The 70,251-nt window shown below is 50.4% G+C and overlaps 3 protein-coding genes across 6 annotated transcripts in view; 1 reads left to right on the top strand and 2 right to left on the bottom strand.

The window, feature by feature from the left end:
- Nucleotides 1-21,844: 21,844 nt before the first annotated feature.
- ZC3H12A (zinc finger CCCH-type containing 12A) lies at nt 21,845-40,672 on the top strand. Its single transcript, XM_030539133.1, has 6 exons — nt 21,845-21,906; nt 24,860-25,468; nt 35,098-35,237; nt 36,233-36,467; nt 37,238-37,344; nt 37,453-40,672. The coding sequence occupies exons 2-6, from the start codon at nt 24,999-25,001 to the stop codon at nt 38,496-38,498; spliced, it is 1,998 nt and encodes a 665-aa protein (XP_030394993.1). The 5' UTR covers nt 21,845-21,906; nt 24,860-24,998; the 3' UTR covers nt 38,499-40,672.
- Nucleotides 40,673-58,292: 17,620 nt separating this feature from the next.
- LOC115637770 lies at nt 58,293-67,786 on the bottom strand. Its single transcript, XM_030539364.1, has 8 exons — nt 67,585-67,786; nt 66,579-66,714; nt 65,158-65,214; nt 64,087-64,186; nt 63,541-63,710; nt 63,326-63,449; nt 61,511-61,753; nt 58,293-60,994 (listed from the first exon to the last, which is right to left on the bottom strand). The coding sequence occupies exons 2-7, from the start codon at nt 66,705-66,707 to the stop codon at nt 61,569-61,571; spliced, it is 765 nt and encodes a 254-aa protein (XP_030395224.1). The 5' UTR covers nt 66,708-66,714; nt 67,585-67,786; the 3' UTR covers nt 58,293-60,994; nt 61,511-61,568.
- A 2,332-nt stretch (nt 67,787-70,118) lies between these two features.
- The window catches only part of MEAF6 (MYST/Esa1 associated factor 6), a 10,847-nt gene continuing 10,714 nt past the window's right edge, over nt 70,119-70,251 (bottom strand). For all 4 annotated transcript variants that reach the window (XR_003997305.1, XR_003997306.1, XM_030539037.1 and 1 more), the window contains one exon: nt 70,119-70,251. This exon is cut by the window's right edge and continues 627 nt beyond it. The gene's annotated coding sequence lies outside the window, so the exon portion shown is untranslated.

Raw genomic sequence — 70,251 nt, 5'->3', positions numbered from 1 at the left:
AGTCCAGCCTTCACAACCTCCTCAGGTAAGGAGTTTTGAAAGATGATAATTCATATACAGCAGCTGACATCAATAGGTCTCAAAGGAAGGTCAGTAGCATTGTCCCCATTGCACCAATGGGGAAACTGAGGCATGCAGCAGTGAGACAAAATTGCCCAAGTTCCCCCCTCAAGTTAAGGGCAGAGCAGGAGTAGAACCCAGGTGCCCCAGGCCAGCACTCTAGCCACTGAGCCATGCTGGCACTGAGTTACTCAGCAGCATTTGCTCGTCCTTTTCAGCCCATCCTGATGCGGGTGTGTTGAGCTGCTGCACTTGTCAGGGGTCAATAGAAGAAAGCTGCTCCCATCTGGGAGCGATAATTATAACCTGCGTTTCACAGAGGATCTCAAAGCACCTCACAACCGCTCTGAGAGGCAAGTCAGAAGCACTAGCTCTGTTTTGCAGATGGAGAACCTGAGACTTGCCCGTGATCAGTGGAAAAGCAGAGTCCCGACTCCCAGTCCCCTGCCCTGCCCAGTAGATTTTAACAATATCGTTTGACAATATACCTTGCCATGCGGCCCCTTGTGCAATCTTCTGTTTGTCAGAAAACCCTCTTGTGACCCTGGTATTTCTGAGCAGTACATCCTAGTGGGCTATGACACAGGGGAGATGTGGGGAGCAGGTTTTCTCTTACATTATGGCTTTGTCTGCACAAGCCTTTTATCCCTGTGGCAGCACAAGGCAGTTGTAGCTGCAAGTGCTTCCACCTCCATGTCAGATTGACCTGCCCGGGTTAGGGACAACACCAGCATCTCCACGTTTGCTAAGAATGGTGGTTCTGCTCCAGGGAGAGCCAGGGTGGGATATTTTAGGGCTGAACCACTAATCTGTTTGTTGAGGGCTCCTGGCTCCAGCTAACTGCAGTCCTTTGCTGTGGCCATTCCAGTGGCTCTGTTGCAGCGCAGTTCAATGGGAAAACACGTCTATTTTTCAGGGAGCCTCTTTCTCTCTCTTCTTCGTAGGGTCGAATGACCTCATTTAAGAATTTTTCCTCTCCCTCCACCCATCCCTCCCCACAGTTAATCTGCCTCATTCAAAAGCACTTCTAAGATCTGCAAGGTGGTGTGTGGGTTTGTTTGTTTTCAGGACTGGTACCTCTGAATAGCAGCCTCAGTTGCTCTGCTCCTCTCCTGCTCCTGCTCTCTTTGAACAAATCGCTCCCCTTGCAGAGGCCTGTTGTTTAATTTTGCCAAACACTGAGTCTCACCCTGCTGTTAATTGGTTTTGCTTGTCTTTGTGCATTCCATTCAATGAGAAAACGCCACACATAACATTTTAATTTTGAAAGCCGCCTTGTTTGTTTTATATTGAAATTTCCTGTGCCGATCCAGCCCATGGAAACAGACGCAGTCTCGTTTCATTAAAAACCTCTTTGTGCTGTTAAAAAGCAGCAGAAATGAGATAAAAAGTGGTGGCGTTTTAAATTTTAAAGGCACATGAAAGCGGCCGTGATAAATCCATGTATTGTGGAGGATCAAACCCAGCGGTGGGCTTCTGGAGAGTGATGATATTGGAGGGAAAACTGGGCTGCCAATCAGGCACCAGCACAGAGGCTTTTTGAACCTCCGTCTACAACTGCCTTCCCACGACTGCGGCAGCTTTTACACTAAGAGACGGATGAAATACTGACGCTGCCCAGCTCTGGGTCACAGCTCCTGGACTTGGCATCCGTAGCTCAAAGAACTTAAGCCAAAGTCTGGGGAGCCCAGCTGCGGGGCCCAGGGAGTGAGGAGCAAGGCCCATAGGGCCCAAAGTGAGGGGCCCATGGGGCCTACGCGGCCCAGGAAGGGAGTCCCAAGAGGCCTAGGGAGTCGGGCACAAGGCCTGAATCTGGTCCCCGCATGTCCCGCCGCTCCCCTTACTCAATAGCACCTTCTGCAGGGAGACACCAGAACTGCACCAACACACTTCGATCTATAAACACATCTGGTGAACAACCACACTCACATTAACAAAACAGTTCTAAACCCTCCTGCTTTAGGGTATAACCCACTTCTAATGAACAGTGGTCAGAAAGGAACTCCTGTACTACTGCCAACTGTAATTTTCTTTCTCTGAAGCAGCGGGTTCTGCCCACTATCTGAGACAGGATACTGATCTAAATGGACCCCTGACCAGAGCCAATCTAGTGATTCCTATTATTAAATGTTCCATGGTTAGACAACTTTAATGTTTACTCTGAAAAATGGAACCCCAAAACATAGTGGCGCATCATCCTGTGAAAATGTAAAACAAACTTCCAGCCCAACACTTAACAGCTTAATTTCTTTCTCTCTTTTTCCTTCTTATTAATATCAGAGTGCCTCTTTTTTCTGGTGATTTTCAATGTTCTGCAGTAGCCCCTGAATCGCTATTCAGCTTTGCTAATTTTTTTCACCCACTGCCATTTAAAAGGTCATTTAATTATTATTACAAAGAATTACATAAAGATTGAAAATTTTCTAAATGCCTTAAGCTGCAACAGGTTATTAGGCAGGGATTGTTTTTTATATAGCCAAGTAAAATGGATTAATATTCTCTGCTTTGCACTAAGCTAGGCTCAAAGGGGTTTTAGCGACACTCATGTCATCCCATTGATAAAGCTTCATGGTGGTATCTGTGCTTATTTGAAAAGGCGAATGCTTGTCAATGAGACAAAGGGCTGAGAGAATCTCTTTTACTGGTGACAGAGACAAGCTTGCAAGCTACACAGAGCTGGAAAAGATACTCAGAGCATCACAGCTAATATAAGGTGGAACAGCTTGGTTAGTCAAAGTAGTTAACACACATTCTAAGAGGCCATTGAAGGTGAAGTGGCCATTTAACACATGTGCAGTCATAGGACAGAGAAGAGCAGGGTTAATGGGTTACAGATTGTTGTAATAAATAAGCCATAAATCTAGTGTCTTTATTAAGACCATGATTTTTAGTGTCTAGCAAACTTATCTTCCCAGCCAGTCTGAAGATGTTGTGCATAAGGATAAGGACTGAGAGGTCAATTATGCAGTGATCACTTTGTGAAAAGTGTGCACTCACAGGAGATAGGGTGTTTTCATCTTTTATCACTTTTCTGTGTGAGTTCCTGTGAGACTGTAGTGATTGTCTGGTTTCACGCCCATAGGTGCTATTGGGGCACGTAGTGCACTGGCTGAGGATACCATGTGTTGTGCCAGGCACAGGTAGATGTGTTATAGGAGTATTAATCATTGTAACATTGGAGAGCTGTCTGCAGGTTTTGCATCTGTTGTTCTGCCAGAGTCTGATGCCACTTTGAGTTGGTGTGTGCTGGTCTGTAGGGAGCTTGCTTCTGACTGTGAGCCTGGCAGGATGGGGTGCCACTGAGTTCAGGCTGTAGTTGTTTAATTATGCCCTGTATGGGTTCCAACATGTGGTGGGAGGTGAAAAGTAGGGGGTGTGGTCAGAGGGAGTTTTATTTCTATATCAAAGTAGATTCTCTCGGGATATTTGGGTGGCCTGTTCCATGATGCAATCTACTTCTCTGGTGGAGTGTCCTTGTTTGGCAAAGGTGGTTTTGAGTGTGTTAAGTGTATATCCTGGACTTTCTCTTTGAAGCATATTCTGTGATATTTGAGTGCCTGGCTGTAGATAAGAGATTTATTGGTGCGTTTGAGGTGGTTACTGGATCTATGAAGGTAGGTGTGGTGATTAGTGGGTCTCTTATATATAGTTGTCTGTAGGGTTCCACTGTTGAAGCTTAGTGTGGTGTCCAGGAAGTTGATTCTGGTGCAGGAGTGGAGAGGAAGTTTGATGGATGGGTGGCAGTTGTTAAAGCTGGGGTGAAAATCCATGACAGAGTTTAGGTCGTCTGTGCAGAGGATAAAAATGTGTCAGGTATATCATTGGTTTCAATGTGTATTTGTCAGAAATTCTTCCTCAAGGTGGCCCATGAAGAGATTGGCATACTGGGGTGCTTGTCAGCGTCAAGCTAATGTTACAGACCAGTCAGAGCCGGTGCGTTTCCAGTGGGGTCCTGCACGGATTGGTTCTTGGCCTATGTTATTGAACATTTTTATTAATGACCTGGAAGAAAACATAAAATCATCACTGATAAAGTTTGCAGATGACACAGAAACCAGGGGAGTGGTAAATAATGAGGAGGACTGATACAGAGCAATCTGAATCACTTGCTAAGCTGGGCACAAGCAAACAATATCTGTCTTAATATGGTTAAATGTAAATGTGTACATCTGGGAACAAAGAATGTTCCCAGGATGGGTCCTGGGAAGAAGTGACTCTAAAAAAGATTTGGGATTCATGGTGAATCTAAGCTCCCATTGTGATGCTGTGGCCAAAAGGGCTAATGCACTCTTTGGATGCATAACAGAGGAAACAAGGAGGTTATTTTACCTCTGTATTTGGCATTGGTGCAACCACTGCTGGAATCTCGTGTCCATTTCTGGTGTCCACAATTCAAGAAGGATGTTGATAAATTGGAGAGGGTTCAGAGAAGAGCCACGAGAATGATTAAAGGATCTGTAACCTGCCTTATTGAGATAAACTCAAGGAGCTCTATTTAGCTTAAGAAAGAGAAGGGCAAGGGGTGACTTGATGTCAGTCTTATCACTGTCTACATGAGGAACAAATATTTGATAGTGGGCTCTTCAGTCTAGCAGTGGAAGGTCTAACACCATCCAATGGCTGGAAGGTGAAGTTAGACAAATCCAGGCTGGAAATAAAGTGTACGTTCTTAACCATTAGAGTAATTAACCACTGAAACAATTGATCCAGGGTCGTGGTAGATGCCCCATCACTGGATGTTTTTCTAAAAGATCTGCTCTGGGGATTATTTTGGGGAAGGTCTCTGGCCTGTATTAGCCATGTGGTCAGACTAGATGATCACAATGGTCCCTTCTGGCCTTGGAATCTATGGAGCTCATCATGGCAGTCACCAGAAAGTAGCACTGGCTCCACCGTTCCACCATGAGCCAGCCCGATCCAAACCCCCTGCACCAGCCCCTGCAGGGCAGAGCTCCCTCTCCATAGGAAGATTCCAGGCCTGCTGAGTGCCTGATTATTTTTCTGTCTTTGCAAGTGGGTGTCACACTGCTATCTGGACCTCCGAGGCCACAGCTGCTACCACATTACTTTCATAGCATTGCCCTGCCCAATCTGATGCAAGAGGCCGATAATGTGAATAATGGCAGCTGTCCACCTGGTGAGACACAGGATAACAGTGGCCTGCCCCTCGGATGCGGCAGGGGAAATAGAGCGACATGCAGATGCAGGAATACTTGGGCTGGAAGGTGGAGGGCAAGATCCATCACTGCCTGACACTTTGCATCATCCTTTCATCCTGTGCAAAGTAGGCATGAAACACTCCTGCTGGGGCAGGGCAGGAATCCTGATCGGGGGTGTTGTATCCCCACCAGCTGGAAATGACAACACTAGGTGCCTGGAAGCAGAAAATCAGGCCCCTTGTTTCTCAGCAGTGGGGCTCACCCAACAGATTTAGGCAAATTCCACTGATTTAATTTCTGTGCCAGCGAGGAGAAGCTCTGCTACAAGCTCTGGGCTGCTTTCCCCTGAGAGGCAGGGAGCATGCTAGATGAATTCAGTTTGGCCCTTGATTTCCAGCCTGGCTTTTGCTGTTCTTTCCAGGTAGATTAGAGATTTTTCAGAACAGCTAGCAGGCTGGAGCTGGTATGGCAGGCAGCTTTTGAACACCTCCGCAGGGGAATGGTGGTGCTCCAGGCTCACTGGGGGACTGGGAAGCCAAAAAGCAGACCTGTCTACCCTTCCAGTTGCAATAGACTCTCCCTTCACTCTCTCCCCAGCTCCTGTTTGCTCCCAGATTGGAGGCAGATGTTTAGAAGTATGTTTCCCAAACAAAGCAAGCAGCTGCAGAAATAGCCTGACCTGGCCTAAGTGTGTGACACTTCACTTCTAGCACGGGGGATGTTTGGGACCCCATGAAGGGGGTGCTAGTGACTCCCAGAGGGGAGGGCTGGGTGCTCAGACTTTGTTGAATCGAGGTGTTTCCCTTAAACTCTGCCTCAATATTCATTTGAAGCAGCTGCTTCAGGTCTTAAAGTTTCCCTCTCTTCTCAAGCTCTAAGTTATTGCCATCTTCACCTCACTCCCTGCCTTGCCCGGTCCTCCCATTAAACCCTTATCAGCTATTCAAATGGATAGTGATTTTCAGTAATGCCTTGGGGTGAAGGGCTTTAGTGCCTCTAAACAGCATGATGCACAGCCAGCCACACTCAGCAGAACACTGAAAAGTCTGGTTCTGCTGTCAGCAGGGAGCCTATCCTGGAGGAGGCAGCTGGGCTGCCTAGGCTGGAAAGCATCTGAAGCCAATGCAGATCCCTGCCTCAGATTTTTGTTTCCTGGGACCAGGGCTCGCTCTAGCCATTTCACCACCCCAAGCACGGCAGCATGCCGCAGGGGGCACTCTGCTGCTCGCCAGTCCCGCAGCTCCGGTGGACCTCCCACAGACGTGGCTGCGGGAGGTCCACCGGAGCCGCCTGCCACCCTCCCAGCAACCAGTAGAGCGCCCCCCCGTGGCATGCCGCCCCAAGCACGCGCTTGGCGTGCTGGGGCCTGGAGCTGGCCCTGCTTGGGACCTTGTCTGCACTAGGAAATGTCTGCTAGTTTGCCCCATTCCTACCCCCCAGAGGCTGCAGTGCTGGGAGCCATGGTGCAGAGGACTGGAGGCTGAACGGCTGATGGCAACAGTCAGAAGTGTTATAAACAATGTCCTAGGACAGGCGTTGCAATGATAAACTAGATACAACCTCCTGGCTGACATTAATTGCGCAGACTGGACTATCTGCTGCTGCAGGGGGATCCCAGTGCTGCAGGACACAACAGCACAGCCGAGGCACAAATGATACCTGAAGTTTTCAGGCCCATTTTGGCACACGGGGAAGGAGGGGATGTGTGCAATGGAAGTAGGTGAGTACACGAGTCCAGTGGCTGCTGCACATGCTGCCCCCATGCCTGGACCAGGGGAGGGAGCTAACAAAGGCTCAGGCAGGCAGCAGGGTGACATCGCACTCAGGCAGCCTGAGGAGTGTGAGGGTGGCGTTGTGGTAAGTCACCCTGGGGCAGTTCACAAGGGCTCAACATGGGTCGGGGTGGCTTAAGAGAGCTTGTTTATGTGAATGTCAGAGAACCTCTTAGAAAAGGGGATTGGAGGCTAAATCCCACAAAGGGACTGGGAGCATTCTAGTAGTGAGGCTGCATAATAAACAGGATATAAATTGCATGTGACCATCTCAAATTCTGTTGTTTAAATACCAAGTGAGTTTGTTTGCTAGGCTGCTTCCACCCCAACCTCTCTCCTGCTCTGGTTACACTGGCAGATGGAGGCTGAACCAACTGCAGGTCTGTGGAGCTGCAGAGACACCCAGTGCCTGGCTAGGGGCATCACCGGTTCCTAGAGCCTGGCTTTCCTCCCATGCACCGATTTCACCCTTCAGCTTGAGAAGAGAGGGAACCTTTAAGACCTGAAGCAGCTGCTCCAAATGAATATTGAGGCAGAGTTTAAGGGAAACGCCTCAATTCAACAAAGTCTGAGCACCATATGATGATCTGGGGTGAGGTGAAATTTGGGCACCAGATCCTGGCTCTCCCTTGCCTGACCCCTTCTGAGTCATTACAGACTGAGTGCTAGTTGGATATACCAGGCTGAGTGAGGACTGGAGAATTCTGATCCAGGGGTATTTAACCCCACTTTGCATCGGGGCAAATGGCTGATCAGGGGTGGAAAGTCACAGTCTCTAAAGACTCATCCCCAGCCCCACCCCAGAGCCCACACCCCCAGCCAGAGCCCTCACACACTTCCCAGACCACTGCTTCAGTCTGGAGCCCCCTCACACACCCTGAACTCCTCATTTCTGGCCCCACCCCAGAGCCCGCACTCCCAGCCAGAGTCCTCACCCCCTCCCGCACTCCAATCCCCAATTTCATGACAATTCCTTGCCGCCATACAATTTTTATACCCAGATGTAGCCCTCAGGACAAAAAGTTTGCCCATCCCTGCCCTGGGAGCTTCCCCCGAAGGGTGCCCATGGCAGTGACAGCCAGCCAGCAGGAAGAATAAAGAGGAACTGGGGAGCACTGAGCAGAGGTTTCGGGGCAGTTGCACATCCTGAGCAGGACCCAGTCAGCAAAGGCGGATGGAGTTTTGCTGGAGTGAGATCAGGCCTCTAGATTGTAGCATGGAGCCCACATGGCTCCGGAGCTGGGGCTAAGCCAGCCCTGACTACCAGATGACCTCACCTGAGAGGAATCCCTCGATTCCAGCCTAAAAGGCAGCAGAAAGCTGCAAAGCGGGGTTGTGGCGGAGAGGGAAGCTGAGCCTGCCACTAGCAGGAGGCCTGGCAGTCAGCTGATCAGGAGCAAAGCAGAGGCTGAGCCAGAACCTCAGGGAGGAGGGGTTGGGTTGGCCCCACTTAAGGCTGAGTGGAAGATTTGTTTTTGTCTTTGCTTTTGGAGTTTTGTGAATAAAGGTGCCAGTCCCAAGAAGGACAGTGATTGGATGAGAGACTGTAGGGATGGTTAAAGGAACCCTGAAGAAGGGGGAAACAGAGGCAGGCTCTGCAGAGCCAATCTCTGGCTATGAGGGGGCACGTGGGTGACAGTCAACTCTGTTGCAAGCAATCATAACCATACTGATTTGCATTTCTATAGAATCTTTCATCCTAGAGGATCTGCTGGCACTTTAACACACTTAGGCAATGATTCTGCAGCTGCTTCACACATGGGATTTCCACTCACTTCCAGGGCAGATCAATGTGCACAGTAGCTGCAGAATCAGGCCCATTTACAAACTAATATACTAATTCCCACTTATTAAACTGCAGCCCTCAGTGGAATGGAAAGTAGCTGCTCTTTCACAGCTCACAGAAATGTTGCACATCTGTTTAGGAAAAAAGATTAAGACAACACCTCTATCCACTGAGCACTGAGACAGACCATGTAGTTACCTGAGCAGGAACGTGGACAGGCCCTAAGAAGGTTGTGTAACAAGTGGAAGCGATTGGGTTTTTTATATGAAGGGTGCACAAGTGACAATTCAAAGGGAAGGTTTCCTTTCTGCACAACTCTGAGAGTTAATAGAGAGAGAATGTGGCAAAATGTATCTTACCTTAACAGCTGCTGGGAGATGGCATTAATGGGGCATCAGGTTGGCAGTAATAGATTGTCGATTATACCATTTTCCACCCGAAGGTACAAGTCACGGCCATGTCGAATGATCAGAAAGTTTTGTGCAAATTGCATCACCTTGTATAGTCCACTAGGTGGAATGCTGTGCACATGCACCTGTGGATTGGAAACCTGATAGCAAACCACAGGAACTTCCACCTTCCATTTCTGCTTTTACAATCAATTTCAGTCACATTGCCAAACAAACGCTTCTCAAAGGGCACAATGCAGTCAGGTTTCCCCCCACACCCACTGCTTGGCTGCAGATCCAAATCGCTGAGTCCTGTGCGTAGGAGGGGGCTGTAGAAGGTTTGCCAGGTCTGATCCTGAATTCAGTTCTGATAAACGGCAGAGCCCAGGTAGCGGCTCTTGGTGTTTTGGTCGTAGGGTGACCAGACATCCCGATATTCAGTCATTTGTCCCACGTCCCGACGGATGTATGGTCGGGATGCCATTTGTCCCGATATTCTGGCTTGGAGTTTTGGGTTTTTTTGCTTCAGCAGCGCTCTGGACCTGCCCCCCCCCACCCCGTGTGTCCCGATATTTTGTTCACATCATCGTGACCTAGTTTATCTTCTCCTACCTGCTGGTAACGGCCTCTTTTGGCTTTCCTGTCCTACCCCAGGTGTTCTGCTTTGAATTGAATGCAGAGCTCCTTTGGTGCATCTATAGAACAAGATTTCAGGACTGTCATTCCGTGGGTCACTCTGAAGCCTTGAACGTCTGTTGAGTTAGTGTGAAGCAATGGAAACAGCTACAAGCATGGCTGAGAGCTCTCAGATTATCGCCATCGGACCATCGCTGGAATTCGGTTGTTATCACCTGCAGGGAACTGCAGAAGACTGTGTCACGGCCTAGCTAGGGTATTTCTGCTTTCTCGGCGGCCTTGTGGAAAGCCCCTGCTTGCTAAGTGGCCGGTCGTTGTAGGACACGGCATGTCAGTTATAACTTGCTTTTAACTGGTTAAAACTAGCTTGTGTGGCCTTAGGCCAAAGGGCGTACACCGCCTATGGACAGTCCCTGGCCTTTGGCCAAGGGGCGGACATAGCCTGTGGGAAGTCCCTTTTTGCATATGTATGAGTTGCTTTTGTATTGTGTCTATATAGCTGTATGCTCCCGGTCCCGCCTTTGGACTCCGACCCAGGCCGAGCTGAGCTTCGGTGCCGGGTTCCCTGCCAAAGTGACAGCAACGCCCGGAGTCCCCGTTGCAAATGTGTCACTTTACCTTCATTAAAGCCAAATAACTCACCGTGTGTGTGGGCCTCGTTCTTGCAGAGCATCCAAGCACGTTACACCACCCCACCGTGTTTAAGTTTTCAAGCACTGGGGACTTTTTTGTCACATTGCGAATGACACTTGAGAACAGCCGGGCTTTTGCCTCATTATCAGAGACCAGGGAAAGGCTCTTTGGGACCTGTTGTCCTCTCACACTGCCGTAACCCAGGAGTCAGTTCACAGCACTGACCAGGCCAGAATTGCTGCTCTGCTCAGCAGCTGCTGGGTGCAGTCGTGTTGTGGAGGTGGCACAAAGAAGCCAGCTGCAGCTCCCTGGTTACCAGATACTAAAGGCCCCCTGGCCATCTACCAGCTAAGAACAGGAGCATTCCAGCCTCAGCCGTACACTGAATGTGGGCTACTGCAGCTCTATGCCAGTTAAGGACTCCCCCACCCTGTGGGAATCCCCCAACTGGGAAAGAAAGAGAAAATCTGGCCTGGCAGAGGCAGAGCCATGTGAAACCAGCCGAAGTGAGAGACCAGCTTTGTGGAAGGGAAACTGTGTTATCACCCTCTCTACCGCCATAGCCATGGGTGACGATAAGCATCTTGCTGCCTGCCAAACTCTAGAAATGAGCAAAGCTACAAAGAACTGGGTCTGGTTAGCAGCCGTTCCGCCTTCAGTATGAAAAGCCAGGCAATCAGCTCCTGGTCCCCCATGCCAGCTCACTGCTAACACAGCCTGAGTCATGTCGGATAGTGCCTCCCGCCCGCCTCGCTCTGCCTCTCCGCTGCCTCTGACATCAGGACACAGAGAGGGGGAGATCTGCTTACTGTATTTATATTTCTGCCCCCGGAGACACACATCCGGTTCGTGAGAGGGCCCTGAGGTGGGTGGCAGTGAAGCAACATTACTCAAGCAGACATCCGCTGGGCCCAATCGCAGCAGACACTGAGCTGGACTCAGGTCCTCTTCGTCTGACAAGCATTGTCATGAGAAGGAATCAAGTGTTTCTGAAACTCTAGCGCAGCTCTGGGCATGAGGGATGGGTTTGGGGCTGGCAGGGAGGGTGTTCTTTCCATAAGAATGAGTTTCAACATGAGATTTCAGCTCTGCTGGGATGTTCTGTGGGATTCAGCTTCTCTGGCTGGCTATCCCCTGCAATTCAGGTTTGGCCAGGAGCTGGCAGCACCTTGGCCTCTGCAGGGAATTTGGAAGGAGGTGATGTTTTCCCTTACACCATGTGGGACAGCAAGCACCCTGCCTTTTTCCAAATGCCGTCTCAGGACTCAGTTCTCCTGCCTGGTTGTTGATGCCGCACATATCCTGTCTCTAGTAAATCCAGTCCACTGAGCACCCTGCTACTTGTCTGCTTCCCTCTTTGCCTCCCCACATGCCCTTCGGCAGTGACAGAGCCTCCCTACTATCCACATAGTCTACTGATATTGCGCCGTATGAAGTGTCAGACTATTTCCCAACAAGAGCACTTCTGTCCAGGTGACTGTGCAAGCATTGCCTTCACCATGTTTCTTTTTCACAGCATGCAGCAGGGAGTCACCCCCTTTCAGGCCTCAAGGGACCAAGTGAGCTCCTGCATAGCACAGACCAGACATTCCACTCAGTGATTCCTGCGTTGGCAGAAGTTATTTGTCCCTTCTGTGTAAGTAACGCTATCCAGCCCATGATGAGAGGACAGGCCTGCAGCCTAGCCATAAACAAAAGCTGCCACACACTGGACATTCTCAGATGTAGGCTTTTTGTATTTCCCAACTTGGTTCCACAGCTACTGCTCCCCTCCGTGTGCTGGCATGGATGAGTCAAGGATTAGGTGCCAGGGCCCAGGCAGTGAGGAAGGAATGTGTCACAAGCTGCCAGGTGAAAGCATGCCTCAAAGTGACTCACACACTGAGGAGTTCCTGTTCTCAGGGCTGGATATGAAACATAACAAACCACAAGCAAGCAGTGAAGGGTTGCGTGCCTGTCTGCTTAGGCAAAATTCGACACTTCCGGTACGTGGCACCCATGTCCAGGCACCCCAGAAACACTCCTGCAGGTGACTAACTCTGGTGAGACACAATGCACTCCTTCTTTCCCTCTTATCAGTGAGCCAATCTCTGCTCCCTCCGCACTCCATGCACACACCTGGAGCCTGACATAGCATCCCTTCCTCAGCTGAGCAGCACTTACTCATGTGAACAGTCTCATTCAAGTCAGGGTGTAAGTGGAGCAGGATCAGCCCCTTCTCAGGTGTTCTACAGAATGCTTTGCCCACTACTCAGAACCTGGAGCAGAGCAAGCTCCCACCTCACCAGTGAGTGACAGAGCAGGAACTGGGGACAGCTTTAGCTGTCCTTGTTTTAGGTTACAATCCCACTTCCCTATGCTCAGATCAGAGACACTGTAACAAACTTGTCCCCATCAAGTTGCCTGAGAGTCTCTGCACCTGCGATCTTTCTCCTACGTCTCTCTGGTTGGATTTTCTTTACAGACTCATTGCTCATTTCTTAACACAACTCCTCTGAGTTCCTGCGTTGACTGAGAGGATTCAGAACTCATCCATCATTATCCCCTTCGTTCAGTTATTTCAGGGATGCTGCATTTTCATTTTCGCAGAACAAAAAGTTTCCATTTCCTAGAAGGATTTGTTTTTTCTAAAGGCCAGTGTTCAGGGACCAGCACAAATCCTCATCTCTTCTGGTTACGCTGATTGGGCCGAAATAGCCTGTGATCTAGTGAAAGATCTAATTTAAACAATCAAATATTTGTTCAACAAAACTGTGTTCTCTGATGCGTTTAGCTTTGCACTTCTAACATCTCCGGGGCATCTCAGAGCATACAGTATATCCATGACTAGAAACTGCAGCCAACCAACACATGGACTTAGCAAACGACAGGGATATTTCTGTTGTAGGAGGCTATAGCTGACATTTTGCAGCAGATGAGCAGCATGTAGGAAGGAGGTAGCACAGCAATATAGTGGCTGGTGTTAGAGGGACACTTGTACAACCAGTTTGTTTTTCCCCATCAATTATTAGCAGAGAGTGTTGCTTGTGTGGGCTTTCTGCTCTTTAACTCTGCTGCAGTGTATTGCTGATTACCCGGTGAGTCCAGGAGATTTCTCTGCTTCAGGAAGCAAAAGTCATTGCTTGGGGAGCAAAAGATCCCAATACTTGATAAACAAGTTCACAAGACAAAATAAATGCCAACTTGGCAGCTCTGAATGCTGAAGTCCTCTGATTAACCACAGAGCAGGCGCAGCCTGGCCAGGGTAGGGGTAGCTTTCCCCACACACTGTCTCCTGCTAAGGTGCTAGCTCAGAACATAAAGAGAAGGGGCAGAGGGTTCAGTCTCCATGGCCCATTCAGTCCGTGGACTCTCAGTCAAGATGGCCAATAAAGGGGTTGGCAAACATGATTTGTATGGTGGGGTTGAGGACTTAGGACTGACAGCCCTAATGTTGCTATTATGTCCTTTGACCTTTGTGCTGCACCCTGAGCCCCTTGCCGCACTGGGGAAGGTTTCATACATTAAAGCAATAGTCACGATACTCGTTGCTTTACATCTTCACAACACTTGGAGGTACTAACCTCAGAACCCGGGTGTGGTAGCTCAGTCTCCTCATCCCTGGTAGATTGGCTTGGCATTCACAGGCTCAAACTGCTGCTCCAAAATACAAATGCAGCAGGGTCTGACTGATCCTCAGGGTTTACATTCTGTGTCCTGTTAGCCTCCAACAACAACATGAATTTCTAAGGGTTAAAAAGACCTGTGAGGTGATAGCTTCATTCCTCGAGTCAGCACACATGAAATAACATAAGGTGTTACTAAAAGGGCTGTTGCTCTGCAGAAGTAAGTCAGCACTTCTGCAATTTAACACCTGTCATTCACAGGCTCAGAGTTTTCTATACTGCAGGGATCAGCACCTTTGGCACGCGGCCCATCAGGGAAAGCTGCTGGCAGGCCAAGACAGTTTGTTTACCTGCCACGTCTGCAGGTTTGGCCGATTACAGCTCCCACTGGCCATGGTTCGCTGCTCCAGGCCAATGGGAGCTGCTGGAAGCGGCGTGGGCCGAGGGACGTACTGGCCACCACTTCCTGCAGCCCCCATTGGCCTGGAATGGCGAACCACGCCCAGAGGGAGCTGCAATAGGCCGTACCTGCGGACGCGGCAGGTAAACAAACCATCCCGGCCCCCCAGCAGATTTCCCTGATGGGCCACATGCCAAAGGTTGCCAATCCCTGCTATAGTAAGTGGTACCTAAAGTTTTGCTAGCCTAACTAAACTAACTGGTGTAGATACCGTGGAATAAGCTATTCCATTATCGCTATTCTGGCCTAGCTCTCTCTGTGGACAATCTATTCTGAATAAAAGTGACTTTATTCTGGAATAATAACTCCACTTTGTGAAAGTACTAGACAAGGCCTTACTCTGGAAGGAGCTCTCAGGCTACTCAGGGAGTGAGGTGGCACTCAGAGTGCTTGTGGAGAGCAGAGTCTACTGCTTTATTGCCAGAGTTTAAAAAGAGAGTGAAATGTGCTGCTAGTTACAGCTGCCATCCACAGAAGAGTCATCTTAATAAACTGCGTAGTTTGGTGTCTAGCTTTGCCTACCCAGCCGCCGTCACTCACAGGAAGCTCTTTATCAGGAAAGGCCTGTACCTGTGCATTCTGCAGAGGGGGTTTCCATACATCCTTTCTTGTGAAAGTAATATGCAAAGACAGGAACTAGAAACCAGCCCTAATTAACTTGCAAGTGCCCTGGATGCAATTCATTTAATGACAGCTAGAGGTGCACACACACCCAGGAAAAAGAGGGGAAAATGCTTCTGCTTAGCAACAGAGCAATGTGCATTCTGCCTCACTGGGATAAAAGGCCCTACTGCAAAAGATCCAGGATATGGATAGGAAAATGAAAACTCTTCTTGTTTATTCTTGAACCAATAAACAGTGCTGCCAGCACTGTTCCGCCTATGTCAAGAGCTCTGGCTCTGTGATCTGAAACCTCTTACATTGGCTGTTTTCTAGGAAACTCGCTTCCAGAGACCATAAACTTCAGTATGGAAGCAAAAATTCATAAACCTAAATTCTGCATTGGGTAAAAGTAACATTATGAATCCACATTGAACCCGGTTGTTTACAATCTGACCTTAGTTACAGCCTTGCCTCCTAGGTGACCTCAGAGGCTGTTGCTTTTTTCAGGCTCACAGCATTTTAGATTAAAGGTGCTGAGAGCCTCTCTATGCAGTCCACTCTCTCTACGCTTCTCAGGCCAGCCATAGGCCTGAGGTCAGATCGTTCCAATCCCCACAGTGTCTCCAGTTCACCGCGTGCACAAAGCTGAGTGAAGCACCACAAGTTCAGATGGTCCACTGAAATGTTGGCATTTTTTCAATGGCTTCCTATTCATTTCAGGATTGGCTTCATTCCTGAAACCATCCATGACCGACCAGCCAACCTCATGGACTCTCCTCCTGCTCCCATACTAGCTTCCTCCACACAATCTCAGCATTGCAGGTTCAAGAGCTTTCTCCCTTGCCGCTCTTGCCCTCTGGAGCAGTCTTGCTACCTCTTCACCTCTCTATCTTGTATCAGGGTGGATTTGATTTAAATCACTAAGACTCGATTTAATCATAGTTTTCTATATAAAAGTACATTCTTGTTGGTTGTTATAACCTTAATACATATTCTTCACAACTCAGAGATAGATTCAGGTTTCATTTTTAGAAGGTATACACTATACATGTTTAAACTTTTCAGATTAGTTTTACAGTTGTATCGGAATATGAATGATTGTTTGGTTATTTCATTTACCAAAGGTAATTGAAGCAGATATTTATGAAGTCACTGGGAGATGAACTATCTCCAATTCAACAGGTTAATCATTAATTTTTGGAGGATTTTCTTGCCATGATGTATTAGGAGGAGAACATCACCAGACAGACATTTAAATTGTTTTATTTAACTAAAACAACGTTAAGTATTCTGGATTTTTTTTCTTCAACGCAAACATAATATTTTAACAAAACAAGCATACGTCCCTCACTTCTCCCATTTATCTCCAGATGTCTTCTTCTTGTCCAGATATATTCTGCCCCCAACAATCTTCTATTCACTGAACTTTTAGAAACTTGGCACTTTTAGAGAGAGGGTAAGGGATAGACTCTGTGTACACAAATTTGCAGAGGGACAATAGAGTTGAGGTCTGTCATTTCTCACCTCTACATATTATTTATTTATTTAAAAACATTTTTGTTGTTAACAAGTTGTGATGTTATTGACACAAACTGGGACCATATAGACCATTGTTGCAACCAAGGTCCTTCAGTGGCACCAAATCCTGTATATAGGGGGTCAAATAAGGTGTCTAAGACAACGTTATGATTTGCTGGTTATGATTATGCTATCTGGGTGCATGTATCATTTTTGTATTTAAAGTTATAAGAATTGGCTCTATATTGGCTATTTCAAACTTGTGCTATGCTTCTGGGTGACACTCTAGACAGCTTGGCATCAGCACTGCCTCGCCTGCTTGATGGCCCACTAAGGACCATCATTTATACAACTGACTCATTGAAAGAAGGCAGATACACCTTGTGAACTGCTGCAGCTCCTCCATTTTGTCTGCAATCCTACTTCATACTTCTGGAGGGACTTTGCTACAAACTGAAGTTCTAAACAAAGGACTGAGTGACCCATTCCAGCTGCGAATGTTCCAGAAACTTGATTTGAACCTGCAGTTTACTCCATCACTGATACAAGCCTGAACCAAGAACTTTGCTGTTATATTTATGTAATTGATTCAATTTAACCAATTCTAGCTCTCTTCTGTATCTTTTTCCTTTTATGAATAAACCTTTAGATTTTAGAAACTAAAGGATTGGCAACAGCACGATTTGTGTGTAAGATTTGATTTGTATATTGACCTGGGTCCTTTAGGATTGAGAGAACTTTTTTTCTTTTACTGGGGTATTGGTTTTCACAACCATTCGTCCCCATAATGAGTGCCACTGGTGGTGATACTGGGAGACTGGAGTGTCTAAGGGAATTGCTTGTGTGACTTATGGTTAGCCAGTGCGGTAAAACCAAAGTCCTCTCTGTTTGACTTGTTTGGTTTGCCCTTTGGGCTGTAACTGCCCTGCTCTAAGCAATTTGTCCTGAATTGGCACTCTCAGTTGGGTCCTGCCAAAGCCAGCATCGTTACACAAGCATGTTACATCTGGAGACACAAATCCACAGTTTGAGAACTGCAAAACTAAGCATCTCTGATGGTATCTTCTAGACTGAGCAGTGAGTCACATTGGGGAGATAGAAAGATTAACCTAAATAATCTATACAGAAGCCCCTGGAACCCCATAAGATTAGGTCCCTAATCCATGAACTATTGGAACTCATTTACAAAACTTTTCTTAAACATTAAATGAATATATTGTCTCATACTATAGAGTTAGAACTTATAATCCCTATTCCATGATGAGATATCTTTGAGCTATAATGTATCTTAATTAAAACTATCTTTAGATAGGTTTTTTCCTCAAAAAGAATTTTATCAAAAAAATCTGATTTAAATAAAAAAAAATCCGATTTTTTTTTAAATCATTGATTTTTATCCACTCTGTCTTGCATCAAATCTCACAAAGAAACAGCTTTGCCCTCTGTTTATTTATCATCTACCTCTGGGAAGTGTTTGAAATCCAAATAGTTGAAAAAAAACAAAAACAAAAGCAAACCATGCACAGCACTCTCAGCCTGTTCTTGCCCTCTGCTTGCCAGCGGGGGGTGCTGTTTGGTTAGTTTCTTTAGGGTTCAGTCTGAACCAGCTGCTGCACTAACATTTACCTACACAGAGGGGAGGAAATTGACTTTAATGTTTTTTCATCTTTTCTGTACATAAAGAAGGCCAGAAAAAGGCATGTCCTCTTTATTTTGGGAGGTGCCTAGCAAACTTTTGGGTACTTTGATAAACAGTAATAATACCTGCTCTAATTTGCAACTTGCACCAGGGAGGGGAAATGACCAGGCCTTCAGCTCTTCTTAAAATTTATCTCTAAATTATTAAACTCAGAATGTTACCAACTGGCCACATGTCTGAGAATTACCAGACAAAAGGGTTTGCTCAGCTGTAGCCCTTTTTTTAATTTAAAGTGAATTTTGTAATGTGGTATTATACTACCGTAGGTACTAAAATCATTGGCTACACATCCCTACCAAATTTCCCTTCTAAATTGTCAACAGCGGCTTTTGCTGTTTCTAGACCCACCTAACAATACAAAAGCATCCAGGCAAACCAGTAATGGCATCCAGACAGCAAAATTTAGAGCAGGGATAGGCAACCTATCGCACATGTGCTGATTTTCAGTGGCACTCACTCTGCCCGGGTCCTGGCCACCAGTCCATGGGGCTCTGCATTTTAATTTAATTTTAGATGAAGCTTCTTAAACTTTTAAAAAACCTTATTTACTTTACATACATTAATAGTTTAGTTATATATTATAGACTTATAGAAAGAGACCTTCTAAAAACGTTAAAATGTATTACTGGCACGCAAAACCTTAAATCGGAGTGAATAAATGAAGACTCGGCACCGCACTTCTGAAAGGTTGCCAACTCCTGATCTAGCGCAAAGGCTGTCCTTAAAGGACACCAGGAAGAAGAGTTACTCTGGCTAATGAGTACACTTGTTGTTGAGTCAAATCTTCCTTATTGTAAAATGATTTGCATAAAAACCAGGTGCTTTAAGAAAAAGACCGGTTTCTTCATCAACTGTGATTATTCTACAAATAAGTACCTTTGCCAGGTACTGGAAAGAGACCAAGGCAATGAAAGGGGACAATATCAAGCAAATATGATACTGACTCTCTTTCTTAAACAATATTTCATACTCCCTTCTTTCCACCCTCCAAAAATCACATACTTATATAGCACACATCAAAAATCTAAAAATAATTACTAATGCAAGTTTTAAAATGCAACAAACAAATCTAAAAAACATTGTGCACTTATTTTGCAAAGCACTGGCTTTTTATTATCACTAAAATGGAATTTCGTGAACTATCAAGGATGCATATAGGACATGGAATTGCCTTCTTTCTCACATTTGCTGTGATTTCTAACTGAACTTCTTGTAGTACTGAACCATTTGGTCTTGGACATGTTTAAAATGCTTGTCATAACTATAGTTTTCCTTAGCTGGCTGCATCATATTCTGTAGGAGCAACAGCACCAGCTCAGCAGGGTAAATTGTAGTCAGTGGCTTCCAGAATCTCTGCCATATTATGTAAACATGAAAACTTTGAAGAGACTCAAGTGTCTGAGAGTAAGAACACAGCAACTGCATAGAAATGTAGAAAAATGGGCTCGAAAGCAGAAGCAGCGGAGAAATGTAAAGCACTTGAGCTATCTCAGATATAGACATAACAAAACCTAAAAAATGGGCTGAAAAACTTCAATACCCTGAAGAAACGATCACTAAACTAGAGATGAAAAACAAGGCATTTGTGATGGAGCAAAAGAAAGTCTAATGTAGGAGTGGCAGAAGAATACATGCCAAAGCAATGGAGGGGTCCATCATGTACCAGAGGGGTAGCCATATTAGTCTGGATCTGTAAAAAGTGACAGTCCTGTGGCACCTTACAGTCATCTGTTAGTCCATAAGGTGCCACAGGACTCTTTGTCACTTTTTACAGATGGGTCCATGTAGCTTTAGGATTTCAATCTGCACAGCTTGCTGGAAAAAAAAACCTGTGGAAGATCACACAGCACCAGGAAGCTCCAGCTCTCTCTCTGATTTGAAAAAGCCGCTCTCCTGCAAATGTGGCAATCTAAAGTGAGGCACCTGATGTACTAGGCTGCCTTCACAAGGCCTGGAGCCCTACAGCTCTCACTCACTTTAGTTCCTGAGATTTTCTGTGTTACCAACTCCAAGTATTCAAAAATTATGAGACTTACCTAAACTCCTGAGACTTTCAAAAGTACTAATGCTAGGGGATTATCATGTTACTTGGCCTGCTGGTGTCAGAGTCTTTGAGGTGCACCTGGGTCACATTTCCATGCTCTTTTCTGCAATCGAGAGAGCTAGAAACATCCCTTGCCCATGTAAATAGGGCTCTCGGGTGCACATCTCCCTGGGGCAAGGGTTTTAAGATACACTCCAAATGGCGGGGGGGGAGGGGGGGATAGATCAAACCACAGCAGCTGTCAGTACAAGGAGTCATGACCCATTCTGGGGAGAACGGGGCCAGCCAGTGAGTGACTGGTCCAAGGCCCTGGGGTTAGCAGGGTTCCCCCTTGCCAGGGGAGCTGGAAAAATTTGTATAGTGAGGGGCTGAGTGCCATTGAACCAAACTATGAACCTTGTGTATGATGGAAACCACTTCACGCAAGAGCCCCCCTAGTTCCAGAGGTCCCTCTCTCAGCCCATGGAGAGGCACTTTGGGGACACCCAGCATCTGGCTGTCAGTCACAGCTCAGCACTAAAACACAAGGGGAGGAGCAGAGAGGAGCCCCTTAGCTTGCCCGAGTGTGTGGGGGTAAGCGGGTCCCTGCATCCCTACCCCATTTCAGTGTGTCTGGGGAAGGGGTTATCACGTACCCCACCCCTGCTGTGTGTGGGGGAAGGGGGGCTTCTGCACCCCACCCCAAGGTGTCCCCCAAAGGTGTAGGGGGAAGGGGGCTCCTGCTCCCCACCCCAAGGTATAGGGGGAAGGGGGCTCCTGCTCCCCACCCTGAGGTGTCCCCCCAAAGGTATAGGGGGAAGGGGGCTCCTGCTCCCCACCCTGAGGTGTCCCCCCCAAAGGTGTAGGGGGAAGGGGGGCTCCTGCTCCCCACCCTGAGGTGTCCCCCCCAAAGGTGTAGGGGGAAGGGGGCTCCTGCTCCCCACCCTGAGGTGTCCCCCCCAAAGGTGTAGGGGGAAGGGGGGCTCCTGCTCCCCACCCTGAGGTGTCCCCCCCCAAAGGTGTAGGGGGAAGGGGGGCTCCTGCTCCCCACCCTGAGGTGTCCCCCCCCAAAGGTGTAGGGGGAGGAGGGTCCTGCTCCCCGCCCCGAGGTGGGGGGGGAAGGGGGGTCCTGCTCCCCGCCCCGAGGTGTCCCCCCAAAGGTGTAGGGGGAAGGGGGCTCCTGCTCCCCGCCCCGAGGGGGGGGAAGGGGGGTCCTGCTCCCCGCCCCGAGGTGTCCCCCCAAAGGTGTAGGGGGAAGGGGGCTCCTGCTCCCCGCCCCGAGGTGGGGGGGGGGCTCCTCTACCCGCCCCGGGGCCTGCCCCGAACCCGCCGGCGCTGGCGGCTCCCGGCCCCGAGGCGAGGCAGGGCGGGCGCGGGGCGGGCCCTGCTAAGCCGGCGGCGGCGGATGAGGAAACGGCCGCGGCTCCTCCCCGCCCCGCTTCCGCGTTGCCACCTGCCGGCCCGGCCCGGCCCAGGTATAAAGCGGCGGCCCCGGCCCAGCGCGCCCGGCCCCGCCACCCATGGACCCTCCGCGGCGCGCTGCGCTGCGCCGCGCCCAGGCCGGTGAGTCGGGCCGGGCCGGGCCCTTCGCCCACAGCGGCGGGCGGCCCCGGGGGGGGTCAGTGGGGCTTAACCCCCCCGTTCGCGGCAGGGCCGGGGGGGCTGTGCCCCATTCGCGGCCTAGGGGGGCTGGGGCGGGGCCGTCCCCCATTCGCGGCCAAGGGGGGGCAGGTAGGGGGGCTGTGGCTGTGCCCCATTCGCGGCCGGGGGGGGGCTGTGGCTGTCCCCCATTCGCGGCCAAGGGGGGGCAGGTGGGGGGGCTGTGGCTGTCCCCCATTCTCGGCCAAGGGGGGGCAGGTAGGGGGGCTGTCCCCCATTCGCGGCCAAGGGGGGGCAGGTAGGGGGGCTGTGGCTGTCCCCCATTTGCGGCCGGCCTTGGGGTGCGGGGGTGTCTCTGTGTGCTGACTTCTGGCCCCACCTGTGATCAGGGCCCCTCTACACCCCGTCCCTGCCCTGCAGAGTTGGCTGCCGAAGTCCAGCCCCGGGTGGGGTGCGAGGCGCAGCAGAGCCCAGGGGAGGTGGCTGGCTCAGGCTCACACCGCAGGGCCCTGGCAGAAGGGGACTAAACCCAGGTTTCCTGGTCCCGGTGCAGTGCCCTGTTTGCTGGCCTGGGCTGCGGGGCGAAGGGCAGACCCCGGGGTTTCTGTTAGATCCCCGGAAGGCGGTCGGTGTGTACCCTGTGCGTGTCTCCTGCGCTTCTGTCCGGGAAGGAGGAATGCACAGGCCTGAAACAAGAGTCTGAGAGTAGCTGGAAATGAGATCATTGTACAAAAGCTTGAGGCCACAGTTGAGCACAGGCAGGGCCAGCTTTTTAGGCCAATTCAACCAATTCCTCCGAATTGGGCCCCGCACCTTAGAGGGCCCCGCGCCCAAACCGCACCAGTGCACTGTACCAGGGTGGCCCAGCTTCCCCAGGGGCAATTTAAAGGGCCTGGGGCTCCCAGCAGGGATTGGAGCCTCAGGCCCTTTAAATTGCCACCAAAGCCCCACTGCTGGAGCCCTGGGGTAGGACTGTGGGGCTCTAGGGGTTATTTAAAAAATCTGGGACTCTCTTTGCTTCTACTGCCTTGGCCCTTTAAATAGCCGCTGGAGTCCTGCCACTTCCCCAGGGCCCCAGCGGCTATTTAACGGGCTGGGGCAGTAGAAGCAGGGGAGTCCTGGGCCCTTTAAATAACCCCAGAGCCCTGGGGCAGTGGGGAGCTCAAGCTGCCTCTTCTGGCCCAGTCCTTTAAATAGCCCCCAGAGCCCTGCTGCTTCCCCAGGGCTCCTGCAGCTATTCAAAGGGCCGGGATGGTGGAAGCAGGGGAGCCATAGGCCCATTATATAGCCCCCAAGCCCTGGGCTCCTGTTCCTACCCCGGTGAGGAAGGGAGGAGGAGGGGGTATTTACCCTACAGGGTGGGCTGTACCCCCTGTACCCGCACCCCCTGCCCACAGCCAGCCCCGTCTGCACCCCCTGCCCTGCCTGCAGCCAGCCCCACACCCCCTGTCCTGCCCGCACCAGCCCTGCACTGTCTCCAGCCAACCCCTGCTGCACCCCCCTGCGGCCCTGCCTGAAGCCAGCCAGTCCACCCTACCCCACATCCTCCTGTCTCCAGCCAGCCCCGCAACCCTTGTCCTGCCTGCAGTCAGATCCAACGTCCAGTCAGCCCCTGCCCTGCCTCGAGCCAGCCCCATGTCCACTGGTGCCCTGCAGTTCCAAGGACAATAACCCTGCACACCTGCTTCAATGAGGGGGATAGGGAGCATCTGGGACCCACACATGTGCACACCCTAGGGTGACCAGACTAGTGTGAAAAATTGGAACAGGGGGTGAGGTAATAGGATCCTACATAAGAAAAAGACCCCAAAATTGGGACTGTCCCTTTAAAATCAGGACCTCTGGTCACCAGAGCATACCCCCAGGGAGTGGTGGGGACCCACACATGAAGCGGAGCTCATTTCTAGTTCAGGCCCATCTTTTTAAAAAAGAACTTTAGGTAGGGTTAACATTCATTAGTATTTTCCCAGACATGTCCAGCTTTTTGGTTCTCAAATCACCAACTGGGAGGAATTTTTAAAAACACGGATGTATAGTAATCCTCTTGGTACAAAAAATACATACTGTGGCAGATCCCTTAAATCAGAACTTTTTATAGAGAACCAGTTGCTAAGAAATGAAAGGCTTTTTTTTACATTTGTGTTTTTTTTAGTTATCCCTGCCAGGGCCCCGCCGAAAATGTTCGAATTGGGCCCCACACTTCCTATAGCTGGCCCTGAGCACAGATGCTGTATCCTGCTGCTATTTTACTCGTAGGCTACATTTTAGCTGGTGTGATAGTAGCTAAGGGGCTGTAGGTGTGCCCCCATTGGAAGGGTGGAACACAGACAAGGCAGTTGCATGGTCTGAGCACAGGACCGGGAATCTGCATCCCAATTCCATATCTGTCATTGACCCTTTCACTACATGACTTTGCACAAGCTGCTTTGTCTTAGTCTCAGTTTTCCCATCTGTATGAGGATTAATAACTGACCCTACCTCATAGGGTTGTTTGTGGGGCTTAATCAGTTAACATTTGTAGGACACTTTGAAGGTGAAAAGTGCTATTTATGTGCTGAGTGATGTTGCACATCCCAGGATTCTTATTACAAAAGCTGTAAGAAACGTGACCATTTTAACAAATGCATCTGATGTGCTATAGGAAGGTGATAACCTATTTTGACAAACACCAAATTAAACTGAGTGCAAACAGTCTGCATGCTAACAAGGTGTAGGGGGTGGGATTTCTTCTATTGATACTTCATGTTTGTTTCCAAGGCACATCACAAGAATTGAGAAATCTTTAGAATTTCCAGAGTTCTTGAGTCTCTGAGCCACAGAGAAGAATTTGAAGAATGTTAATGTGGAAACAGTTCCTACATTTCTTTTATTTTAGATCAAGTCTTTAGGAGTTAACAATCACTATATTGATTCACAGATACTGGGTGTGAATGAAAAACAGAACTTGCCTGAGGAAAATTATGAACTTGAGCAGTATACCTTCTGCTCTGGGTTTTCCCAGCTGGAGTGAGATGCTTCCTGTTGACAAATATTAAGTTACTCAAGCTGACAAAAGGATGAGCTCCAGAGATACATCTGAAAACGATCACCTCAACTTGAACTGCGTGCTTCCTGCCAAGGGCCAGAACCCAACAGAGTGTGAGCTGCTCAGCATGGTGGATGTGGTACCTCGAGCAGCACAGGAAAGGCTCAGGATTTTGGAGCAGGACCTCATGGACAGTGCTGAGATGCAAATGAAAGTGGACTTCTTCCGCAAACTGGGCTACTCATCAGAAGAGATCTCTATCGTCCTCCAAAAACTGGGCTTAAATGCTGACACCAATACAGTCCTTGGGGAGCTTGTGAAGCATGGTGCTGCAGCTGCTGACAGAGAGACTACTGACCCCACCCAGGAGGCCATAGAAGCCCCATTGGTACCTCGTGGGGGACTTGCCAACAAAACCCCTGCACCTGTGCTGCCATTGGAGGAAAAGGAAGGCAATAACTTAAAACCCATCGTTATTGATGGAAGCAATGTGGCAATGAGGTATGTTGGTCCCCTTAAATGGGAAAAATGTCTTTACTTTATAATTTAATCTGATGCCAGTATGCTAAAATTAATTTCTTTACGTTTCTTAAGGCTTTTTGGTTTTGGGGAGTTGAGTGCTTGTGTACCAGGTTAAAAACTCTGGAAGCCTCCAAGTTCTCCACAAACGTGAGGCCAGGCTGGGCTTTGATAGAGCAGTCTCACCAACATGTCTCATTCCTCCACCTGGAAGGGCAACATATACAAATGTGAGGTTCAGTCTGTCTTAACGGCCCATTCAGTCCTTGGTCTGTCTGCCCTGACTCCCCACCAGGGTGTGAATGCGGGGGACTTTAATGCCCCCTGGGAATTTTGGTCTTGCTTCATATGAAATGCTGAAGTTCTTGTGTTTAAACTAGCAAGCAGAAGTGAAATCCACGATGTGTAGTCCTGTTACCTAATTACTGTACGTAAGCTCCAAAATCAGGAAGTTGCTTAACAAATAATTTTTTCAGGGTTAATTAGAAGAGGCTGTTGCTTTGAGTAAAGTGGCATCTCAGGTCTAGTTTCCACGACATTTTGGTTAAATCTCATGGCAGATCTGCAGGTTGGGTGGAGGAAAAGAGGGACAGATTTCCAGTTTAGAAAGATATGGGTGCCCCAGTTCTGCAGCATCATTGACAGCTGTGAATATGGAGGCAAGATGATGACTCATCTGCAGATCTCTCATACCGTCTGTTGCGAGAGTCTGCCCTCTTTTTATCGGCATTCTGATCAAGAGATCTGGGGTACCACGTGTATTGGACAGATTCAGCTCTGGCCCAGGCTAGATTAAAAGTTTTCAGCCTCGTTTTGCCCCCTAAGAATGGTAAAGTGGATTTGAGGGGGGGAGAAGTGGGGGGATATGAGGAAGGCTCCCCTTTAGTGAACTCTTTTTGAACATACAGTATACTTAGCTCTAGATTTAAAAAAAAAAAAAAAAAAAAATCAAGTCCTGTGGAACTTGTTGGAGAGGATAATACACTCAAACGTCAAATCTTAGGCCATGTCTACATCTAAAATTTTGCAGCGCTGGTTGTTACAGCTGTATTAGTACAGCTGTATAGGGCCAGCGCTGCAGAGTGGCCACACTTACAGCAACCAGCGCTGCAAGTGGTGTTAGATGTGGCCACACTGCAGCGCTGTTGGGCGGCTTCAAGGGGGGTTTGGGGAACGCGAGAGCAAACCGGGGAAGGAGACCAGCTTTGCCGCGGTTTGCTCTCGCGTTCCCCGAACCCCCCTGCAAACCGCAGGGAAGGAGACCTGCTTGCTCGGGGGTTCGGGGAACGAGAGAGCAAACCGGGAAAGGAGACCAGCTTCGCCGCGGTTTGCTCTCGCGTTCCCGGAACCACCCAGCAAACCGCAGGGAAGGAGACCTGCTTGCTCGGGGGTTCGGGGAACGAGAGAGCAAACCGGGAAAGGAGACCAGCTTCGCCGCGGTTTGCTCTCGCATTCCCCGAACCACCCTGCAAACCGCAGGGAAGGAGACCTGCTTGCTCGGGGTTCGGGGAACGAGAGAGCAAACCGGGAAAGGAGACCAGCTTCGCCGCGGTTTGCTCTCGCGTTCCCGGAACCACCCAGCAAACCTCAGGGAAGGAGACCTGCTTGCTCGGGGTTCGGGGAACGTGAGAGCAAGCCGGGGAAGGAGACCAGCTTGATTACCAGAGGCTTCCTCAGGTATGCTGGGATACCTGCTTATTCCACGGAGGTCAAGAAAAGCGCTGGTAAGTGTCTATACTTGATTACCAGCGCTGGATCACCAGCGCTGGATCCTCTACACCCCAGACAAAACGGGAGTACGGTCAGCGCTGCAAACAGGGAGTTGCAGCGCTGGTGGTGCCCTGCAGATGTGTACACCTCCTAAGTTGCAGCGCTGTAACTCCCTCACCAGCGCTACAACTTTCTGATGTAGACAAGCCCTTATTCTGCCACTTCAATTCAAATACCAGTTTCCTTCAGTTTATATCTGATTGTCTTAATCTCTCTTGTAATGAGAAGATACATGCCGGTGCACATAGAACTACTCTAGAAGATTTACCTAGGGCAGAAGAAAGTCCTTTATGGAGACTGCCTTACAAGTGTGGTTTTTTTCCCCCTAAGTCATGATTGGAGGTATGGCTGAGTAAGGGTATGGCTACATTTGGAATTTCAAAGCGCTGCCCCGGCAGCGCTGCGGGAGCGCTGCCCGGCAGTGCTTTGAAGTGCGAGTGTAGGCAGAGCGGCAGCGCTGGGAGAGAGCTCTCCCAGCGCTGCACGTAAACCACATCCCTTACGGGAGTAGCGTGCAGCGCTGGGAGGCTCCCAGTGCTTCTGCCCTGATTATACTGACGCTTTACAGCGCTGTATCTTGCAGTGCTCAGGGGGTGTTTTTTCACACCCCAGTTGCAGCTCTGTAAAGTGTGAGTGTAGCCAAGGCCTAAGGTTGTATGAGGAAGGAAGGGGAACACCCTATCTCCTGACCATATAACAGATCTAAGAGCCAAGGCCCAACTTAGCCAGTATGATCAGGAAATATTGTGTTTGCCTCTGATGTGCGCACCGACCTACCAGACTTTATAGCCTGTGGACTTAACCTGGAAGTGTGTATAGGAGAGAGATTGGCCGTTTTCCATTAATAATTGTTTCTCCAACAAAGCTGCATTTCTCAGCATAGTGTGTTAATGTCAGAAAAGACCTTATTTTAAGAGATCTGCTAGTGGGTAGTGTTAATTTTATTGCAGAAACCTTTAACTCTGAATGTATTAGTTCATGCAGACAAAGTATTAGGCTCTTACGTCTGGATACTCTTCCATCAAGCCACCTCAAGCAAAGGCAAGTGCATGGCAGATGTAGTTATGGGCAGACCAGGTGTGCGGTGACTAGTCTCCTTGATTTGCAGCTGTGGCGAAATATTTCTGTTCAGCACTTGTTACATGAAATAACTGCAGAAAAGAATTGGCATGCTTGTCCATTTCAGAGTTAGTGGGATTTCTTGACCTCCCTAATGCAGAAGGCCCAACCCGTCTGGTGCTGTGTTGAGGAAGGAGGAGTTGAAACACATTCCAGGGGGTGAGGCATCCAGCAGAAGTATGATCTGGTAGTTTGGTTTTTTCAGTATCATGCCTGCAGTTGCCTCCTCTTCAGGGGAGTAGTTGATTTACATCTCCAGGCTTATGCCTGCTTTGTTGCATTAACCAGTGCTTTTTCCCCCATTAGAAACATGCCCTTGTTATGACTAAACTTTAGGGTGAAAGATTCCAAAGTAAATACTGTTTGATTCTGTTCTTCTCAATATTTGTTGTAATATATTTGAGAAATCTTGTCAGGACAGAATCTGTCCCTCTGGGAATGTCTGTCTTGGTTTCTCTTTTTCTGTACTTACAACACTTGATCTTTAGGTGCCATTTAAAGAAAGAACCTTTCTCCTTTGATTCCTGTAAAGATGTAGTAATACTGTAGCTGGAACAGTTTAATGTTTGCAAAGCAATCCATTGCGGGGTGTCTGTGTGTGTGGTTTTTTAAGCCGTTTACCAGGAGGGGAATTCCATTCTGAAACTTCCTGTATTAATGGTGTATAATGTTCCCTGGTGATTCACTTGCACAATGAGCAGCAGGCCTCTGTGTACAGCTCTCAACACCATATGCAAATCTCAGTGGAAATTAGCTTCTACTTCCTTCTAAGGGAATTTCTCAGTAGTTGCCAAATCAGATCAGCCCATTTGGCCACTTTCATTACGGACTCTGACTTGTTAGTTGGGACTCCAGAAACCTGAATGCATGGTTTATATTTACTCTTTCTGGAACTGTGGTGGTAAATGTCTGGGTATCTTTCAACTCCTATTGGTTTTGTAAAAACTCCTTTTTGAGTATGTTTCTTCTGACCACTGATGTAAGGTAATTGAACTTTGGGAGCTTACTATTTTAAAACATTCTCAATGAGCTTTTAAAGATAGCTTCCAGGCAGCAGTGCTGTCCCTGGGGTACAGTAAACATCTGCATTTGTTTTGAATGGGGTGGGGGAGTGGACAAAACAAACCTAGGTAGATGTTCAATTCCCCCTGTTTATCTTCATATCCAAATAAGCCCTGCAACAGTCTCAAATTGGTCTGTGGCTTAAATCTTACACATGCAGTAAAACTATTTTTTTTTTTTTTTAATTTCCTGTTTGCAGTGTAGTTGTAGCCATGGCGGTCCAAGGACATTAGAGAGACAACATGGGTGAGGTAATATCTGTTATTGGATCAGCTTCTGTTGGTGAACAAGACAAGCTTTGAGCTTACATAGAGCTCTTCTTCAGGGGGAAAGGTACTCAAAGGGTAGGTCTACACTGCAATGTAAGCCTAGGCTTAAGAGAACTTGAGTTAGCAGACCCTGGGTTTGTTAATCTGCCGTTTGAGAATCTACACTCATTTGTAACTCCATGTTAGGAATCACTGAACCCTGGGTCCTAACCTGGGGCTCCAGCATCTACGCTGCATTACATTGGTTCTGAGCCTGTATCCTGCGCACTCACAAAATGTGGACGCTCTAGCCCAGGGGTCGGCAACCTTTCAGAAGTGATGTGCTGAGTCTTCATTTATTCACTCTAATATAAGATTTCGCATGCCAGTCATACATTTTAACCTTTTTAAGTCTCTTTCTAGAAGTCTATAATATATAACTAAACTACTGTTGTATGTAAAGTAAATAAGGTTTCAAAATGTTTAGAAGTTTCATTTAAAATTAAATTAAAATGCAGAGCCCCCTGAACCAATGTCCAGGACCCAGGCAGTGTGAGTGCCATGAAAATCAACTCACGTGCTGCCTTCAGCACACATGCCATAGATTGTCTACCCCTGCTCTAGCCCTTTGTTCATGGTGCAGTGTGGGAAAACTTGACTCTGAAGAGGGCAAATAAAGTTGGCCTGTGAGATTGAGGGAGGCTTGTAGCATACTGCCAGAACATGAGTCTAGTTAGGCTGCATCTGCAATAAGGCTTGAACTCTGGGTCCTGGCTTAACTCAGACTCACACCCTCCAGCCCCTTGGCTCAGACCAAGGATCCACTGGATTAACACAATTTGTATGTAGACAGAAGGGGGGTTAGGCTCAAGCATGGCCTTACTTTGCAGTGTAAACATACCCAGAGTGTTACAGCCAAATACAAGGTGCAACAGAATAAGGAGTAAACTGCCCACTTGAATTGTTTCTTACAATGTTAACACTTCTGCAGTCATAGAACCCTCCCCCAACACACCTTTCAAGATCCGTGGGTCTCACAGGTGCCTATCACATGTGGTGTACCTCATCCAGTGCACCATGTGCTCCAATAACTATGTGGGTGAAACCACACAATCAGTATGCTCTCGAATGAACTCTCTCTGAAAAATAAGACAAACACCCAATCACCTATGGATGGAGCACTCTTTACAAACCGATGACTCCATATCTGACCTCTCAGCCCTCGTCCTCGAAGGAAACCTGCGCAACACCTTCAAAAGACAAGGCTGGGAGTTTTAAGTCATAATGCTGCTAGAAACTAAAAATCTAGGACTCAGTAAAGATTCTGGATTTATGGCTCATAACAATCTATAACCCGCTGACCCTTCCTTATCCTACTACTGTTAATTGCTCACTTCACCTTGAATGGTCTCTTAAAACATGTTAGCCCCTTATGCTAAACAATTTGTACCACTTTGTATTTAGCGGGGATGCTGTTGGGTATCTTTTCTAGACCTGAAGGAGAGCTCTGTTTAGCTCGAAAGCTTGCATCTCTCATAAACAGAAGTTACTCCCCCAGCTTGGCTCTTTTTTTTTTCCTACAGAATGAAGGACCCATTTTGATTAAACTGAGAATTCCATGTACCAATAATATAGAAATATCATTTCAAATCTGTGTCCATGTACAACCAATTCAAATGACGATGGTTCTATAATCTATAAAATACCCTGGAGCTGGGAGCTGAAGGAGAAAGAATAGTAATTCTTGGTCCCGCAGCAGTGAAAGTTCTGCCCGGTCAGGTACTCATTTGACTCCCATGACGAGTATCTGAGCATGTCTTCAGTTGTATTATAATATATTCTCTGTTTCATAAGCTTTAAAAAATTATTTCTAGGCTGGGGTTTGGCTCAGTGAGGAAGTGAACTTTGGATGATGTTGGGTTTCTTTAAATCCTTCTACCATAGAACCTCAGTTACGAACACCTCAGGAATAGAGGTGGTTCATAACGCTGAACAAAATGTTATGGTGGTTCTTTCAAAAGTTTGCAACTGAACATTGACTTAATACAGCTTTGAAACTTTGTTATGCAGAAGAAAAATGCTTCTTTCCCATTATTTTTTTTTAGTTTACATTTAACACAGTACTGTGCTGTATTTTTGTAATTCCTGGTCCAAATGAGGTGTGCGGTTAACTGGTCAGTTTGTAACTCTGGTGTTCTACTGTATTCTAAAAGACAAAGTAGAAGTTGTTTTGTTGCTGTGGCAGTGGGTGGGAAGAAAACATGTCTACGTTATTTAATTTAGAAAGTGGCTGCTCCATGTGTTGGGTTTTTTCATGCAAATTCATAGGGATTTAAAAAAAAATCACTCTTTCTTCATCAAAGCGACTAAACTGGTAAAAGCCACAAAATACCATGTTTAGGCTTCTAATAGGAGCCCTATTGAGCTCCATGCCATTTAAAAAAATCTATTGTTAAATACTCACAAAAAAGCTAAGAATTTGGATAATGAGCCCTCTGCTTTCACTTCATAAGACCCTAGCAAGAGGATCCAGAGGCCAAAATCCTAGTGCCTTTGGTATTTTTCACCCTACACATTGCTCACATTAATGTAAAGGTTTCTGGCATTTAACTGTTTTTCAGAGAAACAAATAGTCTCTTTGAACATAGGTACTTCTGACATTGTTACCCAAAGAACTCAAGGGCAGGGTTCAGGAATATAGCATGCAATGGTTAATACAAGGACAGTTGTGTCCAAAGCTTTTTCCACAGAGCATTTGCTTCTGTATGTTTTATGGGGGATGTTCTTAAACCCACATACACCACCAAAAAGATGCCCCTTCTCATGTCTGTGCTTCAGCTTTTTCCAGTTATCTGACTTCATTTAATTATTCTGTACCTGCTTTGTGCCGCAGCACTGTAAACGCTTACTGACTATGTAGTGCTGCCTACTGTGAGGAGACAGTGAGATTACTCATTACTCTGGTTGGCCAAGAGTTTGCCAGATCAGTCTCTAAGGCTGCAGAATGACTTAATATGGTATGGGCCTTGGCTCCCTACAAAAGCAATTTCCCCCTCTTGGTATTGACAGCGCCTCATCAGTTATTGGAAGTGTACCACATACACCCTGATTGAATTGGCCCTTCTCTTCATATGTCAGTATATTTATGCCTGCATCTCTAATTTTCACTCCATACATCTGAAGGACTAGCTTTTTACCCATGAAAGCTTATGCCCAAATAAATCTGTTAGTCTTTAGGGTGCCACCGGACTCCTCGTTGTTCTTGTGATCTATGTACCTTTGTATTGTCATAAGCCATTCTGAACTTGTGATGGTGGTATAAAAAAGTAGGCGCCCATTGCTTTTCCCAGATAAGAACTTTCACCTTTAAAAATTGTGCTAAGACTTGCAGACAATACTCACAGGTAATACTAATTGTGTTTGTGTTACCTTACATTTATATAGCATCTTTTGTTTTGAAGGCTCCCCAAGCAGTTTTGACCCAGGAATATCTTCATGAGTGAAAAGCAGCTGCCTCTGACGTGGAATGTGACATTTCTTTATTGGCACATGTTAACGTTACACTACGGTTTAGGACAGGAAACAAATCTTGTTCTCTGAAACTGCAAGGGAACTTAAGTAGGCACCATGTAATTACCTAAATTAGAATTTGGCAAGGATACAAGAGTTACAACCCTGGTTCTTGTGAAAGGTGATGTGACATGAATGCTCTTCCGAAAACACCAACACGAGCAGTTGCCTTTCATGTGTTTTCTTTGGGTATCTGGGCCCCAGATCAGACTGTATTTATGATAGTGGATCACAGGATGGCCTGATGGAAACTGGCCAGTTAGAGTATGTGAGTTTGTGTAACAAAATGATTTAGGTTCAAGGGTAGGCAGTTGTCCACCACCCAAGAGATAGGAGACCAGGTTCTTTGTATGCTAATCTGCTGCTGCATTTCTTTAAAAAGTGCATTACCAAGATAATGTTGTTTGTTTCAAAAATACTTGACTCTGAACATAGCCTTCCAGAGAATCTTTTACCTACTGAAGGGATGGTTGCTGAAACATAAAGCAAGTTCCTTGAAGTCTGAAAGATTCTTGACTTTGCATGGACCATAATTTAAATATTTTGCATTGTGGATATTAATATTTTTAGAAATGTAATATGAATTTTTGTTTAAGTGGGTAGTGAGGGGAAATTGATTCTCTTGAAGAGTGACTCCCCCTTCATACTCTTCAGTGTAACAGTCATGGTCTCTGAAAGTCACCCTAAAGTAAATACCACCTTCAGCCCTGATCTGTCACTACTGTGAAACTAGTAACTTGGAAACAGTTGATAATATTTCTAGTTAATGTGCAACATAAGCACTGATAACATTGTGAATACTGGAACCTGCAAAAAATTACCACCAGCCATTTGTTGTACAGAAACTCTCCAGAGACTTATTGATCTGACTTAATTGACCATTCAGTAGGAACGATTGTGTTGTACTAGCAACTAACCTCTGATACTTGTGATTGCCCTTTTCTTCTAGTAGAATTTTTCCTTCTCTTGATTCTCTAACAGGCCAGCGGGATATACAGAATTTGTTAGGGGCTTTCAGGTTTGAAGCTGCCATTTCAAAAACACATTGCAGTCACAGATAGTCTCTCCACGTACTGGGCTCTGTATAATGAGGAGAGGATCTGTCCTTCAACAAAGATCATCTGTAAAGATGAGTGACACATTTTTTGTATGACGTAAAGCAAAAGGAAAAAGAAGACTTGTCTATACTGCATCTGTTTGCCTAATATAGCTAGATTGGTGACCACGCCTAGTGTGAACAAAGTTGTAGTGGCAAGAGTCCTTTTGCTGGTATTGCTTGCTTATCCTAGCTCACCAAGCAAAATGAAGCTATACTGCAAGCGGACATTTTTCTGCCAGCATAACTGCACTTACACTAGGAGGTTTTGCCAGTAGTGCTCTCTTGGCTATGGGTGCGATTTCCCTCTTCTTTCCTCTCTCCCCTCCCACCCCTGACATAGCTATGCCAGCAAAACTGAAATGTAACTTGGGAGTCTAAATATAGATTTAAGTGCCTAATTGTAAACAAATGGGCCCTGGTTTCAGAGGTGCTAAAAATTGATGACAGTTGTGGGTGCTCTGTGTGCCTGAGGATTTGTGGGTATTGCAGCTTTGGAATACCTTTAGACAAAACTACTGGTGCCCTCTACCTCTTTTAATGTATTGCAATAAATGTACGAATTCAGCATCTGTAGAGTAACAGGATACCAGGTCTACAAAAGTTCCACCTTGAAAAGAATGTCTAAAACACTGGCTCTGCTTGCTTAGTATTGGACTGTCTGACTCGTGTGCTGTCTGTAAATATGCAGAAGTACATTGTATCTGAATACTGAAAACAAGGTCTTCTTCAATCCTTTAATGCAGCCATGGAAATAAAGAAGTGTTCTCCTGCCGAGGTATCCTGCTGGCCGTTCACTGGTTTTGGGACAGAGGACACCTAGATATCACAGTCTTTGTGCCATCCTGGAGAAAAGAACAGCCAAGACCAGATGTGCCCATCACAGGTGTGGAACTCTAAAGCTTCCAACTGTAGCATTTTAATAAGCCTGCCAAGGTCCTTTTGTCCAGTAAGCTCCTAGGTAGTGAATGGAAAATAAGAGCTCTAGAAACTTAACCAAGCTTCTGACCAGCGAGATTTCAAGTCCCTAACCTCTCTAAGCAAGTTCTTGCTCGATAAGGTAACTGAGTTCAAAGAACATAACTAACTTTATTCCAAAATGCTTCTTTATTCCTGAGGTTTACTCACTTGATGTGTTACCTTTCCTTATCTCCAGAATTCATTTTTTCCTCTTGTAAATGGCTGTACTGCACAGCTGTATGAAATGTTAACAGACAAGCAGCTTGGTAGAATATAGCAGGATGGGGGTCTATTCAGACAGGGCCAGGTGGTGATAACTGCTGTTCTGAGTTTCCAAGCAACTGAGGTTTGAGGTGTTCCTAAGTCAGTGTTTCATCTCTGACAAGAAATCCATACATAAGTCAGCCTGACCACTTGCATCCAAGGCATGCTTTGGCCTTGCCTAATTGCTCTGCTTGTTATAGGTTGAAAACGTGGGGGCTGGAGTTTCATTGGACTACAGCAGGATCTGCATGTCCCACTAAAATCAGGACCTCCCTGTGCTGTGGAAACACACGGAGTCAGTCCGTGCCTCAGAGCCAGTCCGTGCCTCGGAGCTTACAAACGACGCAGACAGCGTAGCTAATGTGTGCAAGTCAGGGAAGAATCATTGTCCCCATTTTACAGATAAGGGATGGCTGCACAGAGAGACTAAGTTACTTGTGCAGGACAGAGAGTAACTGAAATGTTGAAGCAGCCTTGGGCCTGACACTGTGCCCCTTTGGAACCGGCTGGACTCTGCATGTTCATAGCTAGTTATTTTTTTCCTATAACCATTACACTTGTCTGTCTTGGCATCTGTTACTTGGAAATGATACCAGGCTGTATGGGCTTGTGTGTGTTTGTGCCATGTTTTCATGATTGATTGATTGTTTGTTCCAGACCAGCACATTCTCCGTGACCTTGAAAAGAAGAAAATTCTGGTCTTCACTCCTTCCAGACGAGTTGGAGGCAAACGCGTTGTCTGTTATGATGACCGCTTCATTGTGAAACTGGCATACGAGTCTGATGGCATCGTGGTTTCCAACGACACTTACCGTGACCTGCAGAATGAGCGTCCGGAATGGAAGAAGTTCATTGAAGAACGCTTGCTGATGTATTCCTTTGTTAATGACAAGTACGTTCCTGTTCCCCAGTTGCTTAAAAACAATACAGCAGTTTTAAGTGACCATTGATTAATAGAAATTCAGTGGCATCTTAGTATTAGGAGGAGATGACCTGTAAAGAGAGGCTGGAAAGGTGAGTGTCAAACACAGGGTAAAGCAAATGACTTAAGGTATTTGAGAGGAAGTGACTCAGTGCTTTGTAGGTGGAACAGCTCCTCCCAGTTGGCAGCAAGTCACGGGGAGGGCACGAAGAAAAGGCCAAGAATGGCTCTGACTGCACTTGGCTTGCTTGGAGCCAGGAGCTTCTCCCTGCTGACATTCCTGAGCAGGCCTGGCACTGGTACAGAGCATTTGCTTCCTCCGTGTTACAAATGGGGAAACGATCAGCTGGCCCAGTGTGCCGACAGCAGAACACAGGATTGGTGTGACCAGCAGTGCGGGGGTGGCAGCCTGCTGTGCTCTGCTCCTGGGGCAAGAGGCCTCTTGCAACAATCTCAATCAAACCCTTCTCTTGTTTACTTGAAATACTGATGGGCAGCAGCCCTTCTCCGTGTGGCCAGTGAACAGGTCAACCTGCCATGGGTTAAGAGAAACTTTTATTCCAAGTGGGTCTAGAGGAATTGTCTGACTCATTCATTCCTGTGGCCATGCCAAGACTTATTTCTTGGCTGGCACGGGGAGGGGTTCACAGGTGTGAGTAATTTTTTAATCCTCGTGAGAGACTGAAACCTTGGCCCAGGAAAGTGGTTGCTCCTGGCTGATGCTTATTATCTTCCTTTAGGTTTATGCCTCCAGATGACCCCTTAGGGCGGCATGGCCCCAGCCTGGAGAACTTCCTGAGAAAGAAACCGTTGGTGCCAGAACACAAGAAACAGCAGTGCCCTTATGGTAAGACTAGCCTCATAGGCTTGAGGGCAGCGGTGTCTGTACAGAGTAAACTGTACACACTTGGTGAATTGCAGCCGGTCACCCTATGTTCTGCCTTTTTCCTTGCAGGGAAGAAATGCACTTATGGGATTAAGTGTAAATTCTATCACCCCGAAAGGATCAACCAGCCACAGCGCTCGGTAGCTGATGAACTGCGGGCCAATGCAAGGCTGTCCCCAACCAGAAGCCCCACCAGCGCTGCCAAAGAGGAGAAAAAGAACAGGAGACCTTCCCAGGCAGAGCTCCTCTGCTCTGCGTCCACAGACAGCGACAAAGGCTCTGGGCAGAAGGTCTCCATGGAGAGGAAAAGCAGAGCCCAAAAAGCAAAACCTAGTGACAGTACCCTCCTAATCCAGGGGGATTGTGCCTTGGGCAGTGTCCCCTCTAACAATGGCAGCTATCGATCTTCTGACTGGTACCAGCACCCTCCTCCTTCTCCCCATATGGACTCTCTCTCTTACATCTCTCAGGAGCGTCTTGACTCAGGCATTGGATCTCTTGAGAACCAAATATCTGAGATGTGGCCTTGCAGATCTACCAGTCACTGTGAGCATTCCCACCCCGAACAGATGGCAGTCTGTAGCTGCAGCAGACAGAGACCTGTCTACCAGCACTCTCCTAGTGTAGAGCAGGACACCCTTGGCCACTATAAGCATGGCTCTCGCAAATCGGTCTCCTCTGTTACTAACTACTTGCCATATAGTGCTGAGAACCCTCACACGAGGTCCTCTCAGTCTTTCCCAGGCTATGGAGTGCCCATACATCCAGTGGATACTGGGCATTATAGCATTCCCAATGAGTATAACATCCCAGCACATCATCTTCGTGAATACTGGTCTGAGCCGTACCAAATGCCTCCCCCATCAACACGATCTAGCAACATTAGAGACCCTCACCCATTGCCGAGAGCCCCAGGGCCAGCGTACAGTGACCACTGCCAGTGGGCCCCACCAGACCGCTTTGCAGAAGAGCGAGCTAATGTGCATGTGAAACTCTGTGGCATATTCCACCCCCATTTAGTAGATGCTGTGATGAGCCGTTTCCCTCAGCTGTTGGATCCCCAAAGACTAGCTGCTGAAATACTGACATACAAGTCTCAAAACCCAGGGATGTGAGGCAGATGTGCTGGGAGTCCTGGGAGCAATGTCTCTCCTGTGGACTGCAGAGCACAACTGGCACGACTGCCTCAGTGAGAGTTTTCACCTTCCTCTGAAGTGCCAGGTCCAAGATGAAGGTAGGATACCAGACTCAGTGGACCAATGGCGTACTCTGGTGTGCCCAGTCCTAATGCACCTCACAAAACAGCTTGTGAGGAAACTGTCCCATCCCCCCTTAGGGCATATTAGCAGGAATCTGGGGAAAGGAGGTGGATTTTGCCTTTCTCAGGAGCACAGAGCAGGGATTCCCCTATAGGAATAGGTGGGTCTCTCCTGCCCATTGAGCTGCTGCAATTGTCAGCTGGGCACTTTGGACCCTGGTTCTTCCCATTAGCCTGCAGCATTCAAAGGCAGCTTAGCACATGGTCAGATGTATGACACTTTAAGAGAAAGATCTAATGATTACACTTGACTGAGTTAGGTCTGTGGGGTTACTCTGAGATGGTGCCTTTTGCAGTTAGTGTCTGTCTGTGTAACTACATGTTGGGAAAGGCTGAAGCCTGTGCTCCTTGTCCAGTCTGCTCCCTAGTTCCTAACTGAGCTGCTTGCCTTGAACTCCCCTCGAGTAACTTCATTTTGTCCTTGTGAGGAAGCGGCAGATTCCATTTCTGTATGTGAAAAGCCAGATTCCAGTAGCTGATTAAAGTCCATTTTTATGGCCTTTCTCTTCCCTGCCCACCCCTAATAAGTTGGCTTTATGTGGGGCCACTCTTCTGTGAACAGGGCAGCTGTTTCGCCTTCTGCAGGGCTCCCACTAATCAGAAGAGTGAGGTGGTTCAGCTTCTCTGCTTGCCTGGAAGGGCCTGGCACTGCACCAAACCTACAGGTGACTCTTGCATTCTGGACTCGAGCCTCATCTCCTACACTTTCTCCACCAAAACTACATTCTGTACCAAAATTCAGAGAAGAGCAGGCTTGTGCTGCTCTAAAACACTGGTTTTCCCTTATGCCCAGCTGTGAAATCTGTACAGTGCTGCAAGGCCTGGAATACCTGGGGTGTTACCTCCCCCTTTGTCATCACCCCACCATAGCTGTAGGGATCAGTAAAACGAAGTGACTAAGGTCCCACTTGGCAGCCACACAAAGTGCATGTCCCTTTTTGCCGTTACATTTTGTTGAGTCCTCCAAATTCTTGGCAATGTTCAGGATTTTCTCTTTGAATTTGCCATGCCTACATATTATTCTCCCCACCCCCACTAGCACCATTCAGATTCCCAAGATATCCAAAGCTGTGGTGTTTTGTTTAACGAATTTGACCCTCTTTGGTCTGTTTCGGTTAAGGATATCTTTGACTTGTAGATACTGTAACTAAAATTTTAAGATCTACAAAAACAAATACTGTAGCAATTGATTCTGGTCCCAGCATTTTATTTAGGGTGCAAAGGAAACTTTCACTTGCAGGCCAGAAGCAGTTGATTTGTTGATACACATTGTATCTGTGTGATGATTTTTTTTTTAATTATGTCCGTCTTGTGGTTAAATCAAGGTCCTTCTAAGTGGCAAACCATGAGAGGGAGAACTGAGCACAGGTATGGCTGAGCACCCCACGTCTCCGTGGTGTGTTGGAGGCTGTTCTGTTTGCTGGGTCTTACCACTCAGATTTCCAATGGATGGCCTAGCCAAATTGGCACCATGTGCCATGGAAACCACAAGGATACAGAAACCCTGTATACCTGGTTAATTATGATACATTACAGAACTGTAATGTTTCATGTTAGTAAGCAAAATGCTTCTTAATCTTATGTAACCTGATAACTTTGCATATTTGTAAATTACAGGAAAGATGGTTTTTAATGGTATTGTCCAGAAACTTGCTTGATGATACTATTTTACTTAGTACTGTACTTAACACAGCCATTATGTATTAGTGGTGGTTTCTGGAAGAGTTAGCAGCAATATATACTTGTTCTATTGCAGTCAAAGGTCTTAACACTTTTTTATACTTAAAGCTGACATTTATTGAAACTTGCTGTATCACTTAAATTCCACATGCTCAGCTAGCCATATGGAAGAGGCAGCCCTGTGTATGTCATGGCAAAGTAAGAACTTGCATTACCCAAATAAAAATGAATGGCTAGGTTGTTGAGTCTCTTTTTGATGGCTTTTGGGAAGACTATTTTACGGCTTGGCTGGGATTTTTAAGGAGTGTACCACAATATACTTCCAGAAAGGTGGTTGTGCTGTTAAGACTCTGAACTGAGACTTGGGATCTCTGGATTCAGTTCCTGTCTCTGACACAGACTCTCTGGATGACCTTGAGGAAAATCACTTAATCTCTGTGCTTTGTCTGTGAAATGGGCCTGAAATGTCCCTGCCTCAGACCGTGGGCTAGGCATATGTACTTGTTCGTGGCTGTGAGGCTGGGGACCATGGAAGTGTTGGGAAACGCCGTGGTAACAAATGTGGGGTTGGTCCAGGAGAGTGACACTACTGGCATGTGGGTTTTTAACCAGGCTGTGTGGGGGGGAAAAGTTGGCTGTAGTGTTTGGCAGATCTCATAAGTGACAAAAGATGCTACACAGTGTTTTTATTATTATTTTGGTTGAACTCATGAGGCCTGCTTCTCCTCACCCCTCCTATCAATTGTTGGACAGAACTTAAAAACAAAACTGTGTTCTGTTCTGCTTGCTAACTAAAAGAACGCTCAGAGCAAAGCTACCAGCCTTGGCTCTCTGCAGCTTTGTGATCTCCATAAAGAGATTAATGTAAACAGCTCATCAGAGAGCTGATATAATCTATTACAGACAAGTACCAGTGCTTAATCTGTAAGGAAAGAGGTGTCATGGCTGAAGCAATTCTTTTTAACTTTCATAAATGAAGCAGCAAGCCCAGAGGAGCCAGGGCTATGAACTGCCAAGCCCAGAGGAGCCAGGGCTTAGCCCTGGCAAGCCCTAGCATCAATTAAGCACTAGCCTAGCACCATATCATTTATGCAAGCTGTTGAGAAAATGACTATAAATCATGACACCACTCTGTGTACACAAGGCTCTCTTGGCATGGACCTTTGTGTAGGAGCTTATGAGGAAGTCTGGTAAGAATTTAACATTCACACTTCTCCAGGGGAATCCTTCCTCTCCCAACCCCACCCTCTAGCGTTCAGTACAACATCTTCTTATCTGACTTTGTAAATTACTTTATGAGCTTTTAGTCAAATGTGCTTACTGGATCTAGTACAGTCAGATAGGTCTTTCCAGCTAATATGAAATAAATCCCTTCCCTAAACTGAAGGAAAAGGAGGATCTCATCTGAAGGTGGTAGGTGTATGTGTTCTAATGGGAATCAGAGTGGCAGCCGGCGAAGGGTAGGACTGAGACTGGGAAGGCCTGCATTCTGTTCCTGGCTGTCTTTGAACTGCTGCATGACCTTGAGCAAGTTACTTCCCTCTGTCAGGCAGGTGAGCTGCTCAGCACTGGCAGGCAGTGCACCTAGGAGAAGGAAAATTCTGACTTCAAACCAAAAACATCCACCCTGGTCAGCCACGTTGGAAAAATTGCACCAATCATGCATACTCTGTCTCTTGACCACTGACCCCGATGAACAGGATGAGGCGAAGGTGAAGCTTTCTAGTAAGAATCTGCAATTTTCATCTGAGCCCTACTGGGTGAAAGGGCTTTTATTGGTTGAGTAAGGGAAGCCCTTTCAAGAGCACATTTCTTCTGGAAAGTAAGTCCTCCAGTTCCCAGTGGGCACAGTGATTTGTAAAGGTGAGGCGGAGCAGTCCAAAAGCTGTGCGAGTGCATTGGAGAGCAGGGACTGAATTAAATGTCCCTCTACCTTGTTGCACTATGGTCTCAGGGTGAGAGAGAGAGTCTCTAGTGGTAATGCTGAAATTCACATGCAGCCGATGCTTGAAAGTTGTGCCATAATAACTACGCTCACAAGAGAACTTTTAAAAAGCTCAGTGTAGGAACTTCAGGCTGCACCTCTAAATGAAATACCTCCTTTTCTATAGATGAAAGCTCTGTTTCTAGGCCATTCCTATTCATATACTGGAATCAAATCAAAAATAGATCCATGTTACAAACACATTGGTAGACAAATCCAAAGTAAATTACTGCTGAAGTTCCCAGCTTAGTTAACTAAATTGACAGGAAAGGGAGCCGGGGACATTCTGTTCAGGTGGTGATGGTGATGGAGCCTGGTCTTGCCTCTGTTTCTGCAGCAGATTTTGTAACGTGCCTGGCTCCATAGGGAAAGCCTTTAGTCGGGCCTGAACTATAGAATCCTCCCTCCTAAACAGCCCAAAGGCAATGGGAGAAGGGGGCAGTGATTCGCTGTGTCCCACAGCAGGGCTGTGCCTGAGCTGGGCATGGCATGCTAATCTTCTGACTCCCTGTCCCCGGGAGCCGGCTACCAGTCAAGCAGTGTTCTGCGCTCCTTAGACATGGCATGGCTGCTGTTCTCCAGCATCTCTCTGGAGCCTCTCCAGCCACACCCTGGTAGCTGTCACTCAAACTGGGCCTGCTGATGGGCATCATTTCATCTGTTTCCTGTTGGATTCAGTTGTCATTCCTCCAGGTGTTGGGAAAGAATTGGCAGCATTTATTTGAAGTGCTGCATGTATTAGTTCATTCTATCTGCAGACACAATTATGAGACTGTTCATCGTAGATGAGAGCCATGGGAAATGTACGCAGCGTAATGGAGGGTCATTCCCCATAATCTAACATACAGGGGGCAAGGGAACATTCAATTAACTGGCAGCTGGTTACTTTAAAATTGATAAAGGCAATTGGTGCACCCTTAAGCTGCGGAACTTACTGTCACAAGGGCTCAGGGAGGCCAAGCGTGCAGCAAGGTTCAGACAAGGGGTGACGTTCTTTATGGATAACAAGAACCAGTAGAATTTTAAAAAACAGGAGCACTGGAAGCCCTCCTGGTTTAGGGCAGCAGCCAATTGCTGTGGGTGTTAGGAAGGAAGCTATTTGTGGGCAAGTGCAATGCTTCCTGCAGGGTTTCTTCCACTTTCCTTGGCGACTGGCTATTGGACCTCTGTCTGATCCAGTCTGGCGATCGCTACGGGCTGTGTGTTCTGAGCCACAGGGCGCCTGATGATGATACCTAGCTAGATACCGTAAATCCCAAAGTGCTTCACCAATGGAGGAAAGTGCCATTATCCCCATTTCCCAGATGCAGAGACTGAGGCACTGCACTGGTCCTACCCCTGGTGCCCCGCAGCACTGACTGCTCCTTAGGGGTCTGCCTTCCTTCCCTCTGCAGAGATGCAAAGATTCCAAGGCCAGGAGGATCACTAAGGTCATCCAGTCTGACTCCCAGCATAGCCTAGTTGGAGAATGCTCGCCTCCCTCCCCCCCAGTAATTCTTATGTTAGAAAAATGGCCGGTGATGGAGAATCAACCGCGACCCTTGGTAAATTGTTCCAGTGGTTAATTACTCTCGGGGTTAAAAAGTTATGCCTTATTTCCAAAGCTGGTCACAGGATTCTAGCAGCAGTTGCATCAGCAGGGCTGCATTAATGCAGGGGATTTAGGGGCTGCAGCCGAGGGCCTCAGGCTAAGGAGACTCCTGCAAAAATAAATCCATAATTATATACAATTCAGTGGTCACCAACCCATCAATTGCGATCGACTGGTTGATCCCAGAGCCTCTGCTCTGCCAGTGGGAGCTCCGAGGGTGGCGCTTGTGGGCACAGGCAGCGCCTGGAGACACACTGTCCTCCTCTCCCCAGGGGTATGCAGAAACATGCCAGCAGCCGGCCACTTCTAGGAGCAGCGTGGGGCTATGGTAGCAGGCAACCTACCTCAGCCCTGCTGTGCTGCTGGCCAGGAGCCGCCTGTGGTAAGCGCCTCCTGGACAGAGCCTGCACCTTTGAACCCCCTCCTGTACCCCAACCCCCTACCCCAGATCCAAACTGCCTCCAGACCCTGCACCAAGTCAGAATTTCCTCCTGCACCCCTCATCCTCTCCTGCAGCCCAACACTCTGTCCGAGCCTGAAGCCCCCTCCTGCACCCAAACTCCCTCCCAAAAAGAAACTAATATAACAGCTGCTCTAAGGAATTAACTTAACTATATTCTACATATTTTAAGACTGAAATGTAACCACAAAATGGCTTTGTTAATTAGAAGGCAAGTTTAGTATTGCATGAATAGCCTAAATGCCATAATTGTGATCATTTTGTTTTAAATTAGGAAAAAGACTTGTAGACAGGGGCCCCACAGTAGAGTTAATCTGGCCCTGTGCACCAGTGCTAAATATAGAGTTAAAATAAGGAGATTCCCCAGTTTATGCATCCCAGGATTGCATTAGCCTGTTTGGCCACAGCATCATAGCAGGAGCTCATGTTCACCTGATTATCCTCCATGATCCCCCCTGCTCCCCCCCCACCCACCCACGCGCACACAATCTTTTCCAGCATCACTGCTTCTCAGGACAGAGTTCCCCCCAGCCTGTAGGTATGGCCGACAGTCTGTGGGTCTAGATGTGTATGTTTACATTCAGCCATATTAAAACTGTGTTTGCTTGTGCCCTGTTTACCAAGTGATCCACATTAGTCTGAATTTGTGACCTGCCCTCTTCATTAATTACCATTCCCCCAATAGTTGTGTCAGCTGCAGACTTTACCAGTGATGATTTCACGTTTTCTGCGAGGATGTTGATAAAAATGTTAAATAGTGTAGAGCCAAGAACCTAACCTTGCGGGAGCCCCCTGGAACCACACCTGCTCAATGTTTACAGTGACAACCTGAGACCTGCCAGCCAGCTTTCAGTCCATTTAATGTGTGCCAAGCTCACTTCAAATTTTTCTAGTTTAATCAAACTGTGTGGTACCAAGTCAAATTCCTTTCAGAAGTCTAAGTCCATTACAGCAGTGCTAAGAACTCATCAACCAAACTTGTAATCTCATCAAAAAAAAGATAGCAAGATAGCTTGGCAGGCTCTATTTTCCATAAACCCCTGTTGAGTAGGATTAAGTACACTGTCCTCCTTTAATTCTTTATTAGGTGAGGTTTCCCATGCCTTTCTGTGGTACAGGATGTTCCTGTGAATTCAGCAGGTACCTGACGGGGTTTTCCCAGCACCCAGGAAGTGGCTAGCTTAGAACTACTTCCCTGACTCTAGTACGTGGGTGGAAGATGTGGCTGCACCTGCTAAAAATGAGCAACAATTCACAGTGGTGCTGGACAGAGGTTCCTGCCTTATTCCTAGGGTCTAGGGAAAGAAGATGGGGCTTGAGAGCCATGTTGTTTGATCTGTTGTGTCCCCCCTGCTTCGTAGGTGCCTTTCTGCCTGGAACCTGAGAGCTTAAGGCACCTTAAACAATATTATGTAACAAGGGAGAAATTCTCTGTCTTTAGTGAGGGGAGAGCGAGGGCCCCTGCTTTGACCGCAAAGGCTCGTTGGGGGTCTGGGAGTGCCAGCCAGGCCCCACCGTCTGAACCTCCCCATTTCTGTAATCTGATAGAAGCGTGAAGGCATCTAGTGAATAAAGGAGGAAGGAAGTGTAAAAGCAAATATATCAAAAAAGTAAATATGATACTAAGTCACAGACAAAGGAAGAGCCCAAAGCCGGGCTGGGTCCAGCACAAGGGAAGGAAACCACCCAAAGAAGGAGGAAATAGGGAGTGTGTGTGAGGGTCAGAACAAAGATCTACCGCTGAATAGGAAATCTGGCTGGCTGGCTGTTCCCATGCTCACCCTCCATCCTCCGTCTGTGGGTTTTGTATAATCATAGAAATGTAGGGCTGGAAGGGACCTCTAGAGGTCATCAAATCCTGCTCTGTGGCAGGACCAAGTGAACCCAGACCATTCTTGACAGGTGTCTGTCCAACCTGTTCTTAAACCTCCAATGACGGGGATTCCACAATCCCCATCAGAAGCTTAGCTACCTTTTAGAGCTCGATATTAGGACAAATTTCTAACAATAGCTCCCTTGCTGCAGTTTAAAGCCTATTACTTCTTGTCCTACCTTCAGTGGCCATGGAGAACAATTGATCACCGTCCTCTTTGTAACAGCCCTGAATATATTTGAAAACTGTGATCAGGTCACCCCACAGTCTTCTTTTCTCAAGACTAAACGTGCCCAGTTTTTTCAACTTTTCCTCACAGGTCAGGTTTTCTAAACCTTTGATCATTTTTGTTGCTCCCCTCTGGACTCTCTCCAATGTGTCTGTATCTTTCCTAAGCATGACCCTCAGTACTCCAGCGGAGACCTCGCCAGGGCCAAGTAGAGCAGGACAATGACCTCCCGTGTCTTACATACGACACCCCTGTTAATACACCCCAGAATGGTATTAGCCTTTTTCACAGTTGCATCACACTGGGGGCTTGTATTCGGTTTGTGATCCACTATAACTAAGGCTATGTTTTAGTCACAAGTATTTTTAGTGCAAGTCATGGGACAGGTCACGGGCAGTAAACAAAAATTCATGGCCCATGACCTGTCTATGACTTGTACTGTATACCCCTAACTAAAACTTGGGCTGGGGGGCCGCAGGTGCTGGGGGGAGGGGCTGTTCACGGCTGCCGCAGATGCTGGGGGTGGTGGCCCGGGACCCCTGCTGGTCCTGGAGGGTAGGCTGGGGGTGGCATGCAACCTGGGACCCCTGCTGGTCTGGGGGGAGGCAGATTGATGGGCAGCCCCTGAGCCAACACCAGCCGCTACGGAGGTCACAGACCTCCGTGACAGACATGCAGCCCCTAACTATAACCCATATACATGATCCACTATAATACCCCTCACCATAGTAGCCAAGTTTTTTTCATGTAAATGGCACTGGTGTAGCAAGTTCCCTGCTGGGTCTCATGGCAATGGGGACTGCCCTAAACACGCGGGCACTGAGCAGAAAGCTGTGGGGTGTTCTGTCTCATTCTCATGAGCTGACCGTGCTAGCCAACGCTTTCCACCTCGGAGATGCAATCACAGCCCGGTGACAAAGGCACTTTCTTGCCATTTCAGACATTCTCTGGGTAGAATTCCCCATGTCCTCTACCCTAACCCTTCCCCCACCGCAGCCTTGGGGGGTAGACAGTGATCAAAGGGGCAGAGGGCAGGTCAGTATCAAATGCTAGTAATAAGCCATCAGCTGATAAGGAACAATCAGCGGCAGGTTCCCCAGCAGTGCGGACCTCCCCCTCGCCCCCGCCCCCACCCCCAAAGCCTGCATTGCACAAACACGGAGCTACAGCGTCTTGTTGAGCAACATGTCAGGAGAATTTGCATGTTGTTTACACCCTGGCGCTTGGCCTAGGGGGAGGTTTACAGGCTCAGCCAAGCAACTATTGCCCAATTTGGAGATAACTGATGAGTATGTGGGAGCTGGGCCAGCCTGCCATGATTCAGGGGGGAAGAGACCCAGTTTTCATGCAGTTCCATGCTGTTTGCCTCCATCCTGCAGGTTAAAAGTGGTCTCCAGTGAACCATGTGCTGCCCCACACTGGGAGGCTGTTTCTAACGGGACTCTGTGGTTGAGTGTAATCCAGCTGAATTGTAGCATGGACAGGATTTTATGTGCTGTGCTGGTCTGATATCCCAAGCACTCCCACCGCACACCGTGCTGTCCCGGCTGCTTGGCTGCTAGGGCTGTTCATGATTTACTCTGCAGTAGTATCTGGAGCCCCAGTGAGGAATCAGGGCCCCGTTGTGCTGAGGGCTGTCTACACACATGAAAACACAGTCCCTGCCCCCAAGAGCTTTCCATCTATCTTAGTGCCCAACACAGCAGAATCTAAGCACTGACCCAGCTACAGGCTAGTGAGTGTCTCAGGTAGGGTTGCCAGGTGTCTGGTTTTTGTCAGCGGTGCTGACCGGGCTGTTAAAAGTTCCATCGGGGTGCAGTGGGGCTAAGGCAGGCTCCCTACCTGCCATAACTCCACATGGTTCCCGGAAGCAGCAGCATGTCCCCTCTCCAGCTCCTATGCATAGGGACAGCCAGGGAGCTCCACATGCTGCCTCTGCTGCAAGCGCCACCCCTGCAGCTCCTGTTGGCTGGGAACTGGAGCCAGTGAGAGCTGCAGGGGTGGTGCCTGCAGACAGGACAGTGTGCAGAGCCACCTGGTTACGCCTCCACATAGGAGCCAGAGGGGGGACATGCTGCTGCTTCCGGGAGCTGCCTGAAGTAAGCACTGCCCAGAACCTGCACCCCTGATTCCCTCCCATGCCCCAACTCCCTGCCCCAGCCCTGATCCCCATCCCACCCTCTGAAGCCCTTGATCCCAGCCCAGAGCACCCTCCTGCACCTTAAACCCCTCATCCCCAGAGTCCATACCCGCAGCCAGAGCCCTCACCCCCTCCTGTATCTCAACCCACTGCCTCAGCCCAGAGCCCCCTCCTACGCCCTGAACTCCTCATTTCTGGCCTCATCGCAGAGTCTGCACCCCCAGCTGGAGCCCTCACCCCCTCCCGCACCCTAACCCCCTTAGCCAGCCTAGTGAAAATGAGCGAGTGAGTGAGGGTGGGAAGAGTGAGCGACAGAAGGAGGGAGAGAGGGAGGGAATGGCAGAGGGGTCTTGGAGAAGGGGTGGAGCCTTAGAGGAGGGGCAGAGCAGGGGGCGAGGCAAGAGTGTTCAGTTTTGTGCGAGTACAAAGTTGACAACTCTAGTCTAGGACCAAGAGTCAGGACCTCTGGCTCCGTTCCCAGATCTGCCACTTACTCTGTGTCCTTGGACAAGTCATTTCACCTGTTGATGCCTCAGTTTTGCCATCTGTAAAATGGGGAGATCTTGACTGACTATTGCTGAGCATTGGGGGCTGGCCCCTGCATGGGCTGATTATTTTAGATTGTTGTTCTTGTCTTTTTTAAAAAAGAAATGCTTCTAAAAGTGTCTAGCGGCTCTGGGGCAGTGCTCAGAAGGAACGCAGTTACATAAATACCTGGGTGACTTGGGGGAAGGTGGGGGACCTTGTGGGAGTTAATTCATTAATGGTTGTAAAGGGTTTTGAGTGCCTGGCGTGGCAAGGGGACAGGATTGTTAATTAGGTGATTATTATTCTTTTCCTGCTATGCTGGTACTAATTCCAGAACAGGAAGGGGAGCACAGGGTTTGGGGAGTTTGCCACATGCTCATCTACAGCTACTGTGTTCCCATGCAGGTACAATATTGCAGACGGACGCCCCGGGGCTGTCTGATCTGACCCTCCAAGGGCACAGATGTGCTGGGGTGGAGTTGTGTGTCTGGATGCCATCTAGATTCATGCCAGTGTGGACACGATTTGGCTTTTGCACGACCTTGTGGACTGGGATTTTGATGTGACCCAACAGCAGCAGGGACTCAGGTCCAGGTCTCATACTACTGAACGCCAAGTTTTGGTAGTTCAGACACGTAGCGTTTTGTCCCATCTGTAGCGCGTAGTGCAGACAGGTGAGTGCAAACAGTGTGAGTCATGACTCTTATCTGTGTTGCAGCAGTGCCCAGAACGTGCTGGGTGCTGCACAGACCTGTTGGGAGAGACAGTCCCTGCACACTCTCCTAGCCTGTTCCCTGATTCCAGGTACATGAGCTGGCTCTCGGAAGGGTGGTGCGAAGACGGGGTAGGATTGTGCCAACACTTGAACTGCGTGCTTGCAAGGGAATAGTGAGAGGGACAGGCCCAGCTTTGCCAGAGCCAGTTATAAGTGCTGCTGGTCAGTTTCACCAGGAGACCTTGGCATACACAGACCCGCGCCTCCTGGAGAGTAAAAGCCAGCGCAAAGGAATTCCTATCAAAGGCTCCATGCCTGAGGCCAGGGGTATGGAACCAAGAAGCGTCACATCTCACTAGCTGACCTTAAACGTTAGCCAAGCCAGGTAAAAAGCACCAGGCCAAAGTAAGCACTGGTGAGGGTGGGACTGGAGCTTTGGGACCCTTGCCTGCGTGCCAGCAGAGAAAAGCCACTTGCCTGAGTCCGGTGAGGTGGTTACTGTGCTGAGCTAGGGCTCTTGGTTCATTAAGAACTCAGAGACACTCTTTGGGGGCCTCCAGGCTCAGTAATTGCAGTCTAATGGCCTCAGGCTCTGCCATTTGTCTGCGCTGGCCAAGGCGACACAGCCAGGCAGGAAGCTCAGAGAACAGGTGTCTTGGACAGGTCCCAGCTCTGGGGGAGTTTGGGGCTGGACTTTTGTCCTCGCCACAGAACTTGGTGCAGTTGGCAGAGTCTGCACAAGAGACGCCTTAGCGCAGGAGCCTGTGTGGGAGCCCAGAAATGGAGACCACTGTGCTGCGGGTCAGGCATGAGATCAGCAGGGCTAAGGGACAGGGAGCAGCACTGGCATGGCCAGTCCTGACTGAGCTGGAACAGCAGCCAGCGCTGCAGTCAGGGGGTGAGCTGCATCACAACTTTGGGAGTCAGACTAGCTCCTAAGCTGCAATTGTCCATGGCACCAGTCACACAGTGGCACTGAGGGGTGCTCCCTGCAGCGAGGGCATGGGCCAAACGAGCCTCGAGACCTAGAGAGGGCCCCGTAGGCCAGGCTGGAGGCTCACAGATGGAGCAGCGAAGGGCTGGCTTGTGCTGCTGCTGATACTGCCTGTGCTGTGAGTGCAGAGACGTCGCTGCTGCCCAGGGCCCCGTTGCTGTCAGCCTGTTTCCCAGAGAGTCATTTTGTATCTGGCACAAAAAGGAAATTGCTAAATCTAGGGGTTTCCCGTCAGTCTCCCCTGCCTTGGGAGACCGTTATTGCGTCGCTGGCAGATGAGTGGCAGAACATAGCTGTGCAGAAGCCCGCAGGGAAGGCTGTGCGGGCAGGGCTTGAGATCAGGATTCTGAGCAGCGAGCAGTGGCAATGCTGCTGAAAGGTGTTCGAGCCACCTCTGGCATGCGAAGGCTGGTTTGCCCAGACTCCTCATAATGGGGATTATCTCCAAGACACAAGGTGCTGCTGCCATGTCATCCCTTTGAACAACACCAGGGCCGGCTTTCAGCCAATTCGCCCGATTCCCTGGAATTGGGCACCGCGCCTAAGAGGGCCCTGCGCCAGGGCACCATGCCTTAAGCGCCTTTTAAATTATTTTTTTTACTCACCTAGCGGCTGGGGGTCCACTCTAGGGTCTTTGACAGCATTTCAGCGGTGGGGGGGTCCTTCAGTGCCATGGAAGTCCCGGAGTGGATTCCCTGCCGCCGAAGTGCCGCCAAAGCCCCAGACAGCCACCGAGTATTTGAATCGGGCCCCGCAGTTAATAATAGCGGCCCTGAACAACACAACCCTTTCTGCAGCATTGCAATGAACATTTCCATGATTAGCACATGCTGATCAGCCAGGCAATTGGCCAGGAGCACGGGCTTTCCTGCCATGACAGAAAGGTGGAATCGATCCACCGTTTGCTTAACAGACACCTAGAAGCCTGCCTGCGAATGTGCATTGGTATAAAATCACAGCACAAACGACCGGCCTGTTGCATCAGCCCCAGTGCTTGCGGAAAGGACACTTACAATCAGCTCCCACGTATCCACAGCTTCACAGACTCGCACAATCTCAGAGATCTCCTCGGCAGTCCATATTCCCAGCCCACTCCCAGCACCGCAGGTACAGCCTGCGTTGGCACGCCTGCCTATTGCTACACGGCTCTCGAAGCCTGGAGTTCAGTCAGCACCAGAAATGCCCCATCTCCCTTTGCCCAGAGCTGATTAGTTTGTGCTGCTACCTGTATTCCAAACAGCCCAGAAGCAAATTGCCCCATAGGTTGGGGACAAGCTCATCCAGACCCTGGGCCCAGCGGTGCCAGGGAGGAGCTCCGTCCCACCTGAGCTTCTTACTAGGATCAGGGTAATTTACTCCGGTAGGAGAGACAATGGCTGTAATTCCCTTTTCGCTTTGTCCTCAGTTTAAATATCATTATTGTAATAACAGTGTCCAGCAGCTGCAGCTGAGATCAGGCCCCACTGCGCCAGGTGTGGTACTGGCACAGTGAGAGACAGGCCCTGCCCAGAAGAGTTCCCAGAGAAAATAAACAAGACAGTGGGTGGGAGAAAGCAAGGATCATCGTCTCCCTGGCTTGGTTAAGAGGATGATGTGAGTCTGTTCCTGCTACCCTCTGTCTAGGTCCTTGAAAGCCTCCAGGCAGGGAGGCAGCACCTTGGGCATTTTGGAGAGGGGTGAGTCAAAGCCATGACCCTTAGTTTTATACCAGTCATTGTGTGGGAGGAACAGACCCCCATGTCTCACTGTCACATGCCTGTGTGTGCATCTACAGGCCACTTTTCACACCCTGTCTGAGCCATCTGGTGATGGTTTCCTGCTGCAGAGGGATAGTGACTTGCTTGTTTCCGGGTCCCAGATGCAGTTAGCGCCATGTGATTAAGGAGGAATGATGACACTGGGATTAGCCAGGGCACGCTGGTGCAGCGTATTGCATATGGACACTGCTGGAACTGGCTGGTGTTTGCCACTTTCCTGTGCAGATTTTTAAGTGTCTCATTCTTACCCCAAGTGAAAGCAAAGCTCAGACTGCAAAGAGATGTGCACTTCAAGGGCAGCAGCTTGTTCCTCTGCACACAAACAGCATGTCCCTTAGGGGCCAGCAGAGAGTCACAACCCCCCACTTGTGTGAGATGCTAACAGAGGAGATTTATCTGTCCAAGCCAGGCAGTAACTAGGGCAGTGCCTGCATTTTGCGACCCTTCCATTGCTACAGCTTCTCCGGCTTGTGAAAGAGACTCAGCCAGGCAGACAACAGTGGAGCCATTGAGTGGCTGGTCTGGCCTTATCCCTCACAGGAGAATTCCTGGAGGCTTCCAAGAAATTGCTCAACATTAAGGAAGCTGCCTCTAGCTTTGTCTCATGCAGCCATGTCCTGACTAAATCTTCAGCCTGGAGGAGATGGGCCTGAGAAGAGCACAGGAGGTGGGAGTGTGGGACTGAGCTATGGATGGTGCAGGAACTGAGGGGGGTCTGCATGGGATGAGGTGAGGGGCTTGAGGTTAGAATGTGGTGCTGGGTCCAGGCACTGACCCAGAGAGGTGCATGAATACTGCCAGCATTTCCAAGCCTTTAAACCACAGCGCAGTGACCACCTCGCTGCCAGAGCCGTGCTTCGTGCCACCAGCTTCAGTCACAGCTCTGGTTTAGCCCCCTTCTGTAACTGTGTTTTGGAAACCTGCGCTGGCCTGACACTGAGCAGGTGCTCTGGGAGAGCCGGAGCCAGCCCCGTTGTTGGCCGGCTCTTGTGATAGAGATCAGGAAGTGTGCCCTGCTTTCAAAGGGTGATGCGTGTCCAACGGTTCATTGGCTCCCTGAAGCTCAAAGCCCCCTTGTTCCTGCCCCTTCAACCTGGCCACGTCGCTCAGTGTCCTCAGAAGCGCACGTGCCAGCTGCCTTTGTTTAATGACAATTGGTTTCCCTCAGAGTTATTAATGGATTTGGCTGTGGCGAGTTCTGGGCTGGATCCTGCCCACTGGTTCATATCGGAGTTCTGGGCCCAGCCCTGCTGTCAGGGACGTGGGTGGCCTTGGATCACAGTGGGAGCAGGGCTGGTGCCCCAGGGGCTGATCCGACTTTGCCTTGTACCCAGGTTCGTCATTTACACCCATGCAGATGGATGCAAAGTGCAGCCTGAGCAGAGTTGTACCCGCGCTGGCAGCGCTCAGCACACCTAGCAGAGAGCTTGGCTTTTAGCTCTGGCAGGAGAGGCCTGTCCTTTGGGATCTTTCGGGCCTGGACTAGTCCCTACTCTCCAGGCGGGTGTGGGCTGTTAGTGTGCGGCGGCAGCCCCCAGAGCAGAAATCCTCACAACCCAGGCTCCAGGGGATTCGTCCTCACTGACTAACAGCTAATTAGAGCCTGCCCTGGAGAGTCGGAGTGGGCTGCAGGCTGTCTGGGAGCGAAGACTGCAGCAGGCCCTGCTGAGCTGCTTGTGCCATGGGGTCTGCGTGCCCCTCGGCCAGCCCTGTGCGACCACACACACCACGTGTACGCACTGTCTCCGGTAGCCTCCCTGTCCCTTCTAAAGCCACTGTAGGCAACGCGCATTAGAAATACCAGCAGGTCAGAGAGCTAGGCAGCGACTGGCCTCATCCAGCAGGCAGCTTTCAAGGGCAGGGATCTTACAATGCTTAAGAAATTGCAACTAAAAAACCAAACAACTTGATGTGATTCCTGAGAGAGGAAAGAGAGCGCTGGCTGTGCGCACATCCTACAGCAGCGCCATCAGCCCGGGACTTAGTTCAACGACCACTGGGCCGATCTGAGCCTGCTGTATCATTTAGAGATGGGGCCTTGCCACAGGCAGACAACGTCGCGTCTACAGGTGGAATATGGATGCGTTTGGCCATTGGCCCTGATCCTGCGAACGCTTAGCTACGTGCTTAAGTCTGCGTGCTGTAAAAGTCCCACTGATTTCAACAGGTTGGTTCTTCACTGCATGAAGTAAAGCAGGTGCATAAGCCTTTGCTGGAAACGGTCTACTTGCTCCTTTAATTCACTCTCCAGGAACCCCCTGGCCCGCTTTGTTCTTACGCCATGTTTCCCGTCACCGGCTCAGAATGAAGAAATGAAAGATCTTAAAGAACAAAAAACCTGGGAAGTTCCAAATGTAAAAAATGTTTGGTTCAAAATCCAGGCGGGTGAGAGCAGCACATTCACCTCTCAAGCCAGCTACAAACCCCAAGTGTTTAAAAGCAAAGTGGTGAGCAGGTCAGAGTAACGCTCCCAGCCGGTGGTCCCACCGCCAGCGGTGTCTGTCTGGCACATTTATCCTAGCTGACAGCTCGTGGCACTGGCTGCAGGGTGTGTGCCATCTTCTCGCTGGATAACCACAGGCTGCCAGCCTCTGACTCAGTCCCTGAGCTTGTGCGCAAACAGTAACTCAGCACATCCAGAGCTAGGCTGTGCACCGCGAGTGCAGGGCGCTGAGCTCTGACTCACACAGCGAGTCCCGCCGGAGTCAGTCGAGGGGCTCGTGGGTGCAAGCACTCGCTAGTGTGACACACTGGGACTCTGCAAATAAACCCACTGACTCCTGCCCTGCCTTCTGGTCCCTTCCTGTCAGTGGGGACCAGCAGGAGCCCTGTGCCCTGAGATTTGCAGTCAGTGAGCTCTGCTCCAAGCACTTGCCTTCGAGTGTCCCGCAGATCAGCGACAAGAGGAAGGGTTTTAACCAGCCCGCCCTGGTTTACAACTTTGCCTGGGTTCAAACAGATTCGCTCTGGACTTCCCCTGGCTTTGCACTCTAATAACCTTCCCTCTCCCCCACCCCCTTGCAGGACGCCGCTCCCACGTCACTAGCCCCTGGTGGAGACAGGATCACAGTGCCTCTCTTTGCTTTCTAAGTTCCTCTGACTCTTAAGGAGTTGGAGTCACCAGGCGTGAGAGAAGACCTCAGCTGTTGTGAGTTGCCCTGCAGCCAGCATCGAGGGAAACCATGAAGAGCAGGTGTCCACGTGCACTGTGTGAGGCCCTGGTAACTAGTGGTTAGAGCAGGGGACTGGGTTATATTCCAAGCTTTGTTTCGCGATGAGTTGCGCAGCCCAATGCAAGTCCCTCCCTGTGGCTGTAAAATGGGGCTTATAACCATCATCCACCTGAGACCTGCAGACAAAGCAGCTGTAAATGGTGTTGTTAGTTCAGCAGAGACAGGCCTGCAGCAGACACTGGTGCTGGGACAAAACAGGGCCCATGGGAGAACTCAGTCAAGGCGCACTCAGCACTGTTCTGAGACATGCACAAATAGCCAAGGCGGTAAGAACGTAGCTTGTAAGAGCCTTAGGACACGGGCCGTGTGTTTCTAGCACAGGGGTCTGGTCTACAAGGGCTTCTAGGAGCTACGCTAGTGCCAATGAAGTGATGTCAGCCAGGGCCTGAGCAGTACTGAATGCCCCTAACCTCAGGTCTGACTTACGAGAACCTGCTGGTGATGACACTGCTCATGTCCAGGCACAGCAGGGCGTCCCCGAGCAGAGAGGCCAGCACAAGCCCTCAGCACCTTTTAAATCCCATTTTGGCCATCAGAATAGACAGATCACTGACCCCGCCTGCCCAGGTAGCCCAGTGCCACCTCGTTCTCAAGGGAGGACGTAGCCTGGGGGCACACACATTCCCCCTAGAATGCATTAACATAACACCCTGTGCCTGAAAGCAGCATGAAGACACCACTTCATATGGAGCTCATCCCCTCCAGCTGCTGGCGCCCAGTTTGCCTCCCACTCTGATTCAGAGCCCAGCTCTCCATCACCTGCCCAGAGAAGTAGGGATGGCTCTGTGTATTTTGCCGCCCCAAGCATGGCAGGCAGGCGGCTTTCAGCAGCACATCCGCTGGTAACACAGATTTGACAGCATGCCTGACAAATTACCGCTGAAGCCGCAGGACCAGCGGGCCTCCCGCAGAAACGCCACCAAAGGCAGCCTGACTGCCGACCTCCCTGCAGCTTGCCACCCCAGGCATGTGCTTGGCACGCTGGTGCTTGGAGCCGCCCTGAAGAGAAGTGAGCCAACACAGCACCCAGAACCAAGGATGGAAGTGTCCTCAGCTGGTGGCCTGGGCTGGGATTTGTGACCTGCATTGTCAGAGAGGTTTGTCCATCTCATTGGTGGGAATGAGCTGAAAGATGGGCCAGACCCACCCAACTGCCCAGTGCGTCCCAGAATCCAATATCGAGGCCACTTGCAAGCCACCAGCTTCTCAGCTATTGCACAGCCTATCTGGGAAACCCACACACTGGCTGGTCAGCCCATCCACCCACAGAGCCTTGTGCACACTGCTTTCGCTGAATGATTATGTGCATGCACTGGCTGCTGAGCGACGGAGCAGGAGAGGAAAATCTGGCTTCTTTCGTCATTGCCTGGCCATGGCCACAGCAGCTGCGAGAGAGCAAAGCACTCAGAGAGCAGCTTTCACCACGCTTGCCCTGGCAGAGGGTGCAGGCAGGGCAGCCATCTCGCAGCTCTTAGCTAGCAGAGCTCGCATTAGGTCTCGGTGCCCCGGCACTTTCCTTCACAGCCCAGACCTGCAAGGCTTTAGTTCCTGTTTCTTGGAAACAGCTGCAGTTCTGCTGGCTGGGCTGGAGGAGCAGGGCCTGAGCTTTGCAGGATGGTGACTGAGAACACCTGCAGCAAACCAGAACTGAGAGCAAGGCAGAGACTTGCCTGCAGCCTAGATTAATTCCAGCCAGTGCCAGCCCATAACTACAATGGCTGGGCCAAGCTGAGGGGTGTAACTCTGCGTTAAAGGGGGCGTTTGGATTGTCAGGCCGTCTTACATTACAGTCAGAGACCCAACCCTCGGAGTCACTTCATTCGGAGGCAGTGGTGCTCCTCCATCTTGCCACTGCTGTAGCTGAGAGCAGGACCGGGCCAGGCAGGGACGATAGATTGTGTGAGCGAGTCACTGTTCGCTGGCCAGAAAGGCCCCCTAAGTAGCTAGGACGTTCAATGGGAATAGCTGACCAGGAGGGAATCGTGTCTAAGCAAAGCGAACCAAAGGGGAGAGCCAGTGTCCCTCAGCGACCCTGTGGTTATTCTGGCCAAGAAACCCTTCTCCAATACTGATGCATCGAACCCAGGCCGAGGCTGAATGGGCCCTAGTGACCTCAAGTGCTGTCATTCACCTTGGCTGGGTCCAGTGGTGGAAGCTGGACACTAGCCAGGTCCAGGCGTGTTTAGGGCTCTGCACTAGCATTTACCCCACAGCTACCACGGGGCAGCTGTAGCCTGCCTGAGACCTGGCCACCATGTCTCCTAGTGCAGGAAGCCCAGGTGTGTAGTCCAGATGTGACCGCCTGTCCTTGGGCTTAGCAGCAGCCGGGATGGAGCCTCAGAGTGCCCGGGCAGGGACCCTGGCTGTCCATCTTGTTGCCTCCTTTGGCTGATTGCTCCCATATTGTGCCAGTGTCTTTGTGAGCAGCGAGTGTGCCCAGCTCACTGCCCGAGTGGGCGTTTGGCAGGCTGGCTGCTGGCAGCCGGCTGAGCACGGAGCATGAACAGCTGTTTGGCTGTGACCTTTACAACAGCACCCAGTGTCCTGGAGCAAATGCAGCCTTTTTATGCCATTGTCGCATTGTCTTTTATTCCTTTTTTCTAGGTCATTGGTCAAACGTTAGCCCCGGGAACAGCTGCTCTGCTGGTAACCGCCTGCGAGTGAGCTGGTCTGGGGTGGGTCTGCCTTTGGCAAGCAACAGCGAAGGGAATGCATGCTGTGGCCAGGGCCAGGGCCAGACGGGGGAATAGGGGCAGGGATGAAGGGCGCATGCAGATGGGGCTGGGGCAGTTAGTCTCCTAGAAGGTTTTCTACCCTGTGCGGTCATTGCCAGAGCCGGGTGTGGCTGGGATGGGGGTTTGGAGGGTCTATTGAGGTTCTGGCCAGAAGCCAGTGTGTGCATGGCTCCCCACAGGCCTGTCTCTTGGGGCGGTTGGGGGAGGGGGTTGCACGAGCCCATAAGCAGGAAGGGGGCTCACCTCAGCTGCCTCCCCATCCCAAGCAGCATTTTCTGTACCCCTGTCCAGATGTGGGTCTAGCAGAGCTGGCGTCTAGCCGCAGCCCTGCCCTGAGCTAACTGGGAGCCCTGCACTGTGCAGGCAGGAAAGGACACAGCAGTGCCCTGCCACTGGCGGGTGCTGCTCTCTCCCCGCCGCGTCAGCAGCATGATGGCAGCAGTGGTGATATGGGCCTGGTGCCATTGCCCAGGCCTCAGGGCTTGCAGCAGCAGGACGCCCGGTGCAGCATGGCGCGCTAGCACTGCGACAGGGGTTCTGTAACTCCTGCTGCAGCCAGCGTGCCAGGGCCACCCCCGCCCTGGGCTAGACCGCAGTTTACGACTTCTTGCTCACTACAGGGAAAGGGCTGGGTAGCAGGAAGGAGCCTGGGTTGAGGAGAAACCACCCAGTTATAAAACGGACCTGCTCAGAGAGCGCCGCAGGGCCATGGCTGGGGACGGGAGCTCTCTGCACTCGCAGCAGGGCTTGGCCTGGTCCCTGCTGGGACGGGTGGCCAGCTAGGGCCTGGTGCCTGCCTTGCTCCCGGCTCTGTGCTACTCCCTTCACAGGATGCAGGTGTCTGCCCACTGCCCCGGGGATCCCTCCCCCTTGTGGGGGATGCCCAGGGTCCCCCTCGGCAGACCCACTGCCCCTCCCGCAGAGGGCAGCCCCACACTGCGGCCAGGCCTCACTTTAATGGAGCCCAGGCCCTGCCCGAGGGGAATGATGTGGCAGGGTTCAGGGAGGGACTTCGGGCATCAGAGCCATTTTAAACCAATAAAGCACAGTCCCGCCTGCCGACGGAGCCCCCAAATCCCTTGCAGGGCTCTCAAGGCCCCAGGGGCTAAGCCTACTCCCAGTGCTCTCTGGGTGAGAGGCCAGGCCTGCCTGGGCTCCTGGCAGGGAGAGGGAGCCTGGGCCTGCTTGCCAGTCACTCCAGCCCCCTTTGCTGATACAGTTCTGGACCCAGCCGGCCAGGAGCTGGGGACGGTGCTGAGGCGACATCCCTGGAGCGGGACTCCCCTTGGCTCAGCCTGGCACATGGCTGGTTCCCCTCCCTCCTGTGATTTCGGTTCACCCTAGGCCAGGTGCTCCCAGACACTGCTTCCCGGCTCCCCTGGTTTGTGGCTGGTTTGGTTCCCGGCAGCTGCCTGGTGGGCAAGACACTTCATGCCCTCCTGTGAATCAGCCCAGCCTGCTTGAGCCAGCTGCCAGCAAGCCACAGCTTGTCCTCCCGTCTCACCAAAACCTGGGGCACCAAAGTCATCGCCCCCCAGGCCCAGGCAAACACTAAAGGAGTGACTAGGTCATGCTGTGAGCGTGGAACCGGGAGGTGGCCATAGACAGACTCGGCTCATACAGCGCACAGAAGCCTCACTGCAAAGAGACCAGGGCTTGGTACTGGGGTGAGGGCTGACCTGAATCCAGCGCTGGCTGCAGCCCAGCAAGGTTGGGCCTGTGGCCACACCCAGCCCCCTTTCCCAGCTGCGTGGACGGTATTCACGGGCTGGTGCCCTTCCCCTTTTCCTTCTGCAGGGCTAGGCAAAGCCCTTGCAAGGAAACGGCTCTGCTGGCTCCAGACCCAGTAACTCCCTCCTGCCCCCACAGCCAGGAAGTAGCCGAACACAGGCAGTGTGCCCAGGGACCCAGTGACAGTCCCCTGAGAGGAAACCTGGCTAGCAGGGAGCCTGATCCTTCCCCTCAGCTCTAGCCTTGCCTAGCGGGAGGGCAGTGGGCTATGCCCAGCTCCTTTGCCCTTCAGACAGTGCTTGGCTGGGCACTCACAAGGCAAACCTGCCCCAGCCTGGTGTTGTCCATTAGGCAGTGACAGCCCCCGAGGTCCCAAGACAACTTGCTGCTGGTGGAACGGGTCCTGCCACGCGTCTGGCTTTCCACACTGCTCAGGCCCTTCGCACTGGATCTCGCTGCTGCTCAGTCACGCTGGGCTCTTCCTCCTGGCCCCTCTTGTGCCCCATGGTTCCAGCCCTGGGCAAAGGCCATTTCCTCTCACCCCCACGAATGTTTCCTGCTCAGCGCCATGCCACAGACGGGGGCCTAATCCCAGACCATCAGCACTTTGCAGAAGGGCACGAGCACTCTGTGGCCGGGTTTGCTGCAGCAATAAAACCACAGAGACATGGCACATGAAGCTGCTGCTAGGGCTGAGGGGAGCATGGCTCCCGTTCATATAGCGCAGAGCGTGGCCCCTGCAGGGCTGGCTCATCCTCTGCAGGGCTGGGCAATTCCAGGCCATTTAGGGCTGCAGAGATCTCTGTGTGCACCCAGTCCCCAGCTGGGACGCCTGCGAAGGGACCCAGCACAGTGCTCCAGCACCGCTCTCCAGCGTCCCCCACTGGCTGCTGCCCACACCAGCACCCACTCAGCAACCTTGGTGCACGGGGCTGCACACTGCTCCTGTCGTTCCCTGGGGGCGTCCCGCCAAGTAACCCCTCCTCTCCCCGCTCTGTGCCTCTCCTCCCTTTCGCTGAGCCTAAACTAGGCGCCTCTTCTCTGTGTGCTGCCAACAAGCATCCCAGTGTGAAAGGGAGGGGGCCCCCCCACCCCTGGGATCAGCCCCATGAGTGCCCAGCGCCTGTGCCCCACCCGGCCCAGGAGGGGAAGGACCCACCAAGGGAAGCAGCAGTGCCCCACCAGGATGCTGTCATGTGTCCCATGACCCGAGGCCTCTAGCTCCACTCCCATGGAGAACTTGGCCTGGTCGGGGAAGACCCCCAGGTACCGGATGGTGCCCACACCAATCCCGCCTGACTGCAGCAGGACCTTGGTTCCGTGCCCGAGGTGCATGGCCCGTGGTGAACATGGCACGGCTGCCCGGGTACCAGGGTGTGGCTGGGCCCTGGGCAGCCAGGTGCTGCAAGAGAAAGCAAAGGACACACGGTTGGTGGAGCAGCCACCTGGAGCAAGTCCCCGCTGGGCTCATGCTTGGGGTGGACTCAGACGCACAGTCACTGACGTGGGGGGAAGCCACTCGCCCATCATACCTAGCCCAGGTCTGGCAGGGCCCTTCCCTGGAGGCTGCAGGAGCTGCATCCCTAGAGGTGGGGGCCACACCATTCACTAGCCCAGAGGGCTAGTGGCCTGTGAGCCTGGAGCCGCCCCAGTAGGGCTGGGGGCTCCTTCACGCCAGCTGGGAGCCGGGCTGAGGCACCAGTGTGCTGTGCCTGCCCCCTGCTGGCAGCTCCCCATAGCGCACGGCGCCCCATCAGCCCCTGCCTCAGCTCCTTGCCAGCTGGTCCTCTCCCAGACCCCCACTTCCACAGCCCGGCGCTGGGCCTGAGCCCGTCCCTCCTCCATCCCACGCACAAGGGCCTGTCACACCCACTGACACAGGGCACAGCCTGTCCTCCCCCCCGCACCCACCCTACAGCCTGTCCCCTCTGCCCAGCCGGGGCACGAACCTGCAGCCCCACTGGGGCCGAGGACCTGTCTCCCCATACTGGCCCAGGGCCTGGATTCCCCGCATTACGTGCCCAGGCTCTGTAATAGGGATAACACACTGCCCTTGCCCACGGCACTGATGTGCTCTGGAGCCCGGCGTTCCTGGTGACCATGTGAGGGGGTAGGCCCACCATCCCATGGAACAGGGACCGGATCCGTGAGAGAGAACGGGTGGGGGGGAGGAAGAGGCTTCATTGCTTCACCCCTTTGGCTGTGAAGTGGCCACTGCTGTGGGAAGCAGACTACAGGGAACAATCCTGGGGGCTGGGCCCTGCAAGGCTGGTTCCACCTACTGACCATGCTGGGGGAGCTGGGCCCAGCTCAGCATGTGAGGTTGGGGGAGCAAGGCTGGCAGCGGGAGTCCCCCGACACACACAGAGGCCCCAGCCACAGCAGCTCACACTCAGAGTGCAGGCAAGAGATGGAGCCAGGGATGCACCTGCCCATGTCCACGGGTGCTGAGCTGGGCCTGGGGATGAAGCTTGCGAAAGCCAAAGAGGCAGACACCCAGCCTGAGCAGCTGGTAGCAGGAGAGCTCTGAAGCGCGCAGTATGGGCTCGTGTCTGGCTGGAGTGGGTGTGCCCACTCCCCTGCGAGGCAGCAGATGAGAGGGTGACTGGGTATGAGAGGCAGCAATTGGCCCCATGGGACATACAGTGACAAATTCCCCCTGCCCAACTCCTCCCCCACAAACCACAGGCCAGCAGGCCACGCCGATGCAGCACAGGGTGCCATAGCACACTGGCCACCTCCCCCTCTGCACAGGCTGGGACCAGCACAGAGTCCTGCTCAGCCACTGGCCCAGCAGATTCCCCTGCCCCTGCTGTCGCCCCGCGATCAACCTGCATCAGAGAGCCAGGCAGCGCCCTGGGTGAGCCTGTGCGGGGGGGTCCTTCTCCCTTGGCCCCCATCCCCATGGCACACTCACTGGGGCACACTGTTCCCTGCAGATCCCGCCACCCCAGTCCCCAGGAGGTTTCCTCACCTGGCGGCATCCGGAGGCCACTGTCTCCCATGCACCACCCATCAGTTCCATCCAGACTAGGAGCCTCGGCTTTGCTCTGCATGTCCTTGGCCTTGGGCCCCTGGCTCCGTCCCCACTCCTGGAACTGGGAAGGGGAGAGCAGGTGAGGAAAGCCACCTGCCCCCCAGCACACTAGGGAGGCAGCAGTGTCGCTGTGGCATTTGCCTGAGGCCTACCTGTTGATGGAGCTCCTGCTGCTCCCTCAGCAGCTCCAGGTACCTGCTGCTCCACAGTAATTTCTCTGCCCGCAGCTCAGTGCTGACGTACTTGACTTCAGCCTCCAGCTCCATGAGCCTTTCCAGGACAGCCGTGCTGGCATCCTGCAGCCTCTGTAGGTCCCCAGGGCCTAGGAGACAGCAAGACACCCCCTGCTTGTGCAAGTGGCCACAGCCCATGAGTGATGAGCCCCACGGGGATCCGGCCTCATGCTGCAGAGCTCTCGCTCCTCTCCCAGCTGCATGGCCTGACCCAGCTGATTGCTGCAGCCCTCGGGATGAGCAGACCACGTCCCCTCTGGCTATGTCTGCACTGCCTGGGGAGAGCAAAGTGACTAGAGACCCAGAAAGAATCCAGGGCCTGGCTTATTGCGGCCTGGCTGCTCGGCACAGCTCAGCGCCTGCATTACAGCCTCTGTTGTCCGGTGGGGAAAGTCCAGCACGCCCCGGACACTGCAGGACACCGCTGAGCCGGGGCAGAGCTTTGTGGCTTCCCAGAGTACTCACCTGCCCCTGGCTGCTCCAGGTCAGAAACAGGCGGGCACATGCCATCCCCCTCGCAAGCGTCGCTGCCGCTCTCCAGCCATGATCCCAGCGCTGCACTGACCTGCAAGCCGATCAGCCCCAGACATAGTGCCGGCACTGTCACTGGGGCAGCACGTGCAGCCCCATATACGGAGATGGCTTGACCTAACCCAGCTCTCACCCCTCGGCCTGGGGACACCCAGCCAGGACTTGGCCAGCAGATAGCACAGGGAACACAGCCCAGGTCATCACTGCATCAGGTAGTGGGGCAGGGGGACCCACAGGCTGCTATCTTTTTGCTTTGGTATCAGACACACACGCCTATGGCCCTTCCCAGAGGCACAGAGACGGGGGAGTCAGAGCAGGGCTGAGATGTTCCTGCTTCCAGAGCCAGGGAAGGAAAAAGGCTACAGCTCAGCCGCAGGAGGGCCAGGAACAGGAGACTGAGCAGGAGCCAGCAGGAAAATTAACCCAGAAATGGCCTTAACTCAATCAGCTCAGCAATGACAGAACCACACATACACCCATTTGGTGCCATGACCCACCAGCACCAGGCACAGGGCTATACCGGGCGCGCACACACACACTGGGTGCAGGAGTGACACTGGGTATGGGATATACTGGATGCAAGCGAAACATTCTGGGCATCATGGAGGACCCTCAGCAGGTGGCAGGTGACTGTCCCCCTCCCCAGTAAGTGCAGGGATCTGGTACAATGTGTATGAATGGGTCTGGGATCTGATTAATGCCCCCACACTCCCAGACCTCTTTCCGGGTGGGGACAGCCAACCTGCCCCGTTTTATAAGCACATTCCCTCCACTCAGGATGCGCGGGCTCCACGTGTCTTGATCTCCAGCTCTATTGGCTCTGAGTGCACAGGAGGGCAGAAACGACGTGGAGACATTCAGCTTTGCTGGGTGCCCCAGGCTCTGGAGACTCGTGTGCATGGTCACGGTTCAGAACAAGGAACACCGTGAGAGCTGAGAGTACCACTGCCGAGGGTATGACCGTGGAGGCAAGGGACAGAGCCAGCATTTGCAAGAGCCATTTACCTCCCGCATGAAATGGAACATGAGCTCCCAGAAAACCTTGTAGCAGAACAGCGCATGCTGGGGAGGAAGAGGAGAGATGGGTGAGAATAGCATCAACATGAGACTTGGAGCACCCCGGCCAGGACAGAGGACAGGCAGGCCTTCCCCTGTCTGTCTACCAGAACCTTTCCCGGAGCACCTCTGGCTGTGGTGTCTGGCCTGTGCTGGGTCCACCGGAGTTACGCCAGCCTGGACACATGGCTTTCAGAGTCTGTGGGGACCAATGAAGCTGGGTTGTTAATGGGGCAGGGAATAAACTCTATTGGGAAATGCAGAAAGCATAGAGGCAGGATTTCCCAGCTGCAGCACCACGAGGAGAATGACACCCAGCCAAGCCCTTCCATGGCACTCACAGCGCTGCCCTGCCACTTTTCCCAGCACAAATCCAGCATGGGCTGCACTTAGCTGGGATGGGAACACTTAGTGTTCCAGGCCTCAGAGCTGAGAGCACCCCATTCCCTGCCCCAGGAACCACCAGCTATCCCTGCACTTCCTCCCCCAGCTTCTGAGCAGTGCCAGGGACCCTGCCCTTCCAAAGGGAGACATGACCCTCCACAGCCAGAGTCTGTTAACCCGGCCCCTATCTCACTTCTGCGGATGGCGTGGAGGTCATTGCAGAAGGTGCAGTCCCCACCTCGGGTAGGAAGACAGGCCCACATTAGATCTGGGTGACGTACGGTTTTTACATTGAGTTGGGACGTTAGCATGAGCAATAAGCATGGAACCAAAAAGAATGAGAGCATGAGAAAGACGACTCGTGTCAAACTTGTGGTGACTCTTCGAAATACCCGTTACCTTTGTTAATGTTTGGGCAAAGGAACAGAAATCGGACACGGTTAATAGGATACCAGATGCAGTAAATAATTGGCTATTTAAGAAACTTCTTCATCTGGCCATGGCTAAGGTCAGATGATTGGTAATGACAGCACGATTGTTAAAGGGGATGAAAAAAGTAACCTTTGAAAGGGTTCATTGCTGATACCTGCCTGACCATGGTGGACTCAACCAATATGGTGTCAGCACCCCGGGGTTATTCTGAGTGCTGTGAATACGTAGTCAATTGCTTGGTCTTTAGGTGTGTTTAGAGTAATTGTATAAATACCATTCGGCTTTGGATTTAATGAAGGAATTTATGGTTAAATTAGTGTCAGTGTGATCCTGTGCATAAATCATACCCATTCCAGCAGCCTGCCTGGCCTGGGGTGCTCGCAACCACCCTGGGGTGCTCCCAGCCTTACCCGCCCAGGGGGCAAGCCCTCACACCCAGAAGTCAACACTCAATTTGTGTCTGTGAAACTTGCATTTCTAGGAAGGGCAGGAAACCCCCACTGGTGTCCGGGTGTGGCCCAGCTGCCCCCCTCACTGCCTCGGATGACACTAACCCACATCAGTCTCCACAGCACCAGCAGCCCAGACAGGGACGTCCTTAACAGAGACAGGAGCCACCTGCACCTGGCTCGTGAGCGAAGCAGCCACTGCTGGGGCAGTGATGGGGAGCTAGGTTTCCTCATCAAGTCCCTAAACAGGAGAAACCAGGAAGAAGAGTCAAGGCCAGGCTCCTGCACTGCCATCACATGCACCGCCGCCAGCTGCTGCCTGATCATCCTCATTCGCTTGATTGTTCCCTCAACTATGTGCTGCAGGAAGCTTCCAAGAGGGCTAATGGCGTTGGGGGGGGGAAGGGGTGCTAACTACAGCGCTGCACGTAAGACACGGGAGGGCATTGTCCCACTCTGTTGGGCAGTGCTGGGGCCTCAGCTGGAGTTCTGTGCCTGGCTCGGGGTGCTACACTTTAGGAAACACACGGACAAAGAGTCCAGAAGGGAACAACAAAAATGATCAAAGGTTTAAAAAACCTGACATGTGAGGAAAGATTAAAAAAAAAAAGGACCCATTTAGTCTTGAGAAAAGACTGTGGGGCAACCTGAGAACAGGCTTCCAATATGTTAAGGGCTGTTAAAAAGAGGACAGCGATCAATTGTTCTCCATGGCCACTGAAGATAGGACAAGAAGGAATGGGCTTAATCTGCAGCAAGGGAGCTATCATTAGAAACTTTTCCTAACATCTAAGGACAGTTCAGCTCTGGAACATGCTTCCAAGGGAGGTGGTGGAATCCCCATCATTGGAGGTTTTAAAGATCAGGTTGGACAAACACCTGTCAGGGATGGTCTGCGTTTACTTGGTCCTGCCTCAGCGACCGCAGGGAACTGGACTTGATGACCTCTCGAGGTCACTTCCAGCCCCACATTTCTATGATCCTTTAATTACAGCCAAACATGAACTATTCCCTGAAGAGGCTGCGACGCCCTTTAATCCAGACAACTAGGCTCCTGTATAGAATGGTGCATACAGAAGAGGGCAGGTACCAGCACCACCCCATCCCCTACCTGCCTTCAGGGCGCCAGAGCTGCAGGAGTTGGGAAGTGCTGGGCTTGGAGTGAAACACTCGATGGAAGAGTCTCGCTCTTTGCAAGGAGCCGAAAGGGCTGGGGAAGGCAGTGACCGGATCTGCTGCTTTCTCTCCGCTGTTTACGAGTTCCTGGCTGTTGCTAGGCCACCTGCTTGGGACTGATAAACTCCTGGCTAATCCTCTCGGTGACCAAGGCAGTGCAGGGAATTAGTGGATTTTCCTTGCTCTCCCTGTTGTGTCTATGAGGAGTTTTTCCTCTACCAGCCCATGCCCTGTGCAATGGGGAGGAGTGGGTCTGCTGCCAGGAAAGGATGTGTCCTTCTCTTCAATGCCTTCTTCATTACCATGTATTCAACACTGTCTACATACACAACCCTGTGGGCATATGCAATCAATGCACAGGGCTAGGGACAGCACACCTGGGTTCTATTCTTCCACAGCTCTGAAATGTTTACATTTAATAATTTCTGTTCATTAGAAAAAAAGCACACAGAGGGAAGAGCAGAAGTTCCATGTTCAGGAGGACACGGTCAATTTCTGAATGCTCCTTTCCTAACCCTAGAAATTAACTGGTGTTTGGTTAATTGACATTAAATAGCATCTCGTCTGCTTTCCATGCTGAATACACAGCTGGGAGGCTGCTAGTGAAGTGAAGGTCACAGTGTTGGCTCTTACTCTGACAATTAGATGTGGGAACGAGTCCCTCTGGCAGAGCAAGCCCTCGGGAATGAGAGCGGGCCTGGTCGTTTCATTTCTCCTGTGTCTAAATGGTTACAGTGCTGCTATAATTCAATATGGCCTGAAAGGGAGCTGCAGGATATTAATATAACCAGATTTGCTTTGACTGCGAGCAAAGCATTTGCCATTTCATTTGCACACTCCAGTCACTGAGGAGACTCCTGAAATGTCAGAGGCTGGGGAAAAAACATTGCTTGTTGAGGAGGGAGCTTTGCCTTCTTTTTTTTCTTTACAGGGACAGATAACAGCTACAGCTCAGACTATCAAACCTGCCTAGGGCAGGGAATTTCTGCTCCCCTACATGCCTTTAGCACCCCACACACACTGGGATAAAAAGTGAGTCAAAACATCAGCAACTGCCCAGAAGGCCGGGGAGGAGCGAGCAGTTCCAGGAGGTAATTTCAGTCTATACATTTCATAACAGGGCTTCAGCTCTAGAACGAAAACATCTCTGCAGCCAGGCGGGGTTGGGCCCAGGACTGATGGATGGTCACATCTCTGTTGGCTACACTATTGTTAAAGAGAATGAAAACCACATTGCATGGGGTTGCAGTTCAGTGTTTGCACAGGTACAAAGTTATCGTCCCATGCCCTGCCCTGCTTCTGCTATCACAGGGCTCCTGGCCCAGTCTGAGTTCTCTGCCCCTGTTGCTGAGCTGAGTAGGGCACCAGACAGTTTGCATTGGAACAAAGAGATTCAGGAGGTGGGGCGGCGGGGAGCACAGGCCTCTTGGGAAAGGAGAGAGTTGATTATTTGCTGAGTCACCTCCCATAGATTCAAAGCCCAGGCCCCAGCCCCAAAATACCAACCCCTACCACTTTGCTGATGGCTCTGCATTAACCTCGCCCCCCTTTATGATCATTTCAGTACAAATCTCCTTCTGCATAAGTGTCTACGGAACTATAAGTGATATAAGTACATATCCACCAGCCAGAGCACAGAGTGGACAGATGACTACATCCTGCTGTCACAACCAGTACAGCTTCCATTCCAGCACCCAATGCCCTGCAGTCTCTCTCCTTCTTTGTATGTCCATCACATCCTTCCCACAGACGCTGGCTGTGAGAGGCAGCAGTTTTTCAGAGGTCAGAAAAGGTTCACCAAAGATTCTCTACCAACTTCATGCCTTTCTGCAATCCCTGCTTTGGGCCAGGATACGGGGAATTAGCACAGGAAAAGCTGTTGTGGGTCTTCCATGCCACCCATGCTGAGTAGCCAAAAACTCAAGGCCAGGGCTTTGGAGAGGTTTAAGCAAGGGGCACAACTCCCTTCCAGAGACTGTAACATGAGAACAAAGGTGCTAAAACCCCACTTAACCCCAGGTAACACCGGCAAGTGGCACTCAAAGCTCTGCCCACAGGAAAAGGCAGTACCATGTTCCTGATCCTGGCTAGGACACTCATCCCTGCATGTGGCCGCAGTGGTTCTGAGAACAGTCAAAGCTGCTTGCCCATTACCAAGAGGTATTCCTGCAACGTCAGCAAGTGGTCACTTCTGCCCAAGATCTCTCTAGTTGTGAGTCGTGAATAGTTAGCACATAAGGAGGCTAGTTCCTGGCTCCCTTGACAGTCACCACTGTTGTGTGTATACAAGGAAGAGTAAAGGAGACAATTCTTAAGAGGCTCATGGAGCCGCATAAACATGCAGTATCTGAAAGTAGAGGAATTCAGGAAAACCTCACAGAATAAATGGAGAAGAGTGATAGAAATTCTTGAGTGGCTTAGAACAAAGAAAACATAGAAACATCTCCAGCTGCACAGCAAGACACGAGAAGAGAGACAAATGTGACTTTTATTGTTTTATATACAAATGACAGACGTTTGTATTAAAAAGAGAATCCACCCAACCTTTAAGAGCAAGATGGCTTTGAGCTCCAACCGTGCCCTGAACAAACCGGAGGGAAAG

This window comes from Gopherus evgoodei, chromosome 20 (assembly GCF_007399415.2).
Source record: "Gopherus evgoodei ecotype Sinaloan lineage chromosome 20, rGopEvg1_v1.p, whole genome shotgun sequence".
Lineage (NCBI taxonomy): Eukaryota > Metazoa > Chordata > Testudines > Testudinidae > Gopherus > Gopherus evgoodei.
Note: the sequence above shows the minus strand (reverse complement) of the source record. Positions and strands in the feature narration are given on the sequence as shown.

Coding starts and splice junctions, on each gene's coding strand:
- ZC3H12A (XM_030539133.1), top strand. CDS start 24,999: ATGAGCTCCAGAGATACATCTGAAAACGATCACCTCAACTTGAACTGC. Junction 25,469..35,097: donor GGAAGCAATGTGGCAATGAG/GTATGTTGGTCC, acceptor CCTTTAATGCAG/CCATGGAAATAAAGAAGTGT. Junction 37,345..37,452: donor GAAACAGCAGTGCCCTTATG/GTAAGACTAGCC, acceptor TTTTCCTTGCAG/GGAAGAAATGCACTTATGGG.
- LOC115637770 (XM_030539364.1), bottom strand. CDS start 66,707: ATGAGGAAACCTAGCTCCCCATCACTGCCCCAGCAGTGGCTGCTTCGC. Junction 65,215..66,578: donor TGCTGTGGAGACTGATGTGG/GTTAGTGTCATC, acceptor CTTCCTCCCCAG/CATGCGCTGTTCTGCTACAA. Junction 61,754..63,325: donor TGGCCTCCGGATGCCGCCAG/GTGAGGAAACCT, acceptor TTTCTCTTGCAG/CACCTGGCTGCCCAGGGCCC.